The sequence below is a fragment of the Zea mays genome, chromosome 5 (assembly GCF_902167145.1).
Source record: "Zea mays cultivar B73 chromosome 5, Zm-B73-REFERENCE-NAM-5.0, whole genome shotgun sequence".
Taxonomy (NCBI): Eukaryota; Viridiplantae; Streptophyta; class Magnoliopsida; order Poales; family Poaceae; genus Zea; species Zea mays.
This window is the reverse complement of record NC_050100.1, coordinates 108,941,143-109,013,231: the sequence shown is the minus strand read 5'-3', so window position 1 is coordinate 109,013,231 and position 72,089 is coordinate 108,941,143. Positions and strand designations below refer to the sequence as shown.

The 72,089-nt window shown below is 45.9% G+C and overlaps 1 protein-coding gene across 3 annotated transcripts; it reads right to left on the bottom strand.

Annotated features, from left to right (window-relative positions):
• Positions 1-32,440: 32,440 nt before the first annotated feature.
• Positions 32,441-67,950, bottom strand: LOC100193839 (uncharacterized). Of its 3 annotated transcripts, XR_004858121.1 has the most exons (17): positions 67,765-67,950; positions 67,508-67,672; positions 66,572-66,668; positions 66,433-66,498; positions 58,961-59,040; positions 58,786-58,860; positions 58,537-58,686; positions 58,210-58,275; positions 58,059-58,124; positions 57,388-57,498; positions 57,144-57,230; positions 56,587-56,693; positions 35,518-35,632; positions 35,353-35,418; positions 33,414-33,481; positions 33,140-33,234; positions 32,468-33,050 (listed from the first exon to the last, which is right to left on the bottom strand). XR_004858121.1 is itself a non-coding variant. In XM_008682975.4 (16 exons), exons 1-16 carry the CDS (start codon positions 67,846-67,848, stop codon positions 32,965-32,967), a joined length of 1,533 nt encoding a protein of 510 aa, XP_008681197.1. In that variant the 5' UTR covers positions 67,849-67,950; the 3' UTR covers positions 32,441-32,964. The 3 variants fall into 3 exon arrangements, 2 of the variants coding, with proteins under 2 accessions (XP_008681197.1, NP_001353971.1); XM_008682975.4 differs by lacking the exon at positions 33,414-33,481 and having other exon boundaries at positions 32,441-33,067; NM_001367042.1 differs by lacking the exon at positions 33,414-33,481 and having other exon boundaries at positions 32,699-33,050; positions 67,765-67,934.
• Positions 67,951-72,089: the final 4,139 nt, after the last annotated feature.

Below are 72,089 nucleotides of genomic sequence, written 5' to 3'. Positions count from 1 at the left end.
GAGTACTCGAGACTCCACTTATGCTTCCTTCAGTGATAATGAGTCTAGTGATGATGATGACATAGACTATTCATGCTTATTCAAGGGCTTAGATAGATCTAAGATAGATAAGATAAATGAACTCATTGATGCATTGAATGAGAAGGATAAACTCCTAGAGAAACAAGAGGATTTATTGTATGAAGAGCATGATAAATTTGTAGAAGCTCAAAGATCTCATGCTCTAGAAGTTAAAAGAAATGAAATGCTTTCTTGTGAATTATCTTCTTGCCATGAGACAATTTCTAAATTAAGGAGCATTAATGATGATATGAATGCTAAGTTAGAAATAGCAAATAAATCTAATTCTTGTGTAGAACATGTTATGATTTGCACTAGGTGTAAAGATTTTGATATTGATGATTGTAGTGAACATCTAGTTTCAATTTCCAAATTAAAAGATGAATTGGCTAGTCTTAATGCCCAACTTAAGACTAGCAAAAGTGATTTTGATAAGCTAAAATTTGCAAGGGATGCCTACACGATTGGTAGACACCCCTCAATTAAGGATGGACTTGGCTTCAAAAGAGAAGCCAAGAACTTAACAAGCCATAAGGCTCCCATCTCTGCCAAGGAGAAAGGGAAGGCCCCTATGGCAAGTAGTACTAAAAGAAACCATGCATTTATGTATCATGATAGGAGACAAACTAGAAATGCTTTTAGGAGTTATAATGCTTATGATGATTTTGACTCCCATGCCATGTTTGTTTCTAGTTCTTCCTATATGCATGGTAGAAATATGTCTAGGAGAAATGCTATTCATCATGTGCCTAGAAAGAACATTATTCATGCTCCTAGGAAAGGAGTGAATGAACCTTCTACAATTTATTGTGCTTTAAATGCTTTCTTTGCTATTTGTAGAAAGGATAAGAAAATAGTTGCTAGGAAGTTAGGGGCAAAATGCAAGGGAGACAAAACTTGCATTTGGGTCCCTAAGGATATTTGCACTAACCTTGTAGGACCCAACATGAGTTGGGTACCTAAGACCCAAGCCTAAATTTGCCTTGCAGGTTTATGCATCCGGGGGTTCAAGCTGGATTATCAACAGCGGATGCACAAACCATATGACGGGGGAGAAGAAAATGTTCACCTCCTACGTCAAGAATAAGGATTCCCAAGATTCAATTATATTCGGTGATGGGAATCAAGGCAAGGTAAAAGGGTTAGGTAAAATTGCAATTTCAAATGAGCACTCTATCTCTAATGTGTTTTTAGTAGAGTCTCTTGGATATAATTTGCTATCGGTTAGTCAATTATGCAATATGGGATATAACTGTCTATTTACAAATGTAGATGTGTCTGTCTTTAGAAGAAGTGATGGTTCACTAGCATTTAAGGGTGTACTAGACGACAAACTTTACTTAGTTGATTTTGCAAAAGAAGAAGCCGGTCTAGATGCATGCTTAATAGCTAAGACTAGCATGGGCTGGCTGTGGCATCGCCGCTTAGCACATGTGGGGATGAAGAACCTTCACAAGCTTCTAAAGGGAGAACACGTGATAGGTTTGACTAACGTGCAATTCGAAAAGGATAGACCTTGTGCAGCTTGTCAAGCAGGTAAACAAGTGGGAGGAGCGCATCACAGCAAGAATGTGATGACCACTTCAAGACCCCTGGAGCTGCTGCATATGGATCTCTTCGGACCCGTCGCCTATCTGAGCATAGGAGGAAGTAAGTATGGTCTAGTTATTGTTGATGACTTTTCCCGCTTCACTTGGGTGTTCTTTTTGCAGGATAAGTCTGAAACCCAAGGGACCCTCAAGCACTTCCTCAGGAGAGCTCAAAACGAGTTTGAGCTCAAGGTGAAAAAGATAAGGAGCGACAACGGGTCCGAGTTCAAGAACCTTCAAGTGGAGGAGTTCCTTGAGGAGGAGGGGATCAAGCACGAGTTCTCCGCTCCCTACACACCACAACAAAATGGTGTGGTAGAGAGGAAGAACAGGACGCTAATCGATATGGCGAGGACGATGCTTGGAGAATTCAAGACCCCCGAGTGCTTTTGGTCGGAAGTCGTGAACACGGCTTGCCACGCCATCAACAGGGTCTACCTTCACCGCCTCCTCAAGAAGACGTCGTATGAGCTACTAACCGGTAACAAACCCAATGTATCTTATTTTCGTGTATTTGGGAGCAAGTGCTACATTCTAGTGAAGAAGGGTAGAAATTCTAAGTTTGCTCCCAAAGCTGTAGAAGGGTTTTTGTTAGGTTATGACTCAAATACAAAGGCGTATAGAGTCTTCAACAAATCATCGGGTTTGGTTGAAGTCTCTAGCGACGTTGTATTTGATGAGACTAATGGCTCTCCAAGAGAGCAAGTTGTTGATTGTGATGATGTAGATGAAGAAGATGTTCCGACGGCCGCTATACGAACCATGGCGATTGGAGAAGTGCGGCCACAGGAACAAGATGAACGAGATCAGCCTTCTTCCTCAACAACGGTGCATCCCCCAACTCAAGACGATGAACAGGTTCAAAAGGAGGCGTGTGATCAAGGGGGAGCACAAGATGATCACGTGATGGAGGAAGAAGCGGAACCGGCACTTCCAACCCAAGTTTGAGCGATGATTCAAAGGGATCATCCCGTCGATCAAATTCTGGGTGACATTAGCAAGGGAGTAACTACTCGGTCTCGATTAGTTAATTTTTGTGAACATTACTCCTTTGTCTCTTCCATTGAGCCTTTCAGGGTAGAAGAGGCCTTGCTAGATCCGGACTGGGTGTTGGCCATGCAAGAGGAGCTCAACAACTTCAAGAGGAATGAAGTTTGGACGCTGGTGCCTCGTCCTAAGCAAAATGTTGTGGGAACCAAGTGGGTGTTCCGCAACAAACAAGACGAGCATGGAGTGGTGACGAGGAACAAGGCTCGACTTGTGGCAAAAGGTTATGCCCAAGTCGCAGGTTTGGACTTTGAGGAGACTTTTGCTCCTGTGGCTAGGCTAGAGTCCATTCGTATCTTGCTAGCATATGCCGCTCACCATTCTTTCAGGTTGTACCAAATGGATGTGAAGAGCGCTTTCCTCAATGGGCCAATAAAGGAGGAGGTGTACGTGGAGCAACCCCCTGGCTTCGAGGATGAACGGTACCCCGACCACGTGTGTAAGCTCTCTAAGGCGCTCTATGGACTTAAGCAAGCCCCAAGAGCATGGTATGAATGCCTTAGAGATTTCTTAATTGCTAATGCTTTCAAGGTTGGGAAAGCCAATCCAACTCTTTTTACTAAGACTTGTGATGGAGATTTGTTTGTGTGCCAAATTTATGTCGATGACATAATATTTGGCTCTACTAATAAAAAGTCTTGTGAAGAGTTTAGCAGGGTGATGACGCAGAAATTCGAGATGTCAATGATGGGTGAGTTGAACTACTTCCTTGGGTTCCAAGTGAAGCAACTCAAGGATGGCACCTTCATCTCTCAAACGAAGTACACGCAAGACTTGCTAAAGCGGTTTGGGATGAAGGTCGCCAAGCCCGCAAAGACTCCGATGGGAACCGACGGACACACTGACCTCAACAAAGGAGGTAAGTCCGTTGATCAAAAAGCATACCGGTCAATGATAGGATCGTTACTTTACCTATGTGCTAGTAGACCGGATATTATGCTTAGCGTATGCATGTGTGCTAGATTTCAATCCGATCCTAAGGAATGTCACTTAGTGGCAGTGAAGCGAATCCTTAGATATTTAGTTGCTACGCCTTGCTTCGGGCTCTGGTATCCAAAGGGGTCTACCTTTGACTTGATTGGATATTCAGACTCCGACTATGCTGGATGTAAGGTCGATAGGAAGAGTACATCGGGGACGTGCCAATTCTTAGGAAGGTCCCTGGTGTCATGGAACTCTAAGAAACAAACTTCCGTTGCCCTATCCACCGCTGAGGCCGAGTATGTTGCCGCAGGACAGTGTTGCGCGCAACTACTTTGGATGAGGCAAACCCTCAGGGACTTTGGCTACAATCTGAGCAAAGTCCCACTCCTATGTGATAATGAGAGTGCTATCCGCATGGCGGAAAATCCTGTTGAGCACAGCCGCACAAAGCACATAGACATCCGGCATCACTTTCTGAGAGACCACCAGCAAAAGGGAGATATCGAAGTGTTTCATGTTAGCACCGAGAACCAGCTAGCCGATATCTTTACCAAGCCTCTAGATGAGAAGACCTTTTGCAGGCTGCGTAGTGAGCTAAATGTCTTAGATTCGCGGAACTTGGATTGAATTGTAGCATACATGTGTTTATGCCTTTGATCATGTTCATTCTGCATTTTGTTGCTCATTGTGGTGCTCTAGTTGTACAAACACTCCCTGGACCTCACAAGTCCGTTGCAAAGTGATGCACATGTTTAGGGGGAGATGTGTTACAACTTGACCCTTTGAGACTAACCATATGCTTGAGTTTGCTTGATTTAGTCTCGAAGGAGAATTGAAAGGGAAAAGGTGGACTTGGACCATGAAAGACTTCCACTGCACTCCGATGAGAGGGTAACTTATTCCAAGTTCATCTCATGAACTCTTATTGCCATTTGCTCTTAATTGAAGATTTTGGTGAGGCAATGGGGTTATAGGGCCAAGATTGATCCCGTTTCGGTGTTTGATGCCAAAGGGGGAGAAAATAAAGGCCAAAGCAATAAACGGATCAGCTACCACTTGAGAGATTTGAAAATAGTAGAGTAGAGCTTTTGGTTTGTCAAAACTCTTTTACTGTCTCTCTTGTCAAAAGTTGGCTTCTTGTAGGGAGAAGTATTGATTATGGGAAAAAGGGGGAGTTTTTGAAATCTTTGATCAATCTCTTTTGGAATGACTCTCTTTATGCTTCAACATGTGTGTTTGACTTAGAGATAGAGATTTGAGTTTGATTTGCAAAAACAAACCAAGTGGTGGCAAAGGATGATCCATATATGCTAAAATTGAATCAAAATAAATTTGAGTTTTATTTGAAGTGATATTGCACTTGTTCTAGTTGCTTTATGTTGTGTTGGCATGAATCACCAAAAAGGGGGAGATTGAAAGGGAAATGTGCCCTTGGGCCATTTCTAAGTATTTTGGTGATTGAGTGCCAACACAAATGCTTAAATGTGAATTTATGCTCATGGATGGACAAAGTGCAAATCAAGAGTAAAGGTATGTTTCTAGGCCTTAGTACATTGGTTTTGTATACTAATATACTTGTTTAAGTGTTAGAAACAGAAAGAAGAAGAAAAGAAAAGAGGTGAAAAAGCTTGGTTGTGTACAGCCAAGACTCAGCTCGGTCTGGCACATCGGACTGTCCGGTGGTGCACCGGACAGTGTCCGGTGCGCCAGGCTGACTCGGCGTGAAGAAGCCGCCCTCGGGAATTCGCCGACGGCGTACGGCTATAATTCACCGGACTGTCCGGTGTGCACCGGACTGTCCGGTGAGCCAACTGTCGGTCGGGCCAACGGTCGGCCGCGCGATCTGCGCGGGACACGTGGCCGAGCCAACGGCTAGAAGGGGTCACCGGACTGTCCGGTGTGCATCGGACATGTCCGGTGCGCCAACGGCTCCAAGTCAGCCAACGGTCGGCTTCGCCATTTAAGGAAGGAAATCGGGCACCGGACAGTGTCCGGTGTGCACCGGACTGTCCGGTGCACCAGTCGACAGAAGGCAAGATCAGCCTTCCAGATTTGCTCTCAACGGCTCCTAGCTGCCTTGGGGCTATAAAAGGGACCCCTAGGCGCATGGAGGAGAACACCAAGCAACCTAAGAGCATTCTTGATCATCCACACTCAGTCTTTGCGCATTCGTTCGTCATTCCTAGTGATTTAAGCTCCGTTCTAGTGAGAACTTTGAGATAGTCTTTTGAGCTCGATTCTTGGCCGTGTGTGTGCGCATTTTGCTGTGGATTTGTGTGTGTTGCTTCCCTCCCTTACTTCATATTTCTTTGTGAATCTCAAGTGTAAGGGCGAGAGACTCCAAGTTGTGGAGATTCCTCGCAAACGGGATATTGAAAGGCAAAGCAAAACACCGTGGTATTCAAGTTGGTCTTTGGACCGCTTGAGAGGGGTTGATTGCAACCCTCGTCCGTTGGGACGCCACAACGTGGAGTAGGCAAGCGTTGGTCTTGGCCGAACCACGGGATAAACCACTGTGTCATCTCTGTGTTTGATCTCTTGTGGTATTGTGTTTTGTTGAGACTCCTCTCTAGCCACTTGGTGATTATTGTGCTAACACTTAACAAGTTTTTGTGGCTATAAGTTTAAGTTTCACAGGATCACCTATTCACCCCCCCCCCCTCTAGGTGCTCTCACTTCCTTAAACCGGGCATACCTTTTCGCTCGGTTGTTCAAAAAATCTGAAATTTTTACAGGAGCTTGTTGACACCATTCTGAGGCCGGCCAAACTCGACTACGGCCTGTTTGGTTTCGATAAAATTGTCAAAAAAAATTCAGAAAAATAAAGAAAAAAATTCGTCAAAGTTCTCGCACGCTTTTTAGAGAACTTCCTGATTTTCCGTAGACCACATCTGAACTCTGTTTTAGGTGAAACTTCGTGTAGCTCCTATTTTGTTGCTCCTTGTGCTGAAAAAAATATCAAAAAAATCATACAAAAAAGAAAAACAAAATCACCTGTGATTCCTACTAGTGCCTTTTTGGCCTCGCTAGTACAATATTTACGGTACTGCCATTCTGCTAGTTCCATCCGTCCTTTGCACTTGTGGCCAGCAATATAGTTTCGTGTTTTGCACTATAATTCAACTTTGCATTATTGTTTGATCGTGCTAATCCTTGACTTGAGTGCAGCCTACCCAAAACTCCACATATTTCTACGACGAGAAGTTTTCTGTTTCTCCAGGCAATCGCTCATCCAATCTTTCACCGGTTCCACCTGTTGGTTGCAGTTCACCACTGTGGCTTGGTAAGAACGGATAAGAACTTGATAACAGCATTCCATTGAGCGAGTTGTCACCACCATTTCCCTGTTGTCGTCGGTTTTTTCTCCTTTTGGTGTTTTGGTGTTTGCGCTAACTATGGCAGGAGCACATGACACGGTGGATGCCCAGTTGCTGGAAGTAAGGGGACAAGTTGATGGACTTGCTGCTGAAATTAGGACGATGCATGAACGGCTTGATTCAACGGTCACTTCGGCGACCGAGCGTTTCAACCAGCTTGACCTTGCTCAAACGGCGACTCGCACCACACTCAACACCGTCCTGGCACGCCTTGATGCGTTGACCACAAAGATGGAGCAGGACTACGGCGGTGACACTGAGTAGGACGATGGAGATCACCGTGGTCGTGCACGCAGTGTGGTTCGTCATCCCCCTAATGACTTATTTTCTAAGATTAAATTTAAAATTCCACCTTTTAATGGCAAATATGATCCTGCTGCATATCTTGATTGGGAGTTAAAGGTTCAACAAAAATTTTCATGCCATGATATTGCTGCACATTCTCAAGTTAAAGCTGTTATTAGTGAATTTACTGATTTTGCTTTAATTTAGTGGCGTGAGTATAAAATAAAACATCCCACTACCATTCCAACCACTTGGGATCAGTTGAAAGCTGCGATGCGACATCGATTTGTGTCTTCGTATTATGCCCGTGATTTGCTTAATAAAATGCAGTGTTTTCAGCAAGGTTCTCAATCTGTTGAGGACTATTTCCAGGAGTTACAAAAAGGTATGATTCGTTGTGGGATATTGGACGACAACGACGCTGCTATGGCACGTTTTCGTGGTTGTTTAAACCGCGAAATCCAGGATATACTTGATTATAAGGAATATTATGCTATGACTACTTTATTTGAATATGCTTGCAAAGCTGAACGTGAAGTGCAGGGATGCCGCTTGAAGCCATATTCTAACCCTTTTGCAGGACGAAGCTCGACATCCACCTCAACACTAGTTCCCCCTACGCCATCCACGTCCACCACTACTCCACGCGAGAAGACGACCAAACCAGCCAGCGCTGCCCCAGCCACAGGTCGTACACGGGATATTTAGTGTCATCGCTGTAGAGGATTTGGCCATGTGATTCGGGACTGCCCAAACAAGCGCACTTTGCTCATTCATGACGATGGTGAGTACTCTTCCGCTAGTGATTCTGAAGAAATTGAACATGCACTACTTGCCACTAACCATGTAGCTCAGGCGGAGGTACATGTCAACCCGGGCGACGCTGATAGGTATGAAAGTCTTGTTGTGCAGCGTGTTCTTAGTACACAGGTCGCTTTGCCCGAGAAGAATCAGCGACACACTATGTTCCATACAAAGGGTGTTGTGCAGGAGCGGTCAATTCGCATCATTATCGACAGTGGCAGTTGCAACAATTTGGCGAGTACCATGCTGGTTGAAAAGTTGTCGTTACCCACTCGTAAGCATCCAAACCCATATCACATTCAATGGCTTAATGATGGTGGTAAAATAAAAATCACATGTTCCGTGTGTGTTCCTTTCTCCATCGGTGCTTATTCTGATTTTGTTGATTGTAATGTTATTCCCATGGAAGCATGCTCTTTGTTACTTGGTCGACCTTGGTAATATGATACTGATAGCTTGCATCATGGTCGTTCGAATCATTATTCTTTCATTTTTAAGGGTCAGAAAATAATTATACATCCAATGACACCTGAACAAATTGTTAAAGATGATCTTGCCTGAGCTGCTATAACTGCTAAACAACTTGATCCATCGCACTCTGTTCCTTCTGAAATCAAGTTGAAGGCTCCTGTTTTACTTGCTACACGTGCAGATTTTGATGATCTACACGGTGCTCATTTGCCATGCTATGCACTTGTATGCTCTAGTGTCCTCATTTCACTTGATGATGCACCATCTTTGGCTATTCCCCCTATGGTTGCTAACCTTTTGCAGGAGTACGCTGATGTCTTTCCCAAAGACTTACCACCGGGTCTCCCACCGCTTCGTGGCATTGAGCACCAGATCGACCTCATCCCCGGCGCACAGCTTCCGAACCGTGCACCGTACCGTACAAATCCAGATGAGACGAAGGAGATTCAGCGCCAGGTACAGGCATTGCTTGACAAGGGATACATTCGTGAATCTCTTAGCCCTTGCTCTGTTCCTGTGTTATTTGTTCCCAATAAAGATGGGTCATGGCGTATGTGTGTAGACTGTCGTGCTATTAATAACATCACTATTCGTTATCGATATCCTATACCATGCCTTGATGATATGCTAGATGAGCTTAGTGGTGCCATTATTTTCACTAAGATTGATTTGCGTAGTGGTTACCACCAGATTAGAATGAAACTGGGTGATGAATGGAAAACGGCTTTTAAAACGAAATTTGGTTTATATGAATGGTTGGTTATGTCGTTTGGATTGACTAATGCTCCCAGCACTTTTATGTGAGTGATGAATGAAGTTCTGAGGCCCTTCATAGGATTGTTTGTGGTTATTTATTTTGATGATATCCTTATTTACAGCAAATCTAAGAAAGAGCATTTGGAACATTTAAGTGTTATTTTTGATGCATTGCGTGCTGCCCAGTTATTTGCTAACATGGAAAAATGCATCTTTTGCACACGACGTGTCTCGTTTCTTGGTTATGTTGTTACTCCACGGGGCATTGAGGTGGATAACAGCAAGATTGCTGCCATTCGGGAGTGGCTTACACCGACGACGGTCACACAAATTCGGAGCTTTCTTGGACTTGCCGGTTTCTACCGCAGATTTGTTCGTGATTTTAGCTCCATTGCAGCGCCTCTACATGAGCTTACAAAGAAAGATGTGCCATTTGCTTGGAGTGATTCGCAGGAGGTAGCGTTCAGCACTTTGAAAGATAAGTTAACCCAAGCTCCCCTATTGCAATTGCCTGATTTTAATAAAGTGTTTGAGCTTGAATGCGATGCTAGCGATATTGGGCTAGGTGTTGTTTTGTTATAAGAAGGAAAACCAGTTGCTTATTTTAGTGAAAAATTAAGCGGTGCTAGTCTAAAATATTCTACTTATGATTAGGAGCTTTACGCTTTAGTGCGCACTTTGCATACATGGCAGCACTATCTTTGGCATCGTGAGTTCATAATTCATTCTGATCATGAGGCTTTAAAACATATTCGTACCCAAACAAATCTGAACCGTCGTCATGCTAAATGGGTAGAATTCATTGAGTCCTTTCCTTACATTATTAAACACAAGAACAGGAAGGACAATGTTATTGCTGATGCTTTGTCTCGTAGCTATATCATGTTGTCACAGTTAGATTTTAAAATCTTTGGTTTGCACACTGTGAAAGATCAATATGTTGACGATGCTGATTTCAAAGATGCTTTCGGCCATTGTATTAATGGGAAACCATGGGGCAAATTTCACATACAGGATGGGTTCCTGTTTCGCGCTAGCAAGTTGTGTGTTCCAGCTAGCTCGGTTCGTCTTTTGTAGTTATAGGAAGCGTATGGAGGCGGTCTCATGGGGCACTTTGGCGTCTACAAGACACATGAGGTGTTGGCTGCCCACTTCTTTTGGCCTCGGATGCGTGATAATGTTGAGCGCCTTGTTGCATGCTGCACTACTTGTCAGAAAGCTAAGTCACGGTTGAACAACCATGGTTTGTATATGCCTTTGCCTGTTCCTACTTCCCCTTGGATTGATATTTCGATGGATTTTGTTTTGGGATTGCCTAGAACTAAGAAGGGGAGGGATAGCATTTTGTGGTTGTTGATCGATTCTCCAAAATGGCTCATTTCATACCTTGTCATAAGACTGATGATGCTAGCAATGTTGCTGAATTGTTTTTTAGAGAGATTATTCGTTTGCACGGTATTCCCAATACAATAGTCTCGGATTGTGATGCTAAGTTTCTCAGTCATTTTTGGAGATCTCTGTGGAATAAATTGGGAACTAAATTGCTGTTTAGCACCACTTGTCACCCTCAGACTGATGGTCAAACTGAGGTAGTTAATCGAACTTTGTCTACCATGCTTAGGGCTGTTTTAGACAAAAATTTGAAACGTTGGGAGGATGGGTCCTCGCACGCGTGCTGCCTGGGCCACTGCATCGTGGGCCCCAGTCATCGGTCCCCTTCTTGCATGCGATGGTCACAACTCGGAGACTCTGTCTGGCGGGCCCCGCTGTGCAGCCGCCACTCTAACCCCTTTGCGTTTCACTCGCGACACTTAACTGTGGGCCTGTGGCGTCAACTTCACCTTCTAGCTCGGCGGCAGACTCAAGCTGATGCGCCTAGATCTCCGGGACTGTTTTCCCTCTAACCGATGTCTGTGGCCTCGATAGTTTAAAAGGGAGTTGGGGGCACCGCGACCACCCCATCCAACCGATACCGTAGATCGCGTCGAGCGAAGCCGTGCGCCCATCATCGGCAATCGCCCGTGTGAGGGGAGTGTGATGGGTGAAGCCGCCGGGGTCGATTCCTATGTACAACATCGTCGGACCTTTGTTGTAAGATTATCAAAGCACACCTAATTGCGTCGCATGCGATGGTGGCCTCGCAGGGCGAGATTGATGACGTAGCAGAGCCGAATCCCTCGTCGGAGTTCAATGCAAATGGTGGAGCTGCCCTGATTCGTGGACGGGTGTCCTCGATGATGAGGACATCACTATGAGTACGACTACACCAGCAGCACCTCCACATCAAGCGCCACTTCCTTCATTAGCTGGGCCAATCACTCGGGCCCGTGCCAGAGATCTTAACTTCGTCATGCTACTGAAGAATGAGGGCCCAGAAGAATAGACGACCAGCCCAATTGCGGCCCATAGTGGACGACCTAGGGTTGGCCACCCGTAGGGGCTGCGCCCCCTCTCTATTTATCCAGGAGCTACGCCTCCTTTGTTCTTCGAGTTTTGTTTTACGTTAGCTTTAGCTACTCTCGAACACGCGCAAATCAGCGCTGTCTTCGTGTATTCAGAACGCCACCCTCGAGTAATAGATTAGATTGCTCGCATCTTTTTCTAGTTTGTTCTTCGATTGCGCACAGGAAACGATCTTCGTGATCAGGCCGATCTCGCATCAGCAAGGTCGGTAACCACAGGGAGTTGGTTCAGCGATTGCATTGGCGCCTCGGGCTTGCTCGTCGTAGTCGGATCGCAAGGGTCAACTTCCGCCAAATCGGAATTATCTCCACTCGTCGAAAGATCGGGCACCTCAGCTATATCAAGTGGTCTCAGATTTCCAGGTTGATCGGTGAGTTTATCGAGTGTTTTTTTCTCCTAAAGTCCACAAAACCACATAAAAATTCGGGTTAAACCTTATCCCAGCACCCTTTTGAGCCTCGCACTTTCTTTCAATAATCTGCATTGTTGAATTTGTGTGCTTTCGCGTCATTTGTTGCTGGTCGCATTGTGTTTTCCACCATTCAAACCCTAGCGCGCCGCCACCATCTCCTGTTTGATGACGCCACAAACCGAGTCAACGTCGTTTCCTTGTTTTTCTCCTTCGGTTATGTCAAAAAAACAGAAACAAAAAAAGGAAAAGAAAAAAAAGAAAACGGAAGAGAAAGGATAGAACTAGAGAACAAACAAAAAAATAGGGAAAGGAAACAAAGCGGTTGTCTCATCTTGGTCGTTTTTAACCATAACTTGAGGTACCTTCCTTAAACCGAGCATAACTTTTCGCTCGGCCTGTTTGGTTTCGATAAAATTATCAAAAAAATCGGGAAAATAAAGAAAAAATTCGTCAAAGTTCTTGCACACTTTTTAGAGAACTTGCTCTTTTTCTGTAGACCACATCTGATCTTTGTTTTAGGTGAAACTTGGTGTAGCTCCTATTTTGTTGCTTCTTATGCTGAGAAAAATATCAAAAAAATCATAAAAAAAGAAAAACAAAATCACCTGTGATTCCTACTAGTGCCTTTTTGGCCTCGCTAGTACAATATTTACGGTACTGCCATTCTGCTAGTTCCATCCGTCCTTTGCACTTGTGGCCAGCAATATAGTTTCGTGTTTTGCACTATAATTCAACTTTGCATTATTGTTTGATCGTGCTAATCCTTGACTTGAGTGCAGCCTACCCAGAACTCCACATATTTCTATGACGAGCAGGTTTCTCTTTCTCCAGGCAATCGCTCATCCAATCTTTCACCGGTTCCACCTGTTGGTTGTTCACCACTGTGGCTTGGTAAGAACGGATAAGAACTTGATAACAGCATTCCATTGAGCGAGTTGTCACCACCATTCCCCTGTTGTCGTCGGTTTTTCTCCTTTTGGTGTTTTGGTGTTTGCGCTAACTATGGCAGGAGCACACGACACGGTGGATGCCCAGTTGCAGGAAGTAAGGGGACAAGTTGATGGACTTGCTGCTGACATTAGGACGATGCATGAACGGCTTGATTCAACGGTCACTTCGATGACCGCGCGTTTCAACCAGCTTGACCTTGCTCAAACGGCGATTCACACCACACTCGACACCATCCTGGCACATCTTGATGCGTTGACCACAAGGATGGAGCAGGACTACGGTGGTGACACTGAGCAGGAAGATGGAGATCGCCGTGGTCGTGCACGTCGTGTGGTTCGTCATCCCCCTAATGACTTATTTGCTACGATTAAATTTAAAATTCCATCTTTTAATGGTAAATATGATCCTGCTGCATATCTTGATTGGGAATTGGAGGTAGAACAGAAATTTTCATGCCATGATATTCCTGCTAATAGCCAAGTGAAGGCTGCCATTAGTGAATTTACTGATTTTGCTTTAATTTGGTGGCGTGAGTATAAACAAAAACTTCCCATTAACAGTGTCACTACTTGGACCCAATTAAAAAATTCCATGCGCCACAGATTTGTTCCTTCCTATTATGCCCGTGATTTGCTTAACAAAATGCAGCATTTTCAACAAGGTTCACAATCTGTCGAGGAATATTACCAGGAGTTACAAAAGGGTATGCTTCGTTGTGGTTTGGTTGAGTCGGATGACGCTGCTATGGCGCATTTTCGTGGTGGTTTGAACAGGGAAATTCAGGATATACTTGATTATAAGGATTATTTTGATATAACCACATTGTTTGAATATTCTTGCAAAGCTGAACGTGAAGTGCAGGGACGACGATCAAAGACATATACTAACTCTTTTGCAGGCCGGGGTTCACACACAGCTCAACTCCTTCCAGCCCTGCACCTTCTACGCCTAGCACTACACCGCGCACAGGGACGACCAAGCCAGCAGCGCCCCCTGCCAAAGGCGCCGCTTCTTCCACAGGACGTACACGGGATATTCAGTGCCATCATTGCAGAGGGTTTGGGCACATGATTCGGGACTGCCCAAACAAGCGTACCTTGCTTATACGTGACAATGGTGAGTACTCTTCAGCCATTGATTCCGAGGAAACTAGTCATGCTATGATTGCCACTAACCATGTAGAAAATGAGGAAGTCCACGTTGATCCCATCGACGCCGATAGGTATGAGAGTCTTGTTGTGCAGCGTGTTCTCAGCACACAGGTTGCCCAGGCCGAAAAAAAATCAGCGACACACTCTATTCCATACCAAGGGCGTTGTGCACGAACGGTCGATTCGCATCAGCATCGATAGTGGCAGCTACAACAATTTGGCAAGTACAGTGTTGGTAGAGAAATTATCTTTGCCCACTCGCACACACCCACATCCGTATCACATTCAATGGCTTAATGATGGTGGTAAAATAAAGGTAATACGTTCGATACGTGTCCCCTTTTCGCTGGGTTCTTATTCTAATTATGCTGATTGCGATGTTATTCTTATGGAAGCATGCTCTTTGTTATTGGGTCGACCTTGGCAATATGATACTGATAGTTTACATCATGGTCGTTTAAATCATTATTCTTTCATGTTTAAAGGCCAGAAAATAATTATACATCCAATGACCCCTGACCAAATTTTGAAAGATGATCTTACTAGGGCTGCTAAAACTGCACAACAAGTCAAATCGACATCAGCCGCACCTATTAAATCTGAAATCAAGTTGCACTCTCCTGTTTTACTTGCTACACGTGCTGATTTTGATGATCTCCATGAAGCTCATATGCCCTGTTATGCACCTGTATGCTCGCGCATGCTTGTTCCGCTTGATGATGCACTGTCTTTGGATATACCCCCTACTGTTGTTAACCTTTTGCAGGAGTATGCTGATGTTTTTCCTATGGACTTACCATCGGGTCTTCCTCCACCCCGTGGCATTGAGCATCAGATCGATCTCATCCCCGGTGCTTCTCTTCCAAACCGCGTCCCGTACCTTACAAATCCAGATGAGATGAAGGAGATCCAGCGCCAGGTGCAGACGTTGCTTGATAAAGGTTACAATCGTGAGTCTCTTAGCCCTTGTTCGGTTCCTGATTTACTCGTTCCAAAGAAAGATGGGTCATGGCGTATGTGCGTAGATTGTCGTGCTATTAATAACATCACAGTTCGTTATCGATATCCTATTCCACGCCTTGATGATATGTTAGATGAGCTTAGTGGTGTCGTTATTTTCTCTAAGGTTGATTTGTGTAGCGGTTACCATCAGATTAGAATGAAACTCGGTGATAAATGGAAAACGGCTTTTAAAATGAAATTTGGTTTATATGAATGGTTGGTTATGCCATTTGGATTGATTAATGCTCCCAGCACCTTTATGCGTTTAATGAACAAAGTTCTACGGGCCTTCATAGGTTTGTTTGTTGTTGTTTATTTCGATGATATCCTTATTTACAGCAAGTCTATAGAGGAGCATTTAGAACACTTGCGTGCTGTTTTTGATGCTTTGTGTGCTGCTCGCTTGTTTGGTAACATGGAAAAGTGCACATTTTGCACGCAACGTGTCTCGTTTCTTGGTTATGTGGTTACTCCGCAGGGCATTGAGGTGGATAGCAGCAAGATTGCTGCCATTCGGGAGTGGCCTACACCGACGACGGTCACACAAATTCGGAGCTTTCTTGGACTTGCCGGTTTCTACTGCAGATTTGTTCGTGATTTTAGCTCCATTGCAGTGCCTCTACATGAGCTTACAAAGAAAGATGTGTCGTTTGCTTGGAGTGATTCGCAGGAGGTAGCGTCCAGCACTTTGTAAGATAAGTTATCCTAAGCTCCCCTCTTGCAATTGCCTGATTTCAATAAAGTTTTTGAGCTTGAATGCGATGCTAGCTGTATTGGGCTAGGTGCTGTTTTGTTACAAGAAGGAAAACAAGTTGCTTATTTTAGTGAAAAATTAAGTGGTGCTAGTCTGAAATATTCTACTTATGATAAGGAGCTTTACGCTTTAGTGCGCACTTTGCATACATGGCAGCACTATCTTTGGCATCGTGAGTTCATAATTCATTCTGATCATGGGCTTTAAAACATATTCGTACCCAAACAAATCTGAACCGTCGTCATGCTAAATGGGTCGAATTCATTGAGTCCTTTCCTTACATTATTAAACACAAGAACGGGAAGGACAATGTTATTGCTGATGCTTTGTCTCGTCGCTATACCATGCTGTCACATTTAGATTTTAAAATCTTTGGTTTGCACACTGTGAAGGATCAATATGTTGACGATGCTGATTTTAAAGATGCTTTCGGCCATTGTATTAATGGGATACCATGGGACAAATTTCACATACAGGATGGGTTCCTGTTTCGCGCTAACAAGCTGTGTGTTCCAGCTTGCTCGGTTCGTCTTTTGTTGTTACAGGAAGCGCATGGAGGCGGTCTCATGGGGCATTTTGGCGTCTACAAGACGCATGAGGTGTTGGTTGTCCACTTCTTTTGGCCTCGGATGTGCGCTGATGTTGAGCGCCTTGTTGCACACTGCACTACTTGTTAGAAAGCTAAGTCACGGTTGAACAACCATGGTTTGTAAATGCCTTTGCCTGTCCCTTCTTCTCCTTGGCTTGATATTTCTATGGACTTTGTTTTGGGCTTGCCTAGAACTAAGAAGGGGAGGGATAGTATTTTTGTGGTTGTTGATAGATTCTCTAAAATGGATCACTTTATACCTTGTCATAAAACTGATGATGCTAGCATTGTTGCTGAATTGTTCTTTAGAGAAATTATTCGTTTACATGGTATTCCAAAAACAATAGTCTCTGATCGCGATGCTAAGTTTCTAAGCCATTTTTTAAGATCTCTTTGGAATAAATTGGGAACTAAATTGTTGTTTAGCACTACTTGTCACCCTCAGACTGATGGACAAATTGAGGTAGTAAATAGAACTTTATCTACCATTCTTAGGGCTGTTTTAGACAAGAATTTGAGACGTTGGGAGGATTGCTTGCCTCATGTTGAGTTTGCTTACAATCATGCCACGCATTCTTCTACAAAGATGTGCCCTTTCTAGATTGTTTATGGTTACATCCCTAGGGCACCTATTGATTTGATTTCACTTAATGCTGTGAACGCCCCAAATGTAGATGCTGCTGCACATGTTGAACAAATGATTACCATACATGAACAAACAAAACAGAACATTGCTGCTACTAATGCAAAAAATCAAGTTTCTGGTAGTAAAGGAAGAAAACTTGTTACTTTTGAGTCATGTGATATGGTTTGGTTGCACTTGAGAAAGGATCGGTTTCCTACTTTGCGCCGTTCTAAATTAATGCCTCGTGTTGCTGGTCCTTTTAAGGTGCTAACAAAGATTAATGATAATGCTTATATCCTTGACCTGCCTACGAAATTTGGTGTTTCCACTAGTTTTAATGTTGCATATTTGAAACCATATATGGCCGAGGATGAGGAGTTGCCGTCGAGGACGACTTCACTTCAAGAAGGGGAGGATGATGAGGACATCAGCAGCACCTCCACATCAAGCGCCACTTCCTTCATTAGCTGGGCCAATCACTCGGGCATGTGCCAGAGATCTTAACTTCATCATGCTACTAAAGAATGAGGGCCCAGAAGAATAGACGACCAGCCCAACTGCGACCCATAGTGGACGACCTAGGCTTCGCCGCCCCTAGGGGCTGCGCCCCCTCTCTATTTATCTAGGAGCTACGCCTCCTTTGTTCTTCGAGTTTTGTTTTACGTTAGCTTTTGCTACTGTCGAACACGCGCAAATCAGCACTGTCTTCGTGTATTCAGAACTCCACCCTCGAGTAATAGATTAGATTGCTCGCATCTTTTTCTTGTTCGTTCTTCGATTGCGCACAGGAAACGATCTTCGTGATCAGGCCGATCTCGCATCAGCAAGGTCGGTAACCACAGTGAGTTGGTTCAGCGATTGCATTGGCGCCTCGGGCTTGCTCGTCGTAGTCGGATCACAAGGGTCATCTTCCGCCAAATCGGAATTATCTCCACTTGCCGAAAGATCGGGCACATCAGCTATATCACTCGAGTTGCAAATCACCAGTAAGGAGTCATTAATTATGTTTGCCATGTCCTAGGGTATGTTTATCGCCGTTTGGTGTGATGGATTAGAGCGTCTAGGCGCGGGTTGACCGAGCCTCGGCGAACCACCACCGTAGGGCACAAGCGACGCCACCGTTTGGGGGCGCTGCTGGACGAAAACACGTGGGGCCGATCGATCATGGTTGGACGGCTACGATTAGGCTCAGCGTACCCCTTCGGCTATTTTTGATCCGTGACCATTGGATTGTCCGCGGGCGGTTTCGATTTGATGACGGACATGTTAAATCTGTGCCATCAGCCCTTGATCGAAGGGCCCTCGCTGTGCAACGGTTCGGGATCTAATCCGATCCGTGGATGCACGATCCAACGGCCCTGGACGCTGGATACCCCTTCGGCCAGCGTATCTTGCAAAAGAGCCCCTGGATTTTTAGGGAAACAACCCGCCGTCCACGTGCGGTTGAAAATAGGTACAACGGGGTCCCGAGAAATTGCAAACAAACCCCTGGCTTCTTCAGAGATTAGATTTTATCTCAGTTTAGTATAAATCAATGGAAGAAAATGATTTTTTAATAAAAAAATAAATCCAGAAACTTATTTGATTTATAGAAATCCATTTTAACTCCTTTTTAATCCGTTCCAGTTGCATTAATTTTGTATTAATATTGTTTACCATCTAGTAACTTTATTTTGTTATGAAATTGGGATTAAAAATTGTGCACTTAGTTCCTTTTAATCCAACACTAAAAACTTCGGAAATCCATAACTTCTTTGTTTTAATTCTGATTTGGTCCGTTCAAGTCGCGTTAGCTTCATATCAATATTTACTATGCAGTAACAACATCGATTATACCATATCTCGTAATTTTACGGTTAGATATTTATTGAACCTAGGTCTACTAGATTAACTCTTCTAATCAAAGCTAAAATGTCCATAATTATAATTTGGTTAAAACATGATCTCTAGTTAAGTTATAATTAAGATTAAATTTGAATTAATTTTTTCTTTATATTATCTTTATAAAATCAAAACAAGACCAAGTTTTAATCACTTAATCACGTGGGTCTTCCGTAAACTATACCTCTTCAACCGTAACCCCGATTTTAGCAGTTCTCGAACCCACGATCTCGTAGCAACGCGTAGATTATTATTATGCAGTTTATTCTTATGTTTGGTGTGATATTAATTTTGGCTATACCATGTTTTCTGTATTGCTACGTTTAGCAGTGAGGTAATGAGTCACCTGAAGAGCAAGTTGGTACCTGGAATCTCAAGTCCCAGGCAAGTTGTGCCCTTGATCACTTCTATTTACCCAATAATGTTCTTATTAATCATAATGATCTGCACAGGTTAATTTTGATGGGACCCAATAGGTTACCCTAGTTTGACTATCTTTATGCCGCGTTTACCACTGAACTATTGGGTAGTACTTGCTAGTGCTATATGTGGATATGGGCATTGAGATACACATTATTCATGATCATGCTTTTATTATCAAGTTTGTTATTTTTTCATGATAAGATCATTATGTTAATTAGAACATGGAGAACCACCCGTGAAAACAGTGCTACCATAAGGGTGGTATGGGACGCCCTTGGCTAACTAATTAGGAAAGCTAGTGGAGGACTACCTTACCCGAAAGGGGCAAGGGCAGTAGGGGAGTGGTCAATGTGGGGAGGCCCTTGGGTTGATTTTGCTGCGATGGCGATCATGCGAGGGGTCCCTGCATTGGAGCTTCCTACAAACTGTAGCGGGTTTTCTGAAGCTAGTGGAACTTTGTAAAGGCCTCGTAGTGTTACCCTGCCTCGCCTCCTCGATAGAGGTTTATGGGAAGTCGCAATCCCTTGGCAGATGGGTAACATGACTTGTGGGTAAAGATGTGCAGCCTCTGCAGAGTGTAAAACTGGTATATCAGCTGTGCTCACGGTCATGAGCAGCTCGGACATTCACATGATTAACTTATGGAACTAAATTCAATTTGTCATATGCATTGCATCGCAGGTGCTGTTATCACTTTTTTCTACTACTTAATTGGGTTGATATTTACTTATACTTAGTAACTGCTAATAAAATATTGAGCAACTTTAAAAGCTATGCTCAGCTTTAACCATCCTCTTTGGTAAGCCTTACACTTCACATGAGCTCCCACCTTTGGCGAGTTCATGCACATTATTCCCCACAACTTGTTGATCGATGAACGTATGTGAGCTCACTCTTGTTGTCTCACACCCCCCCCCCCCCACAGGTCAAGAACAGGTACCATAGGATGAGGCGCATGGAGGATGTTGTGACAAGTTCGTGAGAGGTCTAGGCCATCGTCTCCCAGTCAAGTTTGGGTTGCTCAATTGTTGTCTCCTTATAATGTAATTATTTATTTATTTTGTACAGAACTCATATTATATAGTAAAGATGTGACATTCGTTTCTGTACCACGATTCATTATATGTGTGAGACTTGTTCCTAGCACACTTGGTGATTATTTCGTGCCCGGGTTTTGGACCCCTAAAACCGGGGTGTGACAATTTGAATTTTTCGTTATCACTCCATGATCAAACTCATGCAAATGAATGCTTAGATAATTTCTTTGTTGGACATAAAATGTACCCGGGCTTAAAACAAGAATTTCGAGTCATGTCTCCTTCCAAAACCATTCCCTTGTTTGTTTGGTGCAAGATAATATCTCTATTCCAGTTTGCCTCTTCTTGAGAATCGCATTATCGACTCATCAACCTAACCTAGGAAAGGAATACCCAATCTTTTTCTTGAACTTGATGCATTCGGTTTCTCATATCTCTCGAAGGCATATTAATTTAATCTTCCGATCATTTTTCCTGTGTATCTGATCAGACGCTCATCCTTGACCATGAAATTGCTGCGATGGGTATAGAAATATGATTGAGGCTAAATTAACAGTCTCCCATCGTACTCCCTTCATCAACAAGTTAGGTTTTGGCCATGTCTTGTTCGTATCATTGGCCATGATCTATTTGACTCTCTACTTGTAATTATTTTGACAGGTAAAGTCTCTTTGTATATTGTCATCCTGACTCAATCTATTTGTGTCATGTGAGATTTCTTATTGGTTATGTTTGGTAATGGTGTTATGACTAAAACTGATGGTGCCACGACAAAACCGAGGGCCTCCTATGGATGCATACACAAGGTTTTGCTGCTTGGCACGCGCTGGATCTTGGTTAGTAGTCATAATCCCTTATGAGACTATATCAATATGTCCCCTCTGCACAAATTGTTCTTACCCCTTCTAGCAAGCATTTATAATCATTTTGAGAGCCAAGCAACTTAGATTTAAGCACTTTTAATTGAGCTTTTTGTTTAGTGCATACATCCTCAAAAATTAACGTCATGAGCAAGTTAATCAATAGAAGGTTTATCCTCATCATCATCACTATCACTATAATCATCACTAGAGGTTGCGTCATGTGATTTACCTCTCACCATAAGGAATTTGTGAGAAGACATAGACAAAGAGAACTTGCGAGCGCTTGTCGAAGCTACATCACCACTTGATAGATAATTATCACCATGAAGCTCATGAACCTTTAGCCATATCTCATTAGCACTTTGAGAGTAAATACATCATAAAAAAACATTAGTGCTAAGATAATTAAACAAGCAATTTTTTGCTTTAACATTTAAATGAAATTCAATTTCATCACTCGTGGATGGCATAATGGGGTTTTTAATATGTATCATCCCATCGCAAGTGACCCTTCAAACACCTAGATTAACCGCTTCTAGATAGCAAGCCATTCTAGCACTATAGTGGCGAAAGTTAGTGTCGTCGAAGTGTGGTGGCCTATGGGTAACCATCCCTTCCTCTAAAAAGTATCAACTCTAATAGCGGTGAAGCTAAAATGTTCCAAATGAGCAAAACCAGTTTTTAATACCAATTGAAAGGAACACGGACACCTAAGAGGAAGGGTGAATTAGGACTTATAAAAATCTCTCTAATTTAGGTCACAAATAAATCTTCTAAACAAAACCTATGCAAATAACTAAACAAGAATGTGCAAACTAGGTTTTGTCTAAGTGTTGCTTTCTCTACCGCAAAAGAGTTATGCAACCAAAGTTCCAATCCTAAATATTCTAAACTAGGAAAAGAGAGATTGAAACTTAAGTACTTGATATAAATGCGAAAGCTAAAGAGCAAAGGTAGAGATTGCAAACTCCCATGGATGCGCCGGTATTTTTACAAAGTTATCCAGAACCGCGCAAGGTTCTCACTAATCCTCGTTGGTGCCCCTACGCAAAGGAAAGCCCACGCGAGGGCCAAGCACCGGGATAGATTACTCCATAGAGAGTTGCGGGTCTTCTCCACATGCAAGTGGTGCTCCGCTTCCAGACTCCTCTCGGACACTCCACGTCGTCTTCACTATCAAGCTTCCGACCGAAACATCGTGGGCCTCGTTCCCTCCGGTACACGTTGGCGGTCAGACCACAAACTCGGATGGTGTGATCTCGCAAGACTTTCGCCCCCACTCGAAACAATATTACAACAGTCCACGCAAGAGCCGAGGCATTTGTGGGTTATTCTAACCTCACTAATCAACCTAGGAACAAACCTAGAGCAAGCGCAATAGTGGTCTAACAAACCTATGCACTTCGCAAAGCTCATACGCTAATCATCGAGTGATTTTTTAAACACTTAGGTGTTTGATCTATTGGAGATGTGTCTCTACACTTGGGCAACCTTCTTGAGCTCTCCAAACCTTCAAATGGTTGGCGAGGGGATATTTATAGAGCACCCATCAAAATGTAGTTGTTGGATAAAAGTGGTTGCTCTACTCTATACCGGACCAGTCCGGTGCATCTTTGGACCACCTCCACGTCAGCTAGTTGTTGGCTTCTGACTCTACAGTAGTAGTCCGGTGCTCGCCACATCATATGATCGTTAGCCGATTAGCCGTTGTCGACTGTTGGACCCGGTCCGGTGTGCACTCACCCAATCTAGTGCCCCTGCTTGCCAAACACCCGAGAGGTTTTCTAGCAAACCGGTCCAGTACACCTAGTTTCAACCCATCTTCTTATTCTTCAATCTTCTTCAATTAGGCTCTTTTGGTCTATGTGTCTTAGACTTGTGCTGAGTATTTGTAAGTCTTCTAAATGTCTTTCAGGTCTTCTTTTGAGGTGTTGCATCCTCAAAGCCTCAGTCCAGTTCACTTCTCATCCTGTGAAATATAAAACACAAACACTTGTAAAACTTTAGTCCAAATGTCATGTTGATCATCAAACAACAACATCACTTAGAAAAATGGGTTGGGGTCCATTTTCCGTACAAAGGAATTGCTCCTCAACACTTACAGGATGAAAGAATTGTTGGCTGAGAATATTAGACACTGGATGTATACTGTAAATCCTCCCACCCACCCCCCTAACCTATAAATACTCTCATCTTTTTTATCTTAAATAAAAATACTGTAGGAAAACCAGTACATGAAAAGTTCAAAAAATATGAGGTTAAACGCACAAAGGTCGCCTTCTCTAGCTTCCACCACGCCTTGCTCCGTTGTGGTAAAGAAGTGAACAGGATGCAAAACTTACAAAAATCAAGTTTCTATTTCTAAAATGTTTTTCCTTGTCAATTATTACAGAAAATAAATTTTCACAATCAACTCGAATATCAACAGTCTCCTACTAGGTAGGGCATTACATACATAGCAAACCTACAGTTTCATAGTTGTTCGAACCAAACAAATTTCTGTTTTTTTCACATCCCATATCACACACCCACGATCGAACTAAACAAATCTAAACATAGCGATCAGGTCCGTGCTCTCCCACTGCGACGCTCACGTAACAACTGAGGTCTCACACAGCAGCCAATTTCAGGAACAAAGTGGGTCGCCTCACCCTAGCGAGACCACAGAACGAGAGATTGTCGGGAAAGAGAGGAAGAAGCATTGTCACTGACCATACACGATGCACGAGACAAAAATAGGGTCAAATTAAAGACAAGGTAGAAGGAAAAAATCAAACCGATAACTTCATAAATAGTGGCAAGTGGATAATTTTTTAAATATGTTTACCAACTCTGCAACTAAATACAAAACAAGCTGCTTTTAATTTTGTATTAGAGCAAAAGCAACTTTTAATCAAAACAGCCAAAGCCTTTCACTATTGGTTGGCTTTAAACATTAAAAATAGATTCAAAAGCCTAACAAAAAAGACACCAAGTCGAGGCAACTGCACAGAACAGAGAACGAAGGGTGCGGACGTCACTTTTGTGACGTCACTTCTGCATACAGTGATTAGATACCAGAGTAGATATTCGATACCGGAGTAGAGATTCGATACCAAAAAATATATTACCACAGAATAATAGGGTAGTGTTTTGTTATTTTCAGTTAAAAACCTAGACTCACGTGAAGTGCAATGTTGTAAATTTGTAATATGGGCGTTGCATCCTTGTTGGCCAATAAAGATCACTCAATATCGGTTGCAGCTACTTACATAAATAGCTCAGGGCATGTATAACATATAAATTATGTTGTGTTTCTCCAAGCATTAGATACTATAAGAAACCCCTTCATACAACTCAATATATCTAAGTCTTATTTTTTATTCACTAAAATCTATCAAGATACCACTCATTTATGTAAAATATATGGCTCATTTATATAGATTGTATAGATAAAACTGTATCCGGACTTACCGTGCTAGAGACTTGTAATACCCAAGTTGTAAAGAATAAGAAATTGAAATTATTTTCTATATATGAGTTGCCTCTACATATAAACACATGTGAACACCCCATTTAAAAGTATATAATTAATAAATGACATGACTAATTTGTGCATCATGCTGGGATTTATTTGTGTGTGCATTTTATAATAATAATAAAAAGATATTAATAGAAATTAAATAATGTCCAAAATTGGATTTAATACCTAAAATTATAATTTGATTGTGGAGAAATAAAGGAATATGAAACTTACATAAAATATATATAAAAATGTATTTTCAAAGTTAGTACCTTAAATGTACAATGTAATTTGAAGATAAATTTGCCACAGTATTAAATTTAAATTTGAAAGGAAGTTTCAATTTGGAAACAAAAGAAAAAGGAAAGAAGGAAAATGGAAAATGGCGTGTGGGCTCAAATCCTTTATCTTGGCCCAAATAACCAGTCGCCTGATGCAGCCCAGCCGCTGGCGTGCGCCGACAGGCGGGCGACGACAGTCAGCGGCTATCCGCGCGCGCTGGATAGATCCGTCGCTAACCACTGGGACCTCGCCTGTCAGTTGCACCCACCTCGCGCACGTCGCTGCTGCGTGGGACCCACCGATCAGTCACTCACTCTGTTGCGCTCTGTCACGTGGAGCCCGCACGTCAGACCCGAACACCACGCCGCGATCTGGTTCTTGAGTCGCTGTTGTGTGGGCCTAGGTTGTCAGCCCCCGCTCAACTACCATGCCGGTAATGGCGGAGCTGCGCCACAACCTCGGGGTTCGTTGCTCGTCCCCAGACCACCTCGCCTGGCTTATATGTGCGCGTAGTGCGCTAACGGCTCCCCTCTATCCTCCACTTTCTCCTCGCAAACAGCCGACATCGGAGTGGGAGAGATGGACAAGGAAAGGGGGGAGAACACCACACGACCATGTTGAACCTCGTCCTCGGCGCCGTTCTGGCCGGTGGCGTTGGCAGGGGGCCTCGTCGTGGTGTGCGGGAGTGTCTACGGCAAGTGCGGACGGTTGGGGACCCTTGGAGAGCGCAGAATTGCTCGTCGGAGCAACTTCTCCCAATGAATCTGCACCGCCGTGTGGCCAGCATCGCCGGGACTTTGATCGTCGTTATGAGTCTGCCCATCTGATTCATGTAGTTGTCTACATAAAGTAGGACCCCTTCGGATGTCGAATTAGGGCCTAATTTGGTGCAATTGACATGTGCCGGTGGCGTGCCGCCGTGACGGACGGGTGGCGCCGCCGTGGACGTGTTTGGAGGTAGGGGAAGGGGTTCTGTGTTGTTGGATCTTTTCGTAGCGGCTCTGATTAATCCTGGCATAACGATTGGGCATGGGGGAATCGGAACCGTTGCGATCCGATCGGAGGGATCAGGTCGATTCCGGTGCATGTAAGATCCATGCCGTGGATTTTGGATCCAACGTGGGGTTTAGCGTACTGGTTCACGAGATTGATGATTTAATCTGGAGCGTCGGCATTAGACGGACGGCTGATATCGGCCAATATCCCTTCGGCCGGTGGTTTTGCAAAGTAGACCTTACGAAAAATAGAAATAAACCCGCAGTCCTGGCGACTGGAGTTTGAGTCGTAGGATATTTTATGCAGTGACCCCTGTGTTTCTCCTTAATCTTGCGCGTAGTCCAAACAGAAATTTAATCAGGAAATTAATTTAAGAAATGAATTTTTAAGTTTAAAAATAACCCTAGAACTTGTTTAGTTCCTAGAAAATTCATATGAAGTCCAAATTGATCCATTCTGGTTCCTATAATTTTGTTTTAATATTGTTTATCCTAGTGTCTCTTTTTTAGCAGGAAACTCATATTAAATTTGATCACTTAATTAATGTTGTACCAAAAACATGAAACCTTCGGAGAATCATATCTTGAAATTCGTAACTCCGAATTTAGTGATTCTTTTTCCTATGATCTCGTTACGATGCGTAGATTATTATTATGTATTTTGTATACATGTTTAGTGTGATGTTAATTTCTCCCTTGTACCATGCTTGTTTGTATTGTGGTGAGTAGAAGAGCCAGTGGCCGAGGATCTGGGTGTTCAGCAGGTAGAAGTTGCTGAGCAGGAGCTCATTGAAGGCAAGTTATGCCCTTGACCACTTTTGTTACCCAATAATGATCTTTATATTTATTTACTCATGCATAGGCTTCATTTTGATGGGACCCAATAGGTCACCCTAGTTTGGATATCTTTTCACCTTGTTTACCGCTGAACTATTTGGGTAGTTTTGCTATTGCTCTTTATGGATTTGGGATTAACATTACATTATGATTATGTTCCAATTATACTATTGTTTTACTTATTGTTCATGACAAGGTCATTATATTAATTGGAACATGGAGCTTAACTTGAGAAACACTGAAGCGCCTCAATCCTTTGGGACTCATATGTGATATAATTACTAGTCCCAGGAGGCTAGTAAACACATTTATACATCAGATAGTTCTAGATCTGCTTAAACGAGACAAACCTATAAAGGTGGCGATCAACTTAAGAGTTGGTCCACAACTCGGGACATATCATCAGAGTGGGGCTGAAGCAGCCCGATATACGCAGCGAAGCAAATCAGCGGTCCAACAGCCACAAGCAAGGTTGGGAACAGGCGTAACTCTTACCCGATCAACGATCTCCTTTTCTGAAAAACAACAAATAAGCAAGGGTGAGTACTTACGTACTCAGCAGCCCACCTTCACCCGCGGAATGGGGAAATCAGATATAATGCATGGAATATGTGGAGCTCGGTATATTTTGCAGAAACAGCAATATTTGATGCAGGGTTGTTTTGTAAAACATTTTGTACTTTTCAAAGCGCATCCTCTCCCGAAGGAGCAGGAAGTTTTTCAATATAGAACAAAATCCCCTGGACTAAACCATCCAGGTATCTCAACAGTTTCCCACTGGTTTTCATTTTCAAAAACAGCTACTGGACTTCCCATCCACCATAGCTCACGGCTCAACCGCCGGACCTTTTAAAAACCACTTTTCAGAAGTATTTTTGGAAAACAAAACACTAATTGTCATACCACACCAGACTCGTCCATTCCAGTGGACACGGACTATTCGAATAGGTTTGAACTCTGCGCAGAGGGGTACACTTTACCCACTAGTCCGGTTTCTGCAATCTCACCGTCGTGAGACCCGAATGCCGAATTTCTCTCTTTCCTCGCATGTCCTTACCTTAACGGTTATACCGGAAGGAGTCAGGCCACCGCCATGTCCAAACCAGACAAAATATTCCCCCTCCTTATCCTCCCGGTGCTCCCCAGCCATCATAACCCTGGGGTTTGGACCGTACGAGTTCAGATTGAGTGACTTCCCATACAGTCTCGAGTGTTTGTACTTGTCATGAGTACAGGTAGTGAAGGATGACAAACCGGTCCTTATATGAGGGGACAATCCTTCTGCTCACACCTAACCCGGCTGAGCCATCACCTTAGGCCCTCCCCTAAACCAGGAAGTCCCTGATCATCCCCACTCAAAAGGTGATAAGGGTGACAACCCTTCATCATACCCATTTTGGAAAACATTTTCTTTTGAAAACTCACACCTTTTCTCAAATCATTTGTAACAAATATGTCAAGGAGTATAGAGATTGATTACGGCAAGCGGCTGGGTGGCCATAATAACTTGTCTCAAAATCATATCATGCATAAAATAACAGGCTCAGGGTTGTGGTTGAAAAATCATAGGTAATTTATGCATCAAAGGGATCCAGTGAGCTTGTCGTTGCTTATCCGGCGAAGGGGGGGAGAGCTCGCGAAACTGGCTTCTGGCTTCACCGCCTGGCGTAGACTTGCAGATCTGGCCTCCACGAGACGGCACGAACGCTCCGATAACTATGCATCATGAACAAGCAAACATAAAAACCAGCAAGTATATCAACAAATATTTAGTATAGTGGTCAGAATAGCCATATATGGATGGGTAGAGTCTTGAGCAGAATCTGTGTCATGTGGTGTTGTGATATTACTTGTGGTGGAGCGGAGGTGCTTACCAGGAGGGTGGATTGGAGGCGAAGCGACACTATGCGTGTAGCCGGCAGAGCAGAGTAACTGAGTGGGTGGGGTGTTTGCCTTGGCTGAGGGTGTTGAGTGTGTGTGGAGAGGAAGAGGGTAGCTGGGTGTATTTATAGCTGGGTGTATGTGGTGTAGCACAGTGAAGTTCACTGTTGGTGAGAATAGTGACGAATGAATCATCTGACTTAGTATGAACAGGAGAATTATAGGCAGAATATGGGACAAGAGTATTTTGGGAGTTTTCTGGAATATGAACCATGCTTAAGGGATGACATGGTTGGATAGGGAATAGTTTGATAAGAATTTAGAAATAAGAATTATTGGAATCTGAGTTTGGAAGCCTGGTTCGTAGGAATCTCAAAGTTAAGCGTGCTCAACTTGGAGAAACCTTGGATGGGTGACCAGATGGGAAGTTCTTACTGGAAGGAAAATCACAGTCACCAGAGTTCGTATGACTGAAATATTGGTCTGGCTAGTCTTAGTTGGACTGGACAACATGATGGATGAGTAGTTGAAATTTAGGGTGATGGATGATCGATGAATAGTGACGATGAATAGTGACGATGAAAAAGTAATTATAGATATCATCGATGAATAGTAACGATGATGAATAGTGTCGGTGAATAGTAATGATGAATAGTAACGTTGTTAAATAGTAACGATGATGAATAGTAATGGTGAATAGTCGTATGAACGAACGATGAATAGTGACTATGAACGAATGATGAACGATGAATAGGAACTATGAACGGACGAACGAACGATCGGAATTTCGGCAGCATAACGGCTGAACAAAGATTATCTGGACGAACGATGAATAGGGACTATGAACGAACGATGAACAATGAATAGGAACTATGAACGAACGATGAACGATCAAATAATCGAACGAACGAACGATCGTAATTTCGGCAGCATAACGGCTGAACAAAGATTATTTGGACGAACGAACGGACGAACGATCGAACGATCGGACGAACGGACGAACGAACCATGAACGATCGGACGAACGAACGAACAAACTAAGAACAGGTGGACGAACGATCGAAGAACGACCGAACGATCCTTGTGCTAGTGTGTGCTTATGTGGGAAGTGGAGTGGGCGTGTGGGGGGGAGATAGTTGCCATGAAATGGCTTGGGGTGGCTTGAGAGGAGGCCCTTGCCCCTCTATTTATAGGCTCGGTGGGGGGATTAGGGGGGAGGATGAGAGGATTAGTGGGAGATTAGCAAGTATTTGTCTTGCATAAGTGTAATTAGCTTGTAGAGCTCACCGTATGACACCGGAGGCATACATATACGTATGAGCATGAAGAAGGTTATGAAGAAAATATTTGTAGGGACTTGAAAAATGATTCTGAAGGTATTTCTCAGGAGGAAAATACTTGGAGGATTATTGGTGAAATATTTGGGCAGTATTTCTGGAAAGAATTTGAAGGGGGTCACTAGGAAAATATCTAGGCGGTATTTTTGGAAAGAATTTTGAGGGGGATCACTGGGGATAACATTTGTAGGATATTTTGAGTAGGATTTTGGAGAGAATATAGACCAGTATATTTCATTTGTTGATATCAACTCGCAAACAAACATTTTGAAATGAAATTTAAAATTCATTTTGAATTTAGAGTGAGTTTGAGAAATTTTCAAGATTTGAAATTTTGAGATGCTACAAACACGTTCCACCACAAGGGTGGAATGGGACGCCCTTGGCTGACTAACTAGGAAAGCTTGTGGAGGACTACTGATGAGGATATCAACACCAACATGAGTACATCTACACCAGCAGCACCTTCTCCAGCCCAGGCACCATCTTCCCCAGTCCAGGCGCCACCCTTCCACCTGGGCCAGTGACTCGAGCCCGTGCAAGAGAATTGAACTACATCATGCTGTTAAATAACGAAGGCCCAGAAGATTAGAAGATGGCCCAACAGGAAGGCCCGGATGGGGCGCCTAAGGAAGTCGTGAACAGTAACTGTGGTAGTGTAGCGCCGGCCCTACTGTTCACGCCTCTCCTCTATTTAGTCAAAGACCTATTTCATTTAGAACTTGAGTTTTGTTTTACATCTAGCTTTAGCTACCCCAGAACACGCACAAATACGTGTTGTCCTCTGTGATTCAGAACTCCACCTCGAGTGATATTAAGATTGCTCGCATCTTTTTCTTATTCGTTCTTCGATAGCGCACAGGAAACGATCTTCGTGATTAGGTCGATCTCGTATCAGCAAGGTCGGTAACCATTGGGAGTTGGTTCAGCGATTGCATTGGCGCTTCGGGTTCACTCGTCGTAGTCGGATCGTGAGGGTCTACTTCCACCAAATCGGAATTATCTCCACTCACCGAAAGATCGGGCACTCCAGCTCTATAAAGTGGTATCAGATTTTCTTACCCGATAGAAGCAAGGGCAGTAGGGGAGTAGGCGTGTAGGGGTTGATTTTGCTGCGATGACGGTCAAACGGGGGATTTCTGCATTGCTCTTCCTACAAACTGTAGCGGGTTTTCTAATGTTAGTGGAACTTTGTAAAGGCCTCGTAGTGGACCCGTAGCCATTCACCTCGGTTGTGTTTAAGGGTCTTGCAAACCCAGAAAACATGGAATACACGACTTATGGGTATAGGGTACAACCTCTGTAGAGTGTAAAACTGGTATGCTAGCCGTACTCGCGATCATGAGCAGCTCAGAACTCTCGCATGATTAAACTATGGAACTAAATTAAATTTGTCATTTGCATTGCATGGGATTTATTATTAATTATGTTCTATTATTATTCTGGTATGATATTTACTTAAATCTAATAATTGCTAATAAAATTTGACCAATTACTAAAAGCAATGCTCAGCTTTAACATCTATCGTTGAACAACCTTACAATTCACATAAACTCTTACTTTTAGTGAGTTCATGCACATTATTCTCTACAACTTGTTGAACTATGATATTTTGAGCTATGATATTTTGTGAGTTCGCACTTGCGATATATAACCCTCTATAGAAGAAGAACAGATGATCCAGGAGAAGTCGTACAATGAGTAAGAGTTATGGCGTCATGAATAAACATTTAGTTCGCTTTATATTTATCATTTATTTTTATAAGGCTTACAGCCTTACACTATGTAATAATTACATTTATAATATTTATGACACTTATCTATATATACTTTGTCATTATATGTGTTGTTCTTACTTAGCGCACATATAAGACGCACCCAGCTTTATCACTTAAATCCGGGTGTGACAAGACTCCACTAAAATACGTCTCATGTTTTTTAACACTTACCCCTTTGATACCCTTAAACACTTAATACCCCTTAAAATACAGGTCATTTATCATTTTTATGTGGGTTGTACAGCAGGTAAATCGGATCCTAAAATAGATCAATCCTTACTATAAAATTTAAACATCACTATACCTCTGTGCCGGTAAAACGGATCATAAAACGAACTTAAACGAAGTCCAACACAAAAGCTCGGTCGCCTCTTCAAACACTGGTAAAATCAAATAAAATAAATGAACGATATCTTACTGTTGAGTTCTAACAGCCAACACAGGTGAAACGACTGTTAGGGTTCAAAGAACACGGTGAGATGGTAAGTGAATATGAAAGATGATGCACAGATCTTGCCAACATTTCATCAAACAGCCAACTCAGGTGAAGCGACGGAGGGTGGCAAAGAACACGGCTTGATGGCAAATGAATAGGAAAGATGCACAGATCTTGCGGACATTTCTCAAGCATTCTTTTTTACTCTTTCTGTACGCATTCTGCTGTTGTGTGCCTTCCAATTTAAACTTGTTGCGCTGAGGCACACAAATAAATATCGACCTTTGCATTTACTCTCAAGTGGAAGCAGAAAGCTCATCCCATGTCAGGTTTGAACAGAGTTTCCAGGTCATCTCAGCGGTAGCCACCCCACCCTCTTCGTCCTCGGCCACCCCTGCCACGCCCCCTTCCAGTGCCTCTACCACCACGAGACAGTCCTTCAAAAGCTCTGTTCACAAGCTGGTTGTGCATTCCTCCTCTCCCTTTCTTGTTTGCAGGGCCATTCCCATTTGTAGTAGCAGGTTGTGACCTCTTCCCCCTTGAATGATTTGCAAACTAAAAATGAGTAAAATGAAACATTTGAGGAACTATGAGAAAAATTGAAATATTTGATAGTAGGCATCCAACCCTGCTGTCGTAGCTGTTGGTTTCTTGGGATGCTCCATCCATGATAGAGCGATTTTCTTATCACCGATAAATAAAGGGGATTTTGAATGCAATGGCTGAAAGAAACATCATTGATATAGTTAGAATATGTACACTGCAAGCACATGAAATGTCAACAAAAAAATCATATGGCTCTCTTTTAAAAGGTATGTGTCATTTAGTAGTAGTTTAGGCCTGTAATATATGAAAGTTGGGCAAATTGAAGATAGGGGGTGATGAGCTATGATGATGGAACCATGGTTTAAAAGGCGTCGCCTAGGCGTTCATGAGCCGGATTCTTCTGGGCGCCGGCCTCGCCTTGCCCTAAACGAGTAAGGCGCGCCTTAGCCATCATGGAACTCACATATGCATGATAATATTAATATCAAAATCAAAATCTTGTTTTGATTGTCATATATCCTCTACTTAGCAAGGCGTTAATTAATCAACTAGGAGTACATGCGCCTAGAAATGGCTAACGCTTGGCCAGAGCCTGGTTGGCTACCTAGCACTTGGTGCTTTTTGAATATTGCTTCTGACAGATATAGACATCATATCAAGTTATTGGCAATGCAAACCGCATTATATATGTGCATATATCAAGGTTTGTAAAATTTAATATCCAAGTTCTTGTTTTCAATGTCATATGTCCTCTATCTAACAAGGCATTAATTAATCAACTAGGAGTGCATGCGCCTAGAATACCTATAGGCTCAGGCAGAGCCTCGTTGCCTGCCTAGCGCTTAGTGTGTCTTTTGAACATTGTTTCTGACAGATACAACTAGACATCATATCAAGCTATCGGCAGTGTAAACCAGAGGAATGTAGTTCAGTCTTTTAGCCATTATATATGTATATCAAGGGCAGACCCAGTGTCAGAGACTCCCACATGAGTGAGGTTTAGAGAAGGGGTAAACCAAGGCAAACCTTGCCCCCGCAAATGCGGGGAGGCCGCTTCAAACCCGGGATCTGGTGACTCAAAGAAACAGCTGCTCTCACCACTGTACCAGTGCTGCCCTTCTATATAGGTATATAAAGGTTTGCATAATTTAGTATCAAAGTTTAAATAGCTAGAAACATATACTTCAGACAAAGAGCTACACATTTGGTCTATTTGGACCATATACAATCAATACCTTAAGCTATCTCTAATAGCCCTTATATCCCACTTCATATCACACCTCCTATTTCAAACTCCACTCCGTAAACAATGCTTCTACAGTGCAAAACAGTGTTTTGCACACCATATGCACAATCTGGTGTATCACCATCTTGTATCTGCCTCCAATGTTATAAGAACTGCTAGCACCCAGAATCTAGTAATATCACAATAATCATGGAAACAAGTTCTGCCCACCAGAGCTAGTCTAAACTACACTGGAGAGAATTAAGGGACTCGAAAAAGGGTCTGACCAAGGTTCCAAAAAAACGGCATTTGGGGCATAAGCGCTCCCAAAGCCGCACGACCACCTTGATGAAGCAGCAGCTACTGTCTCCCGCTGCATGCCAGCCACGCGCGGCGCAGCCACCAGGGCCAAGCGCTGTTGACGGTCCACCGGAAGGGAGAGGGAGTCATGCACGCAAGGTCGCCGGCCGATGTGAGGATTGGAGGCAAGGGCGCGAGGCTACTGGCAGGATGGGGAGTCGCTGACGCCAACACCGAGGCTCCGTGCTGAGCGCAAGTGGGGGGGGGAGCAGAAGATGGAGCACCGGTGCTGCGAGGAAGATGAAGAAACGGCGGTGGCTATGTGCCTTCGTTAGAGCACTGAAAAGGTTAGGGTAAAGAAACGTTTGGATGTGGTGGAACCTGGATTTGTGCTGAATTAATGGGCTTCTAAATAGGCCACCAAAAGTCCTTAGCATTCTTTTTTTCCTTTCCTTTTCCATTTATTTTTTTCTTTCTGACATCTTTTGACAGATTATGATTTGATTAATGCTGGATTCTTTGAGTTCTGTGTTGGGAGTGTATCATATCTTAAAGAGACCCATCAGAGTGTTCAGGACCTAATTTTCTTGGCAAATATATATTATATTGTATATTCCTATAAAAGCTTAAGCATGATTAATCTACGCTTCAGATCTCTAGACCTCTAGGCGCTAGGCAGTGGCCTAATGCCCGCTTAACACCTAGCCTTGATATAACCTTGGGTCTGACCTTACTAAAGTTAATGCTTAAGTAAAACAAAAAAAACTACCTGTGCCATTGCCAATATATTGTTATATGACCTCATTGTCCTTGTTGAAGTTTGTTGATCGCCTTTCTGCACAAAAAAACACAATTGTCCAGAATGTTATCACTCTGAAAAAAGAATGTTGACCCAATGATATTGTTCAGTATACTAAATCTCGCAAAAACTCACAATTTTAGTTTTTTCCTCTTCGGTTTTTGCTGAAGATATTGCCTTGCTGAAATCTGCCATTCCCTGAGTTAGTCGCTTTGAGGCTGCTCTTACCGTCTCTTCTGTTCCAGTTAACCTGTGTATTTCAAACAGTAAGAAACTCACAAACATGTAAGTTTGCAAGAAAAAATACACCATTGGGTGAAAAAAAATCAGGTTGAACCATTGAATGAAGACTTCTCAGTAGAAAGTTGCATGAAACTCACACAGCATTGCTCACAAAATTGTTTGATTTCATTTCAGCACATGCAAATCTGATATGTGTTGCATAATGCAGCTCGGTTTCATGTTTCCTTCTTAGATAATTGGTTAGTTTCCTGTCTTAGCTAATTGATTGTTGATTGGTTAGTTTTCTTTCTTAGCTAATTGATTGGTTAGTTTTCTTTCTTAGCAGTGTATTATGGCAGCACCGAAAATCAGTTTGTTCTAGTGTTAGTGTTGAGTTTTTGTGACCATTTGGGTGATCCAGGGATCGTCTTTGTCTCCGGCAAGGCACACCGGCAGTAGAAATCTACAACCGGTATCAGAGCCACTATTTGCTGTCGGGGCTGTGGTTGCTGTCATGTGGTGCAGATGAACTGCCTCAGCACCGCATCGCCGTTAGGAGACGGGGAGTGGCTCTGACAATGGCAACCGCAGCATGGTGATCCACCGAGACACGAGGGGAAGTGGCAGCAACGGGCAGTACCCACTGCTGACCAAGACCAAGCGCTAATGATGTTGAAGCTACAAGCAAGAGGCCTGTGGATGGCGGTGAACGTCGGCACCATCGAGTACACCAACGATCGCAATGCTATTGATGCCATCGCCCTCAAGATACCTCCAAAGATGCAAGGGGCGATCGCGAGCAAGGCAACCGCCAAGATCGCATGGGACCCACTTAAGGAAACAAACATCGATGTGGACCAAGTGCACCAAACAAAGGCAAAGACGCTACGACGCAAGTTAAACTCGTTAAGTTCAAAAATGGTGAACATGTTAACGACTTCAGCATGCGCATCACGGACCTAGTGTGTTGTGTCGCGGTTCCTACTCTCCAACCATGGAAACTCGGGCAGCAATCAGACATCGTCAAGGATGAGTCGTAGGCGTAGTGGCAGGAGTAGCAGAGACGGTGCCAGTTCAAGGCCACCACGAAACACCAACAACAACGAAAAGGCGAAGCGAACTGCTATCGATGAATGTAAGTATTGTGACAAAACGAGACATTGAGCTCGTGAATGCCACAAGAGGGACGAACAGGCTCATATGGCCAAGGTTGGGAAGAGCCCACTGAAGGGGCACTGGTGATGGGCTTGCCTTCATCATGGCCCAAACATAAGAAGCAAGCAAAGGGGCAGCAATACCTTTGTCTTCCCCAAATCCATCACCGTCAATGGATCTCACGTCGTCAGGAGCTAGAGATGGACTCACCGTCAAGATCGAGGGTGGAGCCAGCACACTATGGGCGTTCATCGAGGAGCCGAAGCCTATGGCGTTTGTGGCTCTGGCTGTAACACCTCTGGTGTTACGAGAACTAAAACACTGACATGGCATCATATGCATTGGCATTACATTGTTGTGATACACTTAGAATGAATCCACTAGGTAAAAATTTCAAAAAGAACATGTGAGGTGATGTTTGCTTATAGTACCTAGTTAATGTGTATTGCTTAAGAGGGAGGGAGTCACTCCATGAGCCAGTAGCATGTTGACTCTAGGTGTTAATGACAAACGTGTAATCTTGTTAACAATAGGTGGTTGTGCTCAAAGGGTAAGGGCTAGAAGGAGTGAAAAGGCATTGAAAGTGATTAGGAGCTTCAAAACCCTAAATAGTGCCCTAGAGAGGATTTTGAGTTGTAACCACTTTTTTATAAAAAGTGCAAGTGGCAAAGTAGTAGAGTTTTGACTTTTGAGAACTTAATATTTTTCCCATTTCATTTCCAAGTATTGTGGAGCAAATTGGAGAAAGTAGCAAAAGTCACAAATGCTCAAGAATTCGAATTCTAAGAGAAAGTGACATTTAACAAAGTTTGAACTCTTGTAGCTTTTGATCCATAGTGCTTTCCAACAAATCACCACAACAAAGTTGTAGGGCTACTATAATAGTACATGTTTGTGTAAGGAACCTAGCCCTAGAACCATACGGAACCTAGTGCAAAACACATCAGAAGTGAGGCTAACAGATTCCTGAATTTCAGACTAGGAATAGTAACCTGAACACTGAAATTCAGTGTTTGATACTTGGTTTGAAGTCCTTTTTGTGATCATTCTAGAAGGTTTGAGGCTGGGAGTTGTGTAGACAGATTAAAGACCATGAGATGGTGATTAAATGTTCTTAAGCTAGGTGGGTTTGATCATGTGCAAAAATTAGAGGAAATGATGTTCAAAGTGGTGCTGTCAAACTAGTGAATTCTGAATGTCGATCAGAGTGACTCACTCTGAATTCCTATCTGTTGGATCAACTTTGAGGCCTTATAGAGACTATCCTGTGTGATTAGGAGCCATGTTTGTGTGAGCAAAGTTGGAGAACCAGTATTAATGAACAAGTTTTCTTATGAGGACCTGGCTTGATGCCACATAAATCTAGGAGATAATGATGCTCAAACTACCTCTGTCAGAAGGGAGATGCAGATAGGGACTGTAGGCTGAAATTCAGAAAGCTAAAATGGCACCAGTTTGATGTAGCTGATTTTTGGGCGCCATAACTTAGGATTTATGCAGTTTAGGTCCAAGAACCCTATAGTACCTTTGAAGACCCTTGTTTGGTGAACAAGTTTTGTTAACAGAGATTGGTCTGTCTTTAGCAAATGCAGGGAGAAAAGGGGGCTGAACAGGGAAGGTTCAGTCAAGCAATGCAGTTCATAGTGATCTGAAATATCTACAGCAGATCTTCTCATTGTCGTGTCTCACTTTTGTGCAAAGGCTGAGATAAAGATGGGGTAAATAACGAGACAATTGCATATTTGGGACTCTAAACATAGCGCTTCGCAATATTGCCATCCGAAAGATTTACTTCGCAAAAAAGGGACTACAAACATCTTCTACTTGATTATACTACTATTTAGCGTGTTGTCTTGCTTTTCTAATCTAATTTCATGTATTTTGCCCCTAATTAGCCGTTTTTACCCCTATGTAATTATAGGCACTAACTGAACTTACAACTCGCCTGCGCTCTCGTGCTCAACAGGATCATGTGAACAGCTGGCCAACAGGAAGCTAGTTGCAGCAGCAGGAAGCTAGTATATTTGCAACTTGCAGCTTGTCTGCGCAGGAACCAGGAAGCTGGTATTTGTAACTTGTAGGATGCAAACAACTCTTATTGTTAGATACAAAATGCTCATGAAACACCAGGACGATGATACAACTTCCATGGCTGGCGTGTCCCTGGGCTGGACTATGATGCGGACGAGGCGCCCCAGTCCAGCATGACATCGCCCAGCACGACCTCACCTAGCGCGATCTCGCCCAACACGGCGGTCGGCGCGACAGTAGCCAACGCGGCCTTGGCCAGTGCGCGCAGGCCGAGCTCGGTGGATGGTGCGGCGGGGCTGAACCTGGGGGCCTGGATGGGGCACAGGGCAGCTGTGTCCAGGAAGGTGGCCGCTCGTCCATGGCGGCGTGGAGACAGAACGCACGCACAAGGTAATTTGGTCTCCTTAGATACAAAATACAGGGAAAGAAGTAATAAAAGAAAGAATATACATTAAATGGTAGTATAATCAATTAGACGATGTCTGTAGTCCCTTTTTGTGAAGTAGATCTTTTGGATGGCAATATTGCGAAACACTATGTTTGGAGTCCCAAATATGCGGTTGGCTCGGTAAATAACAGGGGTGTTCAGGACTTTGGCTACCACTGAAATATCCAAAGTTGGACAGAAGAATATCTACACCAGTGAAGCCTTATCTGACTGCCCGCTGTCGTGGTGAGCTCCACCATTTTACTGCCTTGTTGTGCTCAAGAAACGAGTGTGGATCCCTGGGATTGAGCCACGCACTCACGCTCATGCAGTTGCTAACCCCTCCAGAGTATCCTTCGTTGTACTTCCTTTGAATCCAGCCACTGCTTGATCTCTGTCCATATAAAGAGCAACTGGTGGAGGGGGGGGGGGGGGGGGGGGGGGGGGGGTCCTTGTCATCTCCAAGCCCAGCCAAGATCATCGTGGATCATTGTCGTTCACATCTGTGTGGTGCTATCACCTTCACTTTCCCCCAAATTACACCCAAGGTTTACTCAAGTTTCTTGCTCAGTGCTTTCGCGAGCCTGGTGACCATGTCGCCGACATAGCAACCTCACGTGGTCAAGCGAGCACGATATGGTTCAACACCTCTGGTCTAGCGTTCTAGTGTCCATGTTTGTTGGTGAAGCTCACCGAAGTGGTCGTTTGGTCATTGCTGTCATAGCTAGATAGGAACGCGAGCTCGGCGTCGCGAACTGCCCGTGTCGACCAACCGATTCCCGTCAGTCCTAAGCCGGTTCACGCAAGCATCATGTATACTATATGACCTACTGGTGCTCCTCGTTCCCTTCGTTTGAGCTCTACGGTGTTGTTGTCTCGGGAACGGACGTCGCGGACCCAGAAACCCGTTGTGGGTATGAGTGGGTCGGTGTAGTGCTTGCTAGCTAAATCCATGCCCTGAGATCGTTCGGTTTAGGTCAGGGTTACGTTTAGTAGGTGTTCAAAGGGTGCTCAAGCTTTCCGCCGCCGTGACCAGGGTTTAATTTCATCGACGCCGCCGGCAGGGGTCGGGGACGGGATTTGGGAAGACGAAAGAAGCAGGGGGAGCAGAGGGAAGTGTCAGAGAGACATAGAAACAGGACCTGGACTCTTTTTCCCAATTGTTTGAACGGCCAGGGGCCCCGACGCAAATACGCAAGCGCGGGCGCACGCAGTTTTTTGCGTGGACTTGGACCTATTGGGTAGAATCCGACTCAGTCATGTTCATGTTTTATTCTTCTTTTTACTGCTAGATTGGGAAATCAATTAGAAATAGTCGAAAATTGATAGTTACCAATTTTACTAGACTCCTAAAATCAAGTAGTATTTAATAAAAATAATTCTAAGAATTTTATTTCAAACCCTGAATTATGTAGCATTTAAAGGTAATTAGATGATGCCTTTCAGAATTTTAGAAATAGTATAATAATCCCAAAAATCATAAAACTCTTTGGGTAGACTTAATATGTTTGTTATAGACTTTGAGTAAAGTTTGAACTTGTTTGGACACTGTTTGACCAGAAAATCAGTAATAAGTCCAAAGGATTAGCCATTTTAATACCTACTAAGTTAGAGGTAACTTTTGTAAATAAAATTGAACTTAGTAAACTTACCTTCACTTGTTAGCCTAAGAAGGTTAGTAAGTTAATCTTAGAAGAGTATTTAACTAGGAAGTATTAATGGTTGATAAGCACCGTGAAGGAAAGTTGTATTCAAAACACAACTTACTGTCTTTTTGTTGTACAGTTGCATATCCATGACATAGCATAAGCATTCATATACATGTATTGCCGCGTATAGAACACGAAGAAGAATCCATAGTAGAAGAGATTGTTCCTCAGACCGAGAATCCTCCAGTGGACAATAACTTTTACTTCGACATCTGTGGTGAGGAAGCAGAAACTCCTACAACACAAGGCAAGCCCCGGTGCATTTACCTTTCTTTGTATTTTAAAGTTTTACCAACTTTAAATGTTGCATTAGGTGATAGGAATTGTGTGATAAACTATTGCATTTCCTTCCTTGAGAAATTGAATACCATTCCTTGTTACCCGGTTTATTCAAACAAGTTTTATGATGCTTAGCCTTGCTTTAGAAAACAAAATGTTTTGTTTTTAAAAAGGTGATACTTCACACTGGATGGGAACTTTTACAAAGAAAAGACTTATGATGGTGAATCCATCACGGCCGTGATGGGTTCAACATCTGAAAAGAGTACCTCTGTCAGGTACCAAACTCTGGGTTATAAATGATAAAGACAAGACCAGGCGGGTGACTTGCACGAGAAGGAAGTCTCGGTGTAGTGTTTTCGTCTGAGTCGATTCAGGACCGAGCCGATGTAGGCTTGATGATCGAGGACCTTTTAACTGGTCACATGCCTCGTCATGGGTAAGCTTTGCCTCGGTCGGACCAATACCAGAAAGGCTACCATGCAATGGGAGTGGAGAGATGGCGAGAGTAGCGTGTACCGTCCGTGGCAAGAGGCTGGACGGTGGAGTATCTGTGCTCTCGGTTGGTGTGAACCCATTCTGGTCTTTAGAAACCCGGGTGCGAGTTGACATATGCAAGGATTAAGTGCTACATATGTCGTGTGGTTGGAGATCCTCAGCTGGGTATTAATCGATTCATATCGTCGTTACTTCTCGGACATGAAGACTTGGTCACCGCCCTATACCGTAGTGACAAGTGAACTCAGGATGTGATAAAAGATGACTAGTGTAGGCCAGGTGCTTGACCTAGATTAGGAAAGAAATCTAGATTTAGGTAACTATTTAACCTGACAAGTAAAATGAATTCATAAGGACCAACATTAGTAAGCTTTGAGCAAAATGTGTCATTGGTTCTTGTTAAACCTTACCTTGACTCCTAAAGGCCAGCATATCCTTGAGAGTCTTTTTCTTTTGGTCGAGTAAGACTTGGGAAAGTACACTGCGTACTCAGGCTTTTCGAACCCATGTTGTTGTAGGTGAAGAAACTGTCGAGTTTTGTTGTTTCTGCTCCAAGGTTGTCCCAAAACAGAAGGAAGAAAAATAAGTAAACTTATGGAGGGTGTTTACCTTCTCGTGATGTAATAAGTATAAGCACTCGAACCCGTTTATGTAATAATGACTCTTTCTATAGTGTACTTGAGAATGTAAATTAAGTTATTGTAACTCTTTACGCTTTTACTCTGATGGTATGTAATGTCTGTGATATGGGATGAACGCTCTTAGGCGATGTGAAAGAGATGCAGGAATCAGGACCTGTCGAGCTATTGGGTGCATCTGCATGACTGTCTAAGGTCCTTGGGACAAGAACATCTGTAGGTGGGCCTAATATCTTGAGAGGGTCCGTGACAGCTGGTATCAGAGCGATGCCCATTTCTTCGGACATTACTTAGTGCTTCAAAAGGTTTTAAACTACTTACCTCTCAATATTCTTTCATCCTTACCTTGATCCCTTCTTATAGCAACTTACCTTTTAAGAAGTCGGGCAAAAGAGTGCATATTACTAGGTTATATGTAAGAAGTATGGGATCAATAAGTAGTTGATTCCATGATTGTAGGATCATGCATGCATCATGTTCAAACAATACTAAGTATTCTCCCCTTTTATAGAGACATGGCACGCACAAAGACCACTCTTCGGAAAGCGACTGGACCTCAGGGTGTGCCTCGTCACCAGTTGGCTCCTCGTCATGAAGGGAGCAGCAGTGGGAGCAATGATCACATAGGAGACTTGGAGGCTAGAGTCGAGCGCCTGACTGTGGAGTTGCGGCATAGAGGTACGAATTGTATGCGTGTTAGTCACCGAATCGCTGAGTTGTCTGGAGAAGTAGAACGTCTGCAGCGGGAGATTGTAGAGCGCGATCAGGCTATTGACTGGGCTGTGAATTCGCAATCCATACCCTGGGATTGAGGCGACTGCCCGAGCCTGGGTGGAAGAGTTGAGCCTGGCCTTGGAAAAACTGCAAGCGTACAACAGTCCTGCATGAGGAGGTGCATGTGTTGTATGAACAGCTACACCCAAACGTACCACCTGAAGTTGCAGAGATGGGAGCTGGCGCAGCGGGAGCAGTTGAAGGAGGACCCTATGGGGAGCTAGACATCTTTGGAGCCCCTCCTATGAACATCGTGGATGATCGCCCTCCTGAAGCTAGTAGCGGATCTAGAGCGGCCAAGAATGTGGAGGACTAGGCTAGTATAGTAGTAGGTTGTTTTCTTGTGTAATCTAAATAAGGAAAGTGAGTTGTATGAATTGAGTATGTATAATAAGTTAGAGCATGGAATAATGTAATAAAGGTTGTGTAACTGTACTGTGTAATAATAAAGTATGTTTTCTTCAGATGCCGACAAGAACTCGTGGTCATGATGGGGCAGGGACTTCTCGGGGTAGTAAAGAGGAGACCCCAATCCCACCACTTGTACCTCCAATTTTGGCGGAGGCCATTGCTGCCTTGCTTAATGCTACGGCTGACAACACCCGGTTTCTCCGGGAAATGGCGGGAAATCAGATCCATCCGCAAGGAGGCCGAGGCCAAAATCAAGCCCCGGAGATACTACTTATATGGAGTTTTTGGAAAGTTGTCCCCCTGTTTTCGTTAAAGCAGACGAACTCTGGAGGCGGATGAATGGATCCATGTGATGGAACAGAAGTTTGGACTGATCCGATGCACGGAGACTCAGAAGCCCCTGTTTGCTGCTCAATAACTGCGAGGCCCCACCAGTATGTGGTGGGCAAACTTCGTAGCTATCTGGCCTGAAGGTCATCTTGTTACATGGGCTAAGTTTAAGCAAGCGTTTAGGGAGCATTACATTCCAGACGGTATTCTGCGAATGAAGTTGGAAGAATTTGTTCGCCTGAAGCAAGGCGGTGACTCTGTGATGCAGTACCTTGCTAAGTTCAACCATCTATCTCAGTACGCCATAGAACACGTTAATACGGACTTAAAGAACTGCTTTATGAGAGGTCTGAGTGATAGGCTGCAGCAGAAAATGGCTACCTATTTGGATCTCACCTTCAACAGGGCCGTGAGCACAGCAATCTCAGTGGAGGCGAAAAATTAAGGACAAGGGAAGACAAAAAGGTTTGGACGTGAAGGAGGTGAGGGATCCTCTCAGGGATCCGAAAAGCGATCAAGGCTAGTGATCCGTTCCTTCAACCCAAATCGTTCTTTTTCTCGCCCATCCTCTTATCCTTTTAAGCAGCCGGTTTTCACTCGTCCAACTGTTGCCCCTACCCAAACCACTCAGTCGGGTGCCCCTGGCACTCGTTTTCCAGCTTTACCTGGCTCGTCTAACAACTGCTTCAACTGTGGAAAGCCTGGACATTTCATCAAAGATTGCCCTTATCCTAAGCAAAACAAGCCAAACTTCCAAAAGACTTCTGGAAATACTTCCCAAGGCAAGGGTAATATGGCAAACAACCAGGCAGGTAAGGGTGAAAAGAGGACTGGACGGGTTTACTATACCCAGGTGGCTACTACACCGGAAGGAGAGCAAGTGTTGATGGGTACGTTTTCTATTGCCAATCATCCCGCCGTTATTCTTTTTTGATTCTGGTGCATCGCATACTTTCATGAGCAAAGCTTTTGTTGAGAAGTATTGCATACCCAGTGTTGAATCAAAGAGGGGTCTTATTATTCAATCACCTGGGGGCCAAATCTTTACTAAGGAAGTAGTCTTTCACGTACCAGTAAAATTAGCGGGACATGACTTCCCCACTAATATGATAGTTATCAAAGGACAAGACGTAGATGTGATTTTGGGCATGAATTGGTTAGCCCAAAATGAAGCGGTCATCAATACCAGTCAAAGGATTGTTCAGTTGAGTTGTGGCCAAGGAGCTAGACTACTAATTCATATATCTGTTCCGGTCAAAGCAACCGGACGACCTTTTAAAGCTATAATGCAAGAAGTACAAGATATCCCAGTAGTATGTGAATTTTCGGACGTATTTCCTAAGGATTTGCCCGGATTACCTCCCGAGAGGGATGTGGAGTTCGCGATTGAGTTAAAGCCTGGTACGGCTCCTATTTCAAGACGGTTGTACCATATGCCTCCTAATGAATTGGCGAAACTAAAGACACAGCTACAAGACCTGTTGGAGAAGGGGTTTATTAGACCAAGTTCTTTGCCATGGGGTTGTCTAGCCATTTTCGTGAAGAAGAAAGACCAAACTCTACGGATGTGTATGGACTATCGGCCCCTTAATGAGGTTACCATGAAGAATAAGTACCCCCTTCCCAGTATCGATCTTTTATTCGATCAGCTTATTGGAGCCCGAGTATTTTCTATGATTAACTTGTGGTCGGGCTATCATCAGATAAGAATTCGACCGGAAGATATACCTAAGACTGCTTTTACTACTCGATATGGACTATTCGAGTATCTGGTTATGTCTTTTGGGTTAACAAATGCTCCAGCCCATTTCACGTATTTGATGAATTCGGCATTTATGCCAGAATTGGACAAGTTCGTTGTGGTTTTTATTGACGATATTTTAATCTAATCCAAGAATAGAGAGGAGCATGCAGAGCATCTGCGGATTGTCTTAACGCGCTTAAGGGAACATCAACTTTATGATAAGCTTAGCAAGTGCGCGTTTTGGTTGGAGGAAATCCAATTCTTGGGGCATGTCTTATCCGCTAAAGGAATTGCGGTTGATCCCAGCAAAGTCAAGGATATTTTGGAATGGAAATCTCTTACCACAGTCCATCAAATTAGGAGCTTTCTTGGACTAGCTGGCTATTACCATAGGTTTATCCCGGATTTTTCCAAGATAGTTAAACCTATCACAGAGTTGTTGAAGAATGATGTTAAGTTTAATTGGTCTCCCAAATGTAATGAGGCTTTTAAGCAGTTGAAGACACTATTAACTATCGCACCAGTCTTGGCTCAACCAGACATTGAGAAGTTGTTTGACGTATATTGTGATGCGTCAGGCATTGGTCTCGGATGTGTTTTGATGCAAGAATGTCGAGTTATAGCTTATACCTCAAGACAACTACGTCAGCATGAGAAGCATTACATGACGCATGATTAGGAATTGGCAGCAGTAGTTCATGCCCTTAAAATTTGGCGTCATTATCTGTTGGGAATTGTATGTCATATATACACTTATCATAAGAGTCTGAAGTACATTTTTTCCCAGTCAGAGTTGAACATGAGACAAAAAAGATGGCTCGAGCTAATTATGCTTCTTAGCCTTGCTTTAGAAAACAAAATGTTTTGTTTTTAAAAAGGTGATGTTTCACACTTGATGGGATCTTTTACAAAGAAAAGACTTATAATGGTGAATCCATCACGGCCGTGATGGGTTCAACATCTGAAAAGAGTACCTCTGTCAGGTACCAAACTTTGGGTTATAAATGATAAAGACGAGACTGGGCGGGTGACTTGCACGAGAAGGAAGTCTCTGTGTAGTGTCTCCGTCTGAGTCGTTTAAGGACCCAGCCGATGTAGGCTTGATGATCGAGGACCTTTTAACTGACCACATGTCTCGTCACGGCTACCACGCAAAGGAAGTGGAGAGATGGCGAGAGTAGCGTGTCAAGAGGTTGGACGGTGGAGTATTTGTGCTCTCGGTTGGCGTGAACCCATTCTGGTCTTTAGAAACCCGGGTGCGAGTTGACATATGCAAGGGTTAAGTGTTACATATGTCGTGTGGTTGGAGATTCCCAGCTAGGTATTAATCGATTCGGTTCGTCGTTACTTCTCGGACATGAAGACTTGGTCACTGCCCTACACCGTAGTGACAAGTGAACTCAGGATGTCATTGGTAAGCTTTGAACAAATTGTGGCATTGGTTCTTGCTAAACCTTACCTTGACTCCTAAAGGCCACCATATCCTTGAGAGTCTTTTCTTTTGGTCGAGTAAGACTTGCGAAAGTATACTCTGTACTCAGGGTTTTCGAACTCATGTTGTAGGTGAAGAAACTGCCGAGTTTTGCTGCTTCTACTCCAACGTTGTCCAGGAGGAAGAAAAATAAGTAAACTTATGGAGTGTGTTTACCTTCCCATGATGTAATAAGTATAAGCACTCGGACCCATTTATGTAATAATGACTCTTTCTATAGTGTACTTGAGAATGTAAATTAAGTTATTGTAACTCTTTCTGCTTTACTCTGATGGTATGTAATGTCTGCGATATGGGATGAACGCTCTTGGGCGATGTGAAGGAGATACAGGAATCAGGACCTGTCGAGCTATTGGGTGCACCTGCATGACTGTCAAAGGTCTTTAGGACAAAGACATCTGTAAGTAGGCCTAATATCTTGGGAGGGTCCGTGACACTGGCATCCACCAGCGAAACCAGACTGCCTCCCATGAAGGCAACCCCAACGTTAGAGATCCATCTCGATGAGAACCGGTTGTTCATCCAGCTCGAGAAGGGCAGTGGTGAGAGCACGCGCTAGATCGTAAACACTGGCACAACAAACGCCAGCTGAGCTAACCTTGGTGGAACGACGCACAAGAACTTGGCGACGATGTCCACCTCCATCTGCTGACCAAGCTCCTTCAAATGTGTCACCAAGGTCGTCGGGCGGAGCAAGAAGTCATCCACTCCTTCCCCTTCCTTGAACTCCAGGAGCTCGTACTCCTGCCGCAGTTGTTGTATCTTGACCCGCTTTACTAGCCCTGAGCCGGTTCGCATCGTCTTCAGGTTGTCCCAGGCCTCCTTTGCCGTCGTTTTCGCCCCCAAGGACTGATGCATCTCTGGAGGAACCGCTCGTAGGATCGCCTCCATAGCCCACCAATCCTCGTTGCGCTCGACGTTCCTGGTGTCAACTGCCTCCCACAGTCCACGCGCCTCCATCATGACCTTCATCATCACAACCCGGTTGTCGTAGATGGTGCGAGTGACCATAGGGTATGGTGCTCCGCCTCCGACATCCCGCATCGTCCGCTAGATGACCAGAGCACTGCCTCCGCCACCGCGGTTGTGGCCCGACGAGTTGGATTAGGGATGTAATCGAATCAAATATGGACGGATATCACTGAAACCATATTTGTTTTTTATATTTTTATTAGAATTTGAATACGAATAGCTTCGAATACGAATACGAATGTTCTCGGATACAAATATAGATAGTTGTGTCGAATACGTAACTAGTCGGACACGGATATTGTCAGTAACGAATTTTTTGTCGGATACCGTGTAAGGCATCATTCCACACATATCATGGTTGTAATCATTTATCCACTCCTTGAGCCCAAACTTTTTTTACCATTATATGTGTACATATGTCGAGTTTTTGTAAAAAATCATGATTTTTTAAGCTATGTGTGTATTATTAATTTATTTTGTATAAAATCATCAAAATACAAATAAGTTACCAAGACTAATAAACATTCTATAAGAACATAACCTCAAGTCTCCACATGAAAATGATAAAGTGAAGTATTGATTATGTTGAAACTTGGATACTTGAGTGATTTCACGTGTAATTCACGCAACAAGTGAATGTGAAATGAAAGAAACACTAGCATATTGTGGATTTTAAGGTCCAAATATTTTGGAGAATTATATGTGGACATATGTTATGCCTCCATAAAATTTCATGAATTTCTGAGGCTATTTGTGTATTATTAATTTCTTTCTACAAAAAATCAATAAAATGCACACATCTATCCGGATAAGATAACCGGATACTCGAGAAGATATCCGGATATTCGATACATGATGGATATCAGACATATTATAATCGAATTCGATATCCGAACAGAATATCTGTATTCATATCCGTTATCCAAAAAAAAGTCTGGATATCCGAAAATTCCATCCGAACAAGTGTTCACCATCTTCGAATCCGGACGGATATTTTCCGAACCATATTACATCCCTAAGTTGGATCCTCGCCGCTCCCGGCGTCTAGGGGACTGGGACCTCGTCACACGCGACATCTCTTCAGGAACCAAAGTTCCAAATCAGGCTCTGATGCCACTGTTAGCAAAACCAACACCTTCTCCCATCAGCCACACCACTCACACACACTGTTTTTTATGAACAGTAGAGCTGATATGAAGTAGAAGCTTTATTCACAAGCTTAGCTTACAAGAGAGGGTTACATCCCTATTTATAGACAAAGGTGCTGCTACAGTAGGCCGGTTTGCTACAGTGGACCGGTGCTACCGTACTGGCAGTAGGGCAACTGCTATAGTACCTGCCAGCTCTTTGACAGGCTGACAGCTGCTACTGCTGCTACTACTTAGCTGTCAGCTACAGCTGACTTTATAGAACTCTAAAGACTCCTCTATGTAAGTAGAGGGACTCTAACTCTCATCAAGAGGATGACACTATGAGTTGAGGCAATTTTTCTGTTTATTTCCTCAAACACTACACAATGCCATACCCATCTAAGGGTTGGAGACCCATATTTATAGCCCTAGAGGCTGCACTACCACACCCTTCTCACACACTACACAACAGGATTGTCCTCTAGATGCTAAAGAGACTACAGAGGACAGTCAAAAGCGACTATTGTCCTCTAGATGCTAAAGCGACTACAGAGGACAGTCAAAAAGCGACTGCTGTCCTCTAGATGCTAAAGAGACTACAAAGGACAGTCAAGTTGTCCTCTAGATGCTAAGGACTATAGAGGACAGTCAAAAGCGACTGCTGTCCTCTAGATGCTCAAGACTTATTCCATCATTCTCCCCCTAAGTCTTGGGCGTCGTCTTGTGAGAAAGTTGGGCCATCCCGGACCTGGAGCAAAGCTCAACAAACTTGATCTTCCCAAGGGGCTTGGTGAGCAGGTCTGCAAGCTGATCCTTGGTGTTGATGTAACGCGCCTTGATGCTCCCTTCTGCCAAGCAGTCTCGGATGAAGTGGTATCTCAGCCGGATGTACTTGCTCCGTTCATGGAACACGGGGTTCTTGGCCAATGCCAGAGCGGACTGGCTGTCCACCCTGAGTTCCACCGCTCCAGTGTCTCTCCCGAGGAGATCACCGAGCAGTCGAGCCAGCCAGAGCGCCTGAGTCGAAGCAGTGGACGCCGCTATGTACTCGGCCTCGCAGCTGGACATGGCCACCACCTGCTGCTTGACCGACTGCCAGCTAATGAGGCACTTGCCGAGGAAGAAGAGGATCCCGCTTGTGCTCTTGCTAGTGTCGATGTCACCGGCGTGGTCGCTGTCGCTGTACCCGACAAGGTGTGCCTCCCCAGGGCACCTCGGGTAGTAGAGACCGTGGTCGAGAGTCCCCGCAACATAGCGGATGAATCTCTTCACAGCCTGCTCATGCTCCGTCGTCGGTCGCTGCAAGAACCGACTAACGTAGCCGACGGAGTATGCCAAGTCAGGTCGTGTGTGGACGAGGTAGCGAAGGCTCCCCACAAGACGTCGGTACTTAGTAGCATCCACCTCCTCCGTCGTGCTGTCGCGACTCAGCTTCAGCCTCTCCTCCATCGGAGTGAGAGCTGGGTTGCAGTCGGTGAGCCCAGCCAGCTCAACAATACGTTTGGCGTAGGCGGTCTGGCGAAGTGTGATCCCGGAGTCTCCCTGGTGCACCTCAATCCCCAGGTAGAAGGAGAGATGCCCCAGGTCACTCATTTGGAAGGTGGCCTCCATCTCTTCCTTGAACGCTGCCACCTCTGCATCCTTGGCGCCGGTGATCACCAAGTCGTCGACGTAGACACCCACCAGCAGGGCATTTTCTCCATTGCCCCGCCGATAGATGGCCGCCTCGTGCGGGCTTGGCATGAAGCCCATCCTCTTGAGCGTGGAATCCAGCTTGGCATTCCACGCCCTTGGTGCCTGTCGCAAGCCGTAGAGGGCCTTGCGCGGGCGCAACACCTTGCCTTCCTTGCCAGGGATCGCAAAACCTGGCGGCTGGTGTACGTAGACCTCCTCCTTTAAGTCGCCGTTAAGAAACGCCGACTTGACATCCATGTGATGAACATGCCAGCCCTCCAGTGCTGCCAGCGCGAGGAGTCGCACGGATTCCATCCGTGCTACAGGGGCGAAGGCATCGTCGAAGTCGATCCCCTCCTGCTGCAAGAAACCGCGTGCCACCAAGCGAGCCTTATGCTTGACGATGGCGCCGGCTTCATCCCTCTTCAGTTTGAACACCCACTTAAGGGTGATCGCGCGATGACCATGAGGGAGATCAGCGAGCTCCCAAGTGCGGTTCGTCTCAACCGCGTCCATCTCCGACTGCATCGCAGCACGCCAAGCCGCATGTTTCTCGGCCTCCGCGAAAGACCGAGGCTCACCATCGTCGCATGCAAGATGCAACTCTCCTGCCAGAATGCGAGATGCAGGGCCTGGCACCGACGGGTCGAGGAGAAGGCCCTCCACCCTTCGATACTGCAACGGCTCGTCGTCGTAGCACGCGTCGACGCGCTCCTCGTCGCGGGACAGAGGGGTCACGAGCTCCACTGGGTCGTGCTCGACACGAGCTGGTGTCGGAGAGGACGTTCCCGGAGAGGGTACCGTCGGTGCTGGAGTACGTGGTGGCGAAGAGCTCGCTGTAGCCGGAGTCGTGGCTGGAGTGCGTGGTGGTGAAGAGCTCGTTGTAGCAGGAGCTGGAGAGTGTGGCGCTGGAGTCGGTGGAGACTTGGGGGCTGGGGTAGACCTGCTCGGAGAAGAGTTGCCTACTCCCCCAGCTCACTCAAAGTGGACGTACTCGATGGTGAAGTCGTACGTCGGAGTCGTGTCGTCGTCCACCGCCTTGTCCCACGCCCAACCTCGCCCTTCGTCGAACACTACGTCGCGCGCCGTGCGCACACGCTGTGTTCTTGGGTCAAGGATGCGGTAGGCCTTCGAGCCCTCCGCGTAGCCAATGAACACCCCCGGGGTGCTCCTATCGTCGAGCTTGCTGATGTGGCCAAGCTCCTTGGTGAACGCGAGGCAGTCGAAGACCCGTAGCTGAGAGACCGTCGGCTTGCGCCCATGCCAAGCCTCGTACGGTGTCATCCCGTTGAGAGCCTTGGTGGGCGAGCGGTTGAGGATGTAAACCGCTGTCACCACCGCCTCTCCCCAGAAGACAGCTGGCATTCCTCTCTGCTTGAGGAGAGCCCGAGCCATCCCCACAACCGTCTGGTTGCGCCGCTCGACGACGCCGTTCTGCTGCGGGCTGTACGGCGCGGAGTAGTGGCGCTGAACGCCCTCATCCGCGCAGTACGACGCGAACTCAGCCGCCGTGAATTCGCCGCCGTTGTCGGTGCGCAGCACGCGCAACTTGCGGCCGCACTCCGCCTCCGCAGCGACCTGCACACGCCTGATGGCGTTCGCAGCCTCTCCCTTGCTGCCAAGGATCATCACCCACATGTAGCGGGAGAGATCGTCGACGAGAGGCAAGAAGTAGCGTCGTCCTCCTGGTGTGGCTGGTGTCACCGGGCCACACAAGTCCCCATGCACGAGCTCGAGCCTCTCCTTGGCTCGGAAGCTCGACTGCTGGGGGAAGGGGAGCTGTCTCTGCTTTGTCAACACGCAGACATCGCACAATTGCTCCACATGGTCAAGGCACGGCAGGCCTCGTACCATCTCCTTGGCGCTGAGCCGCTTCAGGGCTTCGAAGTTAAGGTGCCTGAAGCGCTCGTGCCACTGCCATGCCCCGTCGTCTCGACGAGCAGCAAGGCAGCAAGGTTGTGCCACCTTCACATTGAGGATGTAAAGCCGATTTGCACTCCTGCGTACCTTGGCAAGAAGGCGACGAGAGGGATCCCAGATCCTCATGACTTCGTGCTCGACCTCCACGCGCGAACCGTTCTCATCCAGCTGTCCCAAGCTGATGATAGAGTTTCTCAACGCGGGGATGTAGTAGACTCCGGTGAGCAGCCTGTGCTCACCAGACGTGGCGGTGAAGACGACTGAGCCGGCGCCCTTGATCTCTACACCGGAGGCGTCCCCAAACTTGACGGAGCCTCGGACGCTAGAGTCAAGCTCGGTGAAGAACTCCCGTCGGCCGGTCATGTGATGAGTGGCGCCGGTGTCGAGGCACCATCCTTCGATCATGTCCTTGTTGGAGCCGTCGCCGAGGAAAGTGCGTGCTTTCGACTCATCAAGGTGGAGGAGTGCCGCTGCGGTCGGTGCCGCTGGAGATGGCTCGATGCTTGCATGTGCCAGGAGCAGGGCCTCCTCCGCCTCCGCCTGTGCGACGTTGGCCTGGCCACGTCGTGGCTGCCGACAATCCCTGGCCCAGTGGCCAAGCTTGCCGCAGTTGTGGCAGCCGTCGTCTCGTGCCGGCTTCTTGTTGTCGACGGCGCCGCCTTGGGCACCTCCACGTGCACCACCCTCAGCATGTCCTCGCGCCCCGGCCTGGGCGCCTCCACGCGCCTTCGCGGCTTGCCGCGTTTGCGGCCTCGTGTCGAGGACTCCCCCTTCTTCTTGTCACCCTGGCAGGCCTCCCACTGCTCCCGAGTGAGATGTAGCTTCCCGCCGATAGTGATAGGCCCAGAGAGAGCCTGTGGTTCGTCGCCGTCGACCACCTTGAGGCGACCAATCGCCTCTTCGATCGTCATCGTGGAGAGGTCTAGCAGAGACTCGATCGAGCGAGCAATCTGCCTGTACTTCTCGGGGATGCAACGAAAGAGCTTCTCAACAGCTCTCTCCTCATCGTAGGTGTCGTCGCCGAACTGCACCATCTTCTGCAACAGAGTGTTGAGGCGGAGAGCAAAGTCATCAACATCCTCACCTGGCTTGAAGGCCAGGTTCTCCCACTCCTTGCGAAGTGCCTGTAGTGTGGTCTTGCGGGCACGATCGCTGCCGATGCGGGTCGCAGCAATGGCATCCCAGGCCTCCTTGGCAGTCCGCTTCTGGGAAAGCGAAAACTGCATCTCGGGCGGGACTGCAGTAATGAGGGCATCCAGCGCCCGCCGATCCTCGTGGTAGTCGACGTCGTCGTAACGAACTGCTTCCCACATGTGGCGAACCTGGAGCCGTACCCTCATCACCGCGGCCCACTCGACGTAGTTGGTCTTGGTGAGGGTAGGCCACCCACCGCCGGGACCGATGTCCCTGACAATGGCCTGGGCCATGCGGCGACCATGGTACCGATCCGGGAGGGAGAACCGCGCCGCCTGTAGAGGCCGCGATCTCCGTCGACTCGGTCGCCGCCGCCAGGAGCACCGCCGGCGCGTCTACGCCCGTCTGGGCTGCCGCCGCGTGCGCCCCCGCCTGGAGCGTCGGCGGCGCGGCGGCGCCTATCCGGGCTGCCGCCACGCGCGCCCCCATGGGGATGCGCGGCTGCCCACTGTGTCGCCTGCTCTCGCGCTGCTTCCTTCGCCAGCCTGAGCTCTTCGTCGGTGTTGTCGTCGACAGAAGCAGAGCTGCCAGCTCTACTGCCGCGCAGAACCTCGAGCTCTGTTGCCGCCGCACGTGCAGCATCCGCCGCCTCCGCCGCTTCTACTTCCGCTCTCGCCGCTGCCAGTTCCGCCGCCGCCAACCGTGCTGCCCTCGTCGTTGTCGCTGCAGCCGCTGCTGCTGCTCGCTCGCGTTCTTGTGCCGCGGCGACCTCGGCCTCCTGCTGGCGCCGCGCACTCGAAGTGGCCGAGCGTAGGGACATGGTGGGCTAGTGAGGGGTTGCTGCGTGTGGAAGAGGCTGTCTCAGACGAAAGGCTGCTCGTCTGAGCAGGAGAGGAAGGAACAGTTGGAGCTCTTGCTGCCGACTGAGTGTGGGGAGAGACGCGGGAAGGAGATGAGCACGAGATGTTTAGGCTGCAGGATAGTTTGGCTCTGATACCAATTGTAAGTAGAGGGACTCTAACTCTCATCAAGAGGATGACACTATGAGTTGGGGCAATTTTTCTGTTTATTTCCTCAAACACTACACAATGCCATACCCATCTAAGGGTTGGAGACCCATATTTATAGCCCTAGAGGCTGCACTACCACACCCTTCTCACACACTACACAACAGGATTGTCCTCTAGATGCTAAAGAGACTACAGAGGACAGTCAAAAGCGACTGTTGTCCTCTAGATGCTAAAGCGACTACAGAGGACAGTCAAAAAGCGATTGCTGTCCTCTAGATGCTAAAAAGACTACAAAGGACAGTCAAGCTGTCCTCTAGATGCTAAGGACTACAGAGGACAGTCAAAAGCGACTGCTGTCCTCTAGATGCTCAAGACTTATTCCATCACTCTATACTATTCTAGTATATTAAGCACAAGAGCACACATATTAGTTCTAACAAGGTTCAGTTTAGGTTCAGGTTCTGGTCAGTCACAACTCACAATAAAGCAATCTGTTATTTTGTATATCATGGTTGTTTGTTCTAATTTATATAATATTTATATAGGTATATATATATATACTTAAATAAGTATAACTACTAGTATAAAAGGTCTAGGACGACCAGGGGCTGACTAGGGGTTGACTAGTCACCTGGTCGGTCCTAGGGATCGACGAGGCGACTTGAAATCATTGATTAGATACATATGGGGTTACATATATAGGGAGAGATGCCTTGGAAGGCAAGATACCTTAGACCATCTCCAACCATCCCCCACATTTCTCCTCATATCTGTACTTTCTATTATATTTTACTACATCACCCCCAAAAGATACTCCCCCCACACACAGGACGTCTCCAACCATTCACCCTATCTAGCTCCCCCTATATACTATAATTGAATTATTTGACAATTTTTCATCAGTTTTTGAAGTTAAAAAAATCAATGTTTTCAAGTCGGATGACTTGCTGGTCGTTCTGGCTGACCGACTAGGGCGATTAATCGCGATTAATCACGATTAGTCGGACGACTTGGGCGATTAATCGTGATTGGTCCAAACCGTCTTGAACGATTAATCGCGACTAATCACGATTAATCGGACGACTTGAAAACATTTAAAAAATCATGGACTATTTGTACTACTATAATACACACTGTTAAATGGCACTGAACGTGAGGTGGGGGAGGGGTGGGGGCACGTTGGAGATGGTCTTAGGAGGCAAGGCATGGCCAGCCCTAATACAAATATACTTCTAACAATGGCAAAAAAAAGGAGATGGGTCAATTCTCAATTTGACTATATGCACATCGCATGAATTGGTATTTGCTACTTCCTCTCTGGATTCCAGGTAGCAATTCCATCAACATCCAAACAACAGATTTGGTATTGTAGCCCATTTTTAAAACTAGTCTAATTTGGTATTAAAACCTTTCAATTCCAGCAGCTCAATATTCACATCCGAAAGGACTCTAATGCAGACTAGACACCACAGTTAATGAGATGAAGCCAAAAAGGATTGACGAGGAAATGGGAGGTCAAGCTACATGAACAGAAAGCTTGGTGTAAAATTACAAAGCAAGTGGCTAGAACTAACAACTAGCTCGCTCAGCTAGTGCTTTTAAACAAAGCCACACAAAACAAAACAGAACATACAAATTAGCTACTGTAAGCTACCTCTCTGTAAAATCTTTGTAATGCTCTGTGAAGTCCTCTCCAAGTCTATCCGATGGTTGCCCAGTAACAATCTTGTAACCACATAGACTGTTCGTTGTGTTTGGAGTCTGAAATGCAGATTTTGTCAGCACTCGTTTAGATAATGGAAATAAATCTGGCTTCAGCTTTTGTCTCCAAGAAAACCAGACTACTTATTACTCCATTCCAAATTGTAAGTTGTTCAGACGTTTTACTGTTTTAGATAGTCTTTTGTATGTATCCAGATATAATGTATATGTATATCTATGTACACAGCAAAAAACAATGAACCTAGAGAAGCTAAAAATGACTTGCTTTGGAACGAAGGGAGTAAAAAATTGTGTAACCACACAAATGTCTTGCTCAGAACTCAATACTAGCATTATAAGGCCTTAGAAAGAAAGCAAAAAGAATCATTGCCGATGTTTCAAGCACATGACAACTTGAAGAATGTGCTCCTTATTGACAGATTTGGTCAGCACTTAGAAAGAGCATCCATGAAGAAACAATATGATTAATAACTGATGACCAAACCTAACCTTATGAGCCAAATGATGATAAGTGTACAGCAAGCATTCAACATAATTATGGTTGATATCGTCCACCTTCTTCCCAGGCATATATTTCTGCAACTCAAACAGTAACAGAATGCTCAAAACTGTGCAGAAAAAATAACAAATGCTAAATAGTCTGTTACCAAAAGAAGTCATTACAGTTGAGTACTAACGTTGAGTAATTGTGCTCAGGCCTCAGATACATATTTAAATTAAGAAGTGTACTAACGTTGAGTAACTGAACAACAGATGGAAGCAGCTGACGTGAATCTTGAGCTGTCGCGTACGGTGAACTTGAAGCAATAGTCTTGAGCAAATCCAGTTTCTTTTCTTCAGGAATCTAAAGTATGCATAGCATAGAAAAAAAAATAACTTAGTTTCTAAAAATAAAAGTTCCAGTTTATGCAGGACATGGGTTTCCAATTTTTGCATGATATGGGTAATGAGTTTGAGTGGAGTGTCAAACTGTTATAACAAAGCGAGTAAGCGACAGCATAAACCGTCATAACTACTGTGTAGTGCAGCTTCTTTTTTATTAATTTATCCCATGTTAGCTTTCATTAGGAGTGTAACCAATTTATTGAACATTTTTACTTCAAAAACAATTTATTAATAGATCTGGTATCTACATCCAGGAAACCATTCACTGGACAAATGCGAACTACGATATAGCAAATATAAACTGTGAAGAGTCAAACAAAAAATATCAACTTCATGATGATTCTGCAGCCAGACCAAACAAGGAAGACACATTTAAAGCATTCTTTGTTCAGAATGAAAATACTGAATCAATAGAAAGAAAGATGTAATGCTTTGCTTGTCGACATGCTGTTTCAAGGAAATGCTTTCTGCAGTTCTTCATGTGAATTAGAGAGGCAAAGCACAAGTGGAAATGATTACCTTCTCGAATGCTGGAACAATTTGCTTAACGAAGTAATTGAGGAACTTGCTTGCTGATGCTCCTCTCTGCAAATCATGTAATCCAAATTACAATATGATATCCACCAACAACTTAATAACTCATCGTCGTTTTTTGGATATTTAGTGATACCATGAAGATAGGAAGAGCCATATACATGCATGAAATCCACCTTTCAATGTGGTCAATGTCCGAAACCTGGAAGGATGAATGAGAATGATGAGAAAAAAACACAGTTTATCACAAATCAAGAACACAAAACAAAGCTTAATTTTTATACCATGGATCATGGAAAAAAGTTTACAAGAACTTATCCTCATACATTTCTAATATGCTTCTATAAACATTCAAGTAACAGAAAGCACTTAAACTAGTGCAGCTTCTACAGAATTAATCTGTTATTTTGCATATCAACATACAGTACATTTGGTTCCAATACTGTCCGCATAACATGCTTACATTGAATTGTGAGTTGAGATCAGCCTGTGCTTGAATAATTTCAATTAGTTCTTGAAAGGACTCTCTAGGAGCAGAATCCCCAAATATGCTCAAGCTTCGCAGAAACCCCATGAATAGTTCAAATTCTGAACCAGTTACATCTTGCACACTCTGAATAATGTCATTTATTCAAGCTCAACAAATAACATAAATAGAGAATTGAACAATGTAAACAATCGTATGGTCAAAAACTGAAAACAGTCAACATACTTTCTTTACCAAATCCGTTATAAATCTCTCCATTTCTGCTTGAGGTTTCAGTAGCTCTGCTTTAAGAGGAAAAACCTAAATCAAAAAAAAAAAACACAGACACATTCTTGATCTAGCACGCTACAATTTAATTTATCCACAAAACATGTAAATCTCTCAATTTATAGATATGTACCTTGTCTCGAAGAAAACAAATAATCTTCTCACGAATCTCTGATCCTTGCTCCACATGCTTAAATAAAGGTTGTAAAGAATCTGGCCAATATAAGGTACGCATTAACAGAAGGAACCAATGGACATATAAGAGAATGAACAACTGAAAAGGAGAATTCATACAATACAAGCATAGTGTGCATTTCAAAAAAAAACAAATGAAGAGATTCCCTCTTGTGTCTCCAATGTACCCTATGGGCCTCAATACTATCATCCAATTCAGTCAGCCCCTATTATTATTAACATTGTATCAGAGCTCTAGGTTTTATGATCCAACTAACAACCCACATTGTATCAGAGCTCTAGGTTTTATGATCCAACTAACAACCCCTCTTGGTATCAGAGCTCCTGGTGTTGTTGCAGTATTGTGCTGCTGCTGTTTATTTTGGATAACGGAGGTACAGCTGGCATGATCTTCAGTTTACCATCATACTGTCATTTGCGGGTATTAGGCTGGATCTAGTGCTAGTAGTCTATATCTACCGCCACCTCACTATCAACCAGTCTGTATCTACCAGCGTCAGCCTTTATCTACCACAATCTTCCAGTGCACACACAGCCTTTACCGTTAACCTACAGCCACATCAGTTTTTCTTTTACAGATTCATGCACAACAAAACACGAGTTTAAATTCAGATAAAGTACAAAAAAATGCAGAAAACATTTAAAAATACATATCTCGTTAAAAACAAAACTACATAAATTAAAAAAAATCATAAAATGCGACTATTTTAAAAACTAATAAAAGTACGAAGTTCGTAAAAAAACTAATCGTACAACTTTGCATTTAACGACCAACGTGTGGAGCCTTCCTTTTTTTCTAGAACGTGCGGGAGAGCTGTGCATCTTTATATTATAGAGAGGGAAAAAATCAAACATGAATTACATCCATAACAGAAACAAAAAAGAAGCAAAAGAAAAGCAAAGAACAAAAAGGTTACATAGGAGTAAAAGGAATGGAACCGATATTATTCATGGAACTAAGGAACCCTAGCTGACCCAAACTTCTGGCGCCCGCCATGAGCCAACAGGAGAACTCATCACTGAACAGCTGCTGCATCCTCTGAATGGAAGGACAAATCCCATCAAAGACCGTTCTATTTCTATGCAGCCAGAGGCACCAAGCCCCCGGGATGATGACACAGTTTAACCCTTTTCTCTTATCCTTCCTTGTACTCTTACTGGCCTTCCTCCACCAGTCCTCAAACGACCGCTCATCAGCCCTAGGAGTGAGGTGGCTCATCTCGAGTGAGTCAAAGATAAGAAACCAGAATTGTCGGGCAAAAACTCAGGTTGTGAGGATGTATTGAATCGTTTCCTTTTCTTGGTCACACAAAGGGCAGCTGCTCGGGTGCTGCAATGGGTAATCAAAGCTATTGATAAGATTAGAAGGGCTTTCCTTTGGAAAGGTCGGAAAGAGGTCAATGGAGGTAGCTGTTTGGTGGCATGGGATATAGAGTAACAAGACCTCGGTGTCTACTGTCTAGGGGGTCTCGGAGTACCAAACATTTGGTTCATGGGCTGGGCGTTGCAGCTAAGATGGCTTTGGTTCCGCAAAACTGACCCTTCTAAGCCATTATGCGGCTTAGAGTTCAAGGTCCAGAAGCAAATCCGCGACTTTTTTGCGATCTGTGGTGTCATTGGTTGGCAACGGGCGGAACACACTTTTTTGGAAAGATAGATGGCTCAATGGGAAAACTATTACTGATTCGGCACCAGAGGTGGCTGCTGCGTGGAGCCTTGTCATGTCAACTAGTTTTAATTGTTTGGCCAACCATTTAACGACCAACATGTGGAGCCTTCTCATGTCGTCATTCAAGTTGTCGGTGTTCTAATCCATCAACTTGGTGAACGAATCGTACAACTTTGCATAATTTAACTTCTCGGGCCTTATAGAGCCACTTCGCTATTGTTGGAATAAGTCTCGTGGCCTGTGGGAAGGACAGCAGCAGTCCTTGTCGGTTTTTTACTGCAGGGACAGCAGCATCTCAGTCATTTTGACTGCAAGGACAACGTGGGACAGCAGCAGCATGTTAGTCTTTTTGACTGCAAGGACAGCGTGTTGAAGGCATCTCCTTTTCCACTTCTCTAGCTTTTGGAGAACAGCAGCTTGCTGCAGTTTTCTTTTGACTTACAACAGCACCTAGTGGTTAGTGCAGTTTGTAGGACAGCATATTCGCATCTCTAGGAAGCATATGTTGCAGCCCCTTGGGTTATAAATATGTATCACAACCCTTAGACTGGTATAGCATTGTGTAGTATTTGACAAAATAAACAGAAAATCGCCCCAACTCATAGTGTCATCCTCTCGATGAGAGTAAGAGTCTCGTTGCTTACAATTGGTATCAGAGCGAGGTTATCTTGCAGCCTAAACATCTCTTGCTCATCTCCTTCTCGCGCATCTCCTTATACTCAATCAGAAGCAAGAGCTCCAATTGTTCCTTCCTCTGCTGCTCGGACGAGCGGCCTTTCATCTGAGAGAGCCTCTACCACACGCAGCGACCCCTCGCTAGCACACCATGTCTCTACGCTCGATCACTTCGAGTGCGCATCGCCAGCAGGAGGCCGAGGTCGCCACGGCATAAGAACGCAAGCGAGCAGCAGCGGCGACTGCAGCGATAGCGGCGACTGCAGCACGACTGGCGGCTGCGGAACTGGCAGCAGCGAGAACGGAAGTAGAAGCAATGAAGGCGGCAGATGCTGCTCGTGCGGCGGCGACAGAGCTCGAGGCTCTGCGCGGCAGTAGCGCCGGCAACTCTGTTTCCGGCGACGGCAGCACCAACAACGAGCTCGGGCTGGCAAGGGAGGCAATGCAAGTGCAGGCGACACAATGGGCAGCCGCGCGCCCGCGCAGCGATAGCCTAGATAGGCGCAGGCGCGTCGACGGCGCTCCAAGCGAGAACGCACGCAGCGGCAGCCCAGATGGGCGCGGACGCACCGACGGTGCTCCCGGTGGCAGCGGCCGGGTCGACAGAGATCGCGGCCTCTACAGGCGGCACGGCTCTCCCTCCCCAGATCGGTACCATGGTCACTGTGGGGTCCAGGCCGTTGTCAGGGACATCGGTCTCGGCGGTGGGTTGCCTACCCTCACCAAGACCGACTACGTCGAGTGGGCCGCGATGATGAGGGTACGGCTCCAGGTTCGCCACATGTGGGAAGCGGTTTAGTACGGCGACATTGACTACTACGTGGATCGACGGGCGTTAGATGCCCTCATTGCTGCAGTCCCGTCCGAGATGCAGTTTTCGCTTTCCCAGAAGTGGACTGCCAAGGAAGGCTGGGACGCCATCACTGCGACCCGCATCGGCAGCGACCGTGCCCGCAAGACTACACTGCAGGCACTTCGCAAGGATTGGGAGAACCTGGCTTTCAAGCCAGGTGAGGATGTTGATAACTTTACACTTCGCTTCAACACTCTGTTGCAGAAGATGGTGCAGTTCGGCGACGACACCTACGATGAGGAGAGAGCCGTCGAGAAGCTCTTCCGTTGCATCCGCGAGAAGTATAAGCAGATCGCTCGCTCAATCGAGTCTCTGCTAGACCTCTCCACGATGACGATCGAAGAAGCGATTGGTCGTCTCAAGGTCGTCGACGGCGACGAACCACAGGCCCTCTCTGGGCCTATCACCATCGGCGGGAAGCTACATCTCACTCGGGAGCAGTGGGAGGCCTGCCAGGGTGACAACAAGAAGGAGGAGTCCTCCTCCTCTAGACGGGGCCGCAAACGCGGCAAGCCGCGCAAGGCGCACGGAGGCGCCCAGGTCGGGGCGCGAGGACAAGCTGAGGGTGGTGCCCGCGGAGGCGCCCAAGGCGGCGCCGTCGACAACAAGAAGCCGGCACGAGATGACGGCTGCCACAACTATGGCAAGCTTGGCCACTAGGCCAGGGAATGGCGGGTCTAGCAGAGAATCGATTGAGCGAGTGATCTGCTTATACTTCTCGGGGATGCAACGGAAGAGCTTCTCGACGGCTCTATCCTCATCGTAGGTGTCGTCGCCGAACTGCACCATCTTCTGCAACAGTGTTGAGGCGAAGAGCAAAGTCATCAACATCCTCACCTGGCTTGAAGGCCAAGTTCTCCCACTCCTTGCGAAGTGCCTGTAGTGTGGTCTTGCGAGCACGGTCGCGATGATGGCGTCCCAGGCTTCCTTGGCAGTCTGCTTCTGGGAAAGCAAAAACTGCATCTCAGGCGGGACTGCAGCAATGAGGGCATCTAGCGCCCGTCGATCCTCGTAGTAGTCGACGTCGCCGTACCGAACTGCTTCCCACATGTGGCGAACCTGGAGCCATACCCACATCACCGCTGCCCACTCGACGTAGTTGGTCTTGGTGAGGGTAGGCCACCCACCACCGGGACCGATGTCCCTGACAACGGCCTGGACCCCACGGTGACCATGGTACCGATCCGGGGAGGGATATCTGCGCCGCCTGTAGAGGCCGCGACCTCCGTCGACCCAGCCACCGCCATCGGGAGCACCGTCGGCGTGTCCGCGCCCATCTGGGCTGCCGCCGCGCGCGCCCCCATGGGGGTGCGCGGCTGCCCATTGTGCCGCATGCTCTTGCGCTGCCTCCCTTGCCAGCCTAAGCTCATCGTTGGTGCTGCCGTCGCCGGAAACAGAGCTGTCGACGCTACTGCCACGCATAACCTCGAGCTCTGCCGCCGCTGCACGGTCAGCATCCGCCGCCTCCGCTGCTTTTACTTCCGCTCTCGCTGCTGCCAGTTCCGCAGCCGCTAGTCGTGCTGCTCTCGTCGCTGTCGCTGTCGCTGCAGCCGCCGCTGCTGCTCGCTCACGTCCTTGTGTCGCGGCGACCTCGGCAGTGATCGAGCGTAAAGACATGGTGTGCTAGCGAGGGGTCGCTGCGTGTGGAAGAGGCTCTCTCAGATGAAAGGTTGCTCGTCCGAGCAAGAGAGGAAGGAACAGTTGGAGCGCTTGCTTCCGACTAAGTATGGGGAGAGGCGATGGAAGGAGGTGAGCTAGAGATGTTTAGGCTGCAAGATAACCTCGCTCTGATACCAATTGTAAGCAACGAGACTCTTAACTCTCATCGAGAGAATGACACTACGAGTTGGGGCAATTTTTCGTTTATTTTCTCAAACACTACACAATGTCATACCCATCTAAGGGTGGGGGCTCTGTTCTTAAGGCGTCGCCTAGGCGACGCCTAGGCGTCCGGGCGGTGGTCTAACGCCTAGGCGCCTTGCCCGCCTACCTCGCCTAGGCGCCGCCTAGGCGTCCAGGCGGTTGTCCAACGCCTTGGACCGCCTTACCGCTTTAAAAACCATGGGTGGGGGACACATATTTATAGCCCTAGGGGCTGCACTACACACTACACAGTGAACACGCTGCACTACACACTACTCTGCAGTATTAGAGATGTTGTTGTCCCTGCTGTCCTCTAGATGCTAAAGGAGGACAGTCAAAAAGCTTCTGTTGTCCTCTAGATACTAAAGGAGATGTTGTTGTCCTGCAACACGTTGTCCTTCACTTTGTTCTTAAGGCGTCGCCTAGGCGTCCGGGCGGTGGTCTAACGCCTAGGCGCCGCCTAGGCGTCCAGGCGGTGCTCCAACGCCTTGGACCGCCTTACCGCTTTAAAAACCATGGAACTCCTTCACAAGACCATGCGCTGTCTTCTAGTCTAAAGAACTGCAGCAAAGCACTGTTGTCCTCTACCCAACCTACTGATCTTAAAGAAGTCAAAAACTGCAGTAAGGAAAGGTGTCGTCCTGCCTGCTGTTGTGCTGCCCTGCCTACTGTTCTCTACCCAACCTGCTGTCCTTAACGCAGTAAAGACCAACAGCAGATGTTGTTGTCCTTCCCACAGACCACGAGACTTATTCCAACACCTAAACCCTAAACGGAGAAGGAAGTGTGTGAATGAAGACTTGAGAATTGGAGGTGAAAGTGTGTGAATGAAGGCAAGGATCCCCTCTGTTTATAAGTAAATTCAAAGAAATGGAATTTTTTGAAAGTTTTTGGGATTTTTATCAAATTGAAATGATTGAAATGAAATGGACGAATCACGGGCTGCCACGTGGACACCAGTTGGTCGGTACCGACCGTGCCCGGTTGGCAGCGGCTAGGTCCCAACGCATCAGTCGTTACCGGTCGATTGGTATTGACCGTGCGCTCTCCAACGCGAGCGTTGTAGCCCAGACCAACCGATAGGTGGCCCAACCGACCGACCAGTCGTGCCGCCTCTCGTCCATAGCGATCGATACCGACCGCTTGGGTCGCCACTCGCCACGCCAGTGGTCGGTACAGACCCGCATTGGCATCGATCTTAGTGTCATGCCTTCAATCTTTTGCGACCACTATCGCCAATTTGTTTTGATGCTGCTATAGCTAAGGCCTATTTCCTAAATTTTGAATTGCATGTTTGTCCATCCAAGTCCATTTGCACATCTCGAGTTCATCCATATTGTGCATGTCCACAGATTTAGTCAGATCAGCCAATTTATTTTGTTTAATGGTTAGCTGAATCCTGTCAATTTATCTAATCACCATCATCATTGATGCGACTATGCCCTCTTGGTCTCTTTCGTAGCCATTTCCCTACATGTCCTGATCGTATCATCAATCCTACTATGCCATCTTGCAAAAATAACCTTTTGTTCTTCATTTGGCTTGATTTGGCACATCTATTTATTCTCAACGGGTTGAAGTCTCTGAAGCAAGGTTCATAGTTTAAGAGTTCAAGTACTGTTTGTGAAGACTTAAGATATTTGCTGAAGTATGTGTTGTGAAGGCAATACCCACTTATTGAGATCAATTTCTACATCGCCATTTTTAAAGAGTTGCACGCTCTGACGCCATCTTCGATTATAAATGTATTGTTTTTCTTTTTCAAGTTTACTACATAGTGTCAACTCTCCAAACACATCAACATTGCATTCACGTTGCATTTGAGAGGGGTGTTACGGTATAACAGTCAAGGGTATTAGTGTAGTCTCCTAGTCTAGGGTTTCCCTCTTGTATCCCTATAGGCCTCAATACTATCATCCAATTCAGCCCCTATTATTAGTAACACATAGAAGGTTCAAGCTCCATATCTTGAACAGTGATAACATATAATAAAGGAATAGCTTGAAAGGCCAGGAATGGTTGTCATCCATACATGCCTCAATTCAATGCCATTAACTAACGGAATAAGCAAAAGAAATATCTGAAGGACAGACACTGAGTACAGAACTAGTACTTTATACTTTATAATAAAATAAACAGCATTCGTTTTCACTGCCTTGTAGTTAGGCAATCCACAAAACTAAGCTTATATGTGGGTTCATGGTCTAGCCCATTTGTATCCCTACATGTAGTATCTTTAATCACAAGACAGATTACCTAAATAATTGGAGGAAATTTCGCATAGATTCACAGTGTAAGCTATTCAAATCATATAATCATTAACAATCAATGATGGGCATTGGAATCTTACTTTTAACATCTTCTCGTATAAGGGACATGAGTGCTTTATGAACAGCATCACGTTCCACATTTTCCTCTGAAATGTAGGCAAAAAATTAGAGGTGCGTATGCAATAATCATTGCAGCAAAGTAAAATAGGAAGACCATACCGCTTGTAAGGAGTTGTCCCAAAACATCTGCAATTTTTGACACAAATTCAGTATCTTTACCAAGAAGTGGAAAACCCCGAATAGCTTGTATTCTGATCTGTTGGAACATATACATAAAAAACACCATGTTGATTATTCTCATTAAACAAATGTAAGAAACACTATATAGAATCAAATAACAGTGTATCTATTTTTGTAATGTTATTCAAGAAGTGCCAAATAAATATTGAAAACAACTGTTTAAAAGAGTAAGTGTCATGTGAAGTAATCAAGGACAAACATGAAACAAATAGTTGATGTATCACAAGCATAACATGACAGATTGCAATTGTTTATACAGCATTGAAGTGTTTGGCCACGTATGATCAACAGTGAAACAAGTGAATATCACCCATTCAGTGTTTCTTGTGATGTCCCCCATTAAAATAACTCAGGTATAAAAAGGTCTTTTTGTTTCCCAAATTGTTCAAGCCTAAATTTCACTTTCTAGCAAATCCTGTATTAGTGGTTGAAATACCAATTATCAAAAATACATTAACAGGATAATCATTTTGCTGGTTAAGAATAGATTTGGTAGAGAGATATTATACTCTCTGTGCATGTACAGATGTACTCTTGAGCTATTGTAAGTGTTCCTCACATACGAATAGAGTAATAAATGGCAGAAAAAACACAATGTGCAGTGCAATAAGCAAATGACTAATTTTTTTTAAGAAACATAGTTTTCGAAATGAAGCTGCCTGAACACAATGGAAACCCAATCCAGCTATTTTTAGTTCACTCAAAATATTGGACCAACCTATCACATAAACTGCTAGTGGGTTTGCTCTCAACTGGTGGTTACACAGAATAACTTGCCAAATCATGCCGCTCTGCCAACAGTGAAGAGATGCGAGCATATAAACTCGCCAAATCTAGAGAGATGCGAGCAAATACCGCGAGCTCCTCCATATCAACGAGGTCGAACATGGCCGACATGGCGCGGGTGGCGAGTGCAGGGAAGCTCCGGAAGAACCTCGGGATGAGCTGCGCTGCGAGCTGCTTCGCCTTGACACTCTGCCCCTTCACTGCTGCAATAATCGCCTCGTAGTCCGCCGCAAGCTGCAATTCCGAAACCGAAAACCCCACGTCACTCAAAACCCTAGCCTGAACACGGACCGGCCTCAACAAAATCTGGGAGAGCGGGGAAGCACCTCGGACTTGTCCTTGGCGGAAGAGAGGCGCTCGCCGAGCTCGTAAAGCCGCTCCACCTCGGCTGCGTCGGCATCGGCGGCCATTAGAGGAGAGCGAGGGGATTCGGGAGTTAGGGTTTGGGAGGGAACGGAACTGGGAAGGTAACGGTGAAAGTTGTTTCTTTGACCACGGGGCCACTAGTTCCCAAAGCAAGTTCTTTAAATTAATTCAAGGTGTATTAATCAAAAGTCATTTTTCAACATTTCCTTAAACGAGATATCAAATATACTCCGTATCAATTTATTAAGATCTTTTTGATGGAAATAATAGTTAGCCGCTAAATTAGTTGAAGACATCCAAACATTTTTATCTAATAGTTTAGCTATTAGTTAATTTTATTAGTAAATTAACTAAGGGAACGTATCTGGTGCAAACCAACCCCTCCGTGCAACCGTGCAAACTTTTAATCTGAACCACATGATGTTGATCTAAGGTGGCGTGTGGGGGAGTGCGAAGGGGATCTGAAAAAATGTGATTAGCAGCGGGTGGTTAAGTGTAAAATTATTCACGCCCCTGTGTCCCTTGGATCAACATCATGTGGCCCAGATTAGAAGTTTGCACGATTGCACGGAGGAGTTGGTTTGCAACAGATATGTTCCCATTAATTAATACTTAATTAGTTATTTATTAGCTAACTAATTCTACCAGCAATTTTTAGGATGTTCGATTCGGATTAAAGTTAGTTGTCTGAACTACTCTAACTGTAATACATGGAGACAAAACACTATAAAAGCAGTATAAGCCGGTATGAATTGAAACCATCCTTTTAGCTCAAGTTCATCATTTTTCTTTCTGTTGGAATGCGAACCCATAACCATAAACAGGGTTGGGAGTAGTATTAATAGACTTAGTAAATGGGTCAGGCCCATTACAGTGAGGGTGAGACGGTAATTACAAGGGAAACACCCCAAACCCTAGATGGGTAGTCTAACACCCCCGCAGTCACAACTCTATCATGTACAGATGTTGAGACTGGATCGAAAATCTAAAAATACACTCGACGGTAACCCCTTGGTGAAGATGTCGGCGAACTGCAGCGTGGTGGGGACGCTGAGAACCCGAACGTCACCGGTAGCGACACGCTCGCGGATAAAGTGCAGGTCGATCTCTACGTGCTTCGTGCGCTGATGCTGCACGGGGTTGGTAGAGAGGTAGACCGCACTGACGTTGTCGCAGTAGACGAGAGTGGCGCGCTAGAGGGGACTGTGGAGCTCGTGGAGGAGCTGGCGCAGCCAGGAGGCCTCTGCCACACCGTTGGCCACGGCACGGTACTCGGTCTCAGCGCTGGAGCGAGAGACGACGGGCTGCCGCTTGGCGGCCCAAGAGACGAGGTTGGCACCCAGGAACACAGCGTAACCGGAGGTGGACCGGCGCGTGTTGGGACAGCCAGCCAGTCAGCGTCGGTGTAGACCACGAGCTCCGACGTCGGGGATGGGCGGAGTAGAAGGCCATAGTCGAGGGAGCCGCGGAGGTAGCGCAGAATCCGCTTGAGCGCAGTGAGATGGGGCTCCCGCGGAGTGTGCATATGCAGGCACACCTGCTGGACGGCGTAAGCGATGTCGGGCCTGGAGAACGTGAGGTACTGGAGCGCGCCGGTGAGGCTCCGGTATGACGTCGTGTCGGCGACCGGAGGCCCGTCGTCCTCAGAGAGCTTCGTCTGAGTGTCGACAGGCGTGGAGCAGGGCTTGCAGTCAGACATGCCAGCCCGCTTCAGGATGTCGATGGCGTACTAGCGCTGGTGGAGGAAGAGACCCTGAGGCCGGCGCTCGGCGGTGATGCCGAGGAAGTGGTGTAGGGGCCCCAGGTCCTTCATCGCGAACTCCCGCTGAAGGGCGACGATCGTGCGGTGTAGAAGGTCGGCGGTGGATGCCGTGAGCACAATGTCGTCGACGTAGAGCAGGAGGTAGACGGTGTCATCGTCGCGCCGGTAGATGAACAGGGACGTGTCCGACTTGGCCTCGACAAAGCCGATGAAGGCCAGGTAGGAGGCAAAGCGACTGTACCATACCCGTGGCGCCTGCTTGAGGCCGTACAGGGACCGATTCAGCCGGCAAACCAAATCCGAACGGTCAGTGTTGACGAAGCCGGTGGGCTGGCTGCAGTAGACAGTCTCCGTCAGAGTGCCATGGAGGAAGGCATTCTTGACGTCGAGCTGATGGATCGCCTAGTCGCGGGAGAGGGCGATGGAGAGGACGGCGCGAACAGTGGCGAACTTGACGACGGGGCTGAAGGTCTCGTCGTAGTCCACTCCGGGGCGCTGGGTGAAGCCCCGAAGGACCCAACGGGCCTTATAGCGGTCGAGGGAGCCGTTCGAGGTCAGCTTGTGGCGAAATAGCCACTTGCCGGTGACCACGTTGGTGCCTGGTGGACGCGGCACCAGGTCCCAGGTGTGGTTGGCCAAGAGGGCCGCGTACTCCTCCTCCATAGCACGACGCCAATGTGGGTCAGCGAGGGCAGTGCGAACGGAGGAGGGTACCGGGGAAGCGTCGGGTGGAGTGCTGGATGTAGCAGCTGCCAGGAGCAGCCGGTCGACGGGGCAGAGAACGCCAGCGGTGCGCCGAGTCACCATCGGGTGGACGTGCCCGGGGTCGCGGTGGATGGCAACCGGGTGGTAAACGGACGACTCGGAGCGAACCGCCGGAACGTTGAGAGCGGCGGGTATGGCCGGCGGCGACGTTGATAGACGACGGCGGGGTCGGCGAAGCGGGCCGCGCTCGTCGATAGGCCCGAGTCGGGGGGCGCCGAGGTAGTGGCGTGGCCGCGGCGATGGTAGACGAGTGTGGGGTTGGCGAAGCGAGCCGGGGTCGACGGGGCCGCGCGTGGCGCAGGCGTGGTCGACGGGGCCGCGCGTGGCGCAGACGGGGTCGACGGGGCCGCGTGTGGCGCAGGCGGGGTCGACGAGGCCGCGCGTGGCACAGGCGTGGTCGACGGGGCCGCACGTGGCGCAGGCATGATCGACGTGGCCGCGCGTGGCGCAGGTGGAGTCGACGGGGTCACGCGTGGCGCAGAAGAGGTCGTGAGCGGTGGCGTCGTGGCCGCACGAGGAGCAGGTAACGGCGCAAGACGGGGCGCCAGAGGTGGGGGAGGAATCGGATCGGACTCGAGGAGGGAGTCAAGATCAGTGGGTGGGGTGGAGCCAGCAAGGGGAAACACATCTTCGTCGAAGATGACATGACGAGAGATGATGATGCGGTGGGAGGTGAGGTCCAGACACCGGTATCCCTTGTGGTCAGGAGAGTAGCCAAGGAATAGACAGCGGGTGGAGCGAGGAGAAAGCTTACGAGGAGCGGTAGCGGAAGTGTTAGGGTAGCAGGCACAGCCGAACAAGCGAAGGTGGTCATAGGAAGGGGTTGTGCCGTATAGGGCGAAGTGGGGGGTAGGGTGGCGCACCGCCTTCAAGGGAAGACGGTTGAGGAGGTGGGTGGCAGTGTGCAGGGCCTCTGCCCAGTAGCTGGCAGGGAGAGACGCCTGGAAGAGAAGGCAGCGGAGCATATTGGTGGTGGTGCGGATCATGCGTTCGGCTCGGCCGTTCTGTGCAAAGGTGTAGGGGCACGAGAGACGCAATTGGACGCCATGAGTGAAGAAGAAAGAACGAGAGGCGTTGTTGTCGAACTCGCGGCCATTGTCACGCTGCAGAGCACGGACCAGGCGACGAAACTGAGTGGATACCCAGGTGAAGAAGTGTGTGAGGGTGGGGAATGTGTCAGACTTCAATCGAAGCGGGAAGGTCCAGAGAAAATGGGAAAAATCATCCAAAATCACCAAATAGTATTTATAACCAGAAAGACTGAGTACAGGGGAGGTCCAAAGATCACAGTGAACCAGGTCAAAAGCCTGCTCAGCCCGAGAAGAAGTAGTAAATGGGAGACGAGTGTGTTGGCCTAACTGACAAGCATGACAGAGACCCTCAAAATGTCCCCTACTACATGAAGGATCTAGACTACTGGTAATCTTGGTTAAGACGTCGGGTCCAGGATGGCCGAGTCGACGATGCCAAGTGGTGGAGGAGGTGGTGGAGACCAGGACGAGAGGTGGAGACACGCCGGCGGTGGAGGCTTGGAGCGTGTAGAGCGGTCCCGAGCTGTCACAGCGGGCGAGAGGGGTCCTGGTGGCCAGATCCTTCACAGAAAAACCAGAGGGGTCAAACTCAATGGAACAGGAGTTGTCAGTGGTGAAACGACGGACATAAAGAAGATTCTGAGTGATGTGGGGAGCTACGAGAACATCGTTGAGGTAAAACGGCCCAGGGAGAACCGAGGCACCTACTGAGGTGACTGGCAGAGTG

Coding starts and splice junctions, on each gene's coding strand:
- LOC100193839 (NM_001367042.1), bottom strand. CDS start 67,848: ATGGCCGCCGATGCCGACGCAGCCGAGGTGGAGCGGCTTTACGAGCTC. Junction 66,669..67,507: donor TTGATATGGAGGAGCTCGCG/GTATTTGCTCGC, acceptor ATGTTCCAACAG/ATCAGAATACAAGCTATTCG. Junction 58,861..58,960: donor TTTGTTTTCTTCGAGACAAG/GTACATATCTAT, acceptor TTTTTGATTTAG/GTTTTTCCTCTTAAAGCAGA.